This window comes from Atractosteus spatula, chromosome 5 (genome assembly GCF_055471065.1).
Source record: "Atractosteus spatula isolate fAtrSpa1 chromosome 5, fAtrSpa1.hap1, whole genome shotgun sequence".
In the NCBI taxonomy this organism is placed as follows: domain Eukaryota; kingdom Metazoa; phylum Chordata; class Actinopteri; order Semionotiformes; family Lepisosteidae; genus Atractosteus; species Atractosteus spatula.
In genome coordinates this window covers 40,836,563-40,907,139 of record NC_142710.1, presented here as the reverse complement: position 1 = coordinate 40,907,139, position 70,577 = coordinate 40,836,563, and the positions used below count along the sequence as shown (strand labels likewise).

General features: G+C 41.2%; 3 protein-coding genes and 1 long non-coding RNA gene across 8 annotated transcripts in view; 2 read left to right on the top strand and 2 right to left on the bottom strand.

Moving 5' to 3' along the window:
- The window catches only part of tmem254 (transmembrane protein 254), a 6,878-nt gene extending 1,353 nt beyond the window's left edge, over positions 1 to 5,525 (bottom strand). Inside the window, exons 1-4 of one of the 2 annotated variants that reach the window (XM_088917380.1) lie at positions 5,352 to 5,525; positions 1,607 to 1,710; positions 1,097 to 1,156; positions 1 to 239 (exon numbers count right to left, since the gene is read on the bottom strand). The exon at positions 1 to 239 is cut by the window's left edge and continues 1,353 nt beyond it. In XM_088917380.1, the coding sequence (XP_088773506.1) occupies positions 116 to 239; positions 1,097 to 1,156; positions 1,607 to 1,710; positions 5,352 to 5,438 (375 nt within the window). In that variant the 5' untranslated portion in view covers positions 5,439 to 5,525 and the 3' untranslated portion in view covers positions 1 to 115. Of the gene's footprint in view, positions 240 to 1,096; positions 1,157 to 1,606; positions 1,711 to 3,922; positions 4,543 to 5,351 lie in introns of those variants that run through there. The other variant, XM_088917381.1, reaches the window with a different exon arrangement.
- An 8,236-nt stretch (positions 5,526 to 13,761) lies between these two features.
- Positions 13,762 to 45,758, top strand: bms1 (BMS1 ribosome biogenesis factor). 2 transcript variants are annotated; one of them, XM_088917640.1, is made up of 23 exons: positions 13,762 to 13,903; positions 15,260 to 15,443; positions 17,875 to 18,065; positions 18,630 to 18,709; positions 20,365 to 20,553; positions 21,409 to 21,551; positions 22,441 to 22,562; positions 23,093 to 23,286; positions 23,707 to 23,846; positions 25,139 to 25,815; positions 26,076 to 26,177; positions 28,423 to 28,583; positions 28,942 to 29,023; positions 29,851 to 29,933; positions 30,924 to 31,103; positions 31,438 to 31,626; positions 32,575 to 32,755; positions 34,507 to 34,565; positions 35,147 to 35,269; positions 37,095 to 37,242; positions 38,218 to 38,393; positions 41,274 to 41,435; positions 44,940 to 45,758. In XM_088917640.1, the coding sequence occupies exons 2-23, from the start codon at positions 15,268 to 15,270 to the stop codon at positions 45,165 to 45,167; spliced, it is 3,786 nt and encodes a 1,261-aa protein (XP_088773766.1). In that variant the 5' UTR covers positions 13,762 to 13,903; positions 15,260 to 15,267; the 3' UTR covers positions 45,168 to 45,758. The 2 variants fall into 2 exon arrangements, with proteins under 2 accessions (XP_088773766.1, XP_088773767.1); XM_088917641.1 differs by having other exon boundaries at positions 13,803 to 13,903; positions 15,195 to 15,443.
- Positions 45,759 to 48,541: 2,783 nt separating this feature from the next.
- On the bottom strand, positions 48,542 to 50,050 carry LOC148835078 (uncharacterized). Its single transcript, XR_016091081.1, has 3 exons — positions 49,626 to 50,050; positions 48,982 to 49,130; positions 48,542 to 48,698 (listed from the first exon to the last, which is right to left on the bottom strand). It is a non-coding gene; the product is annotated as an uncharacterized LOC148835078 (long non-coding RNA).
- A 53-nt stretch (positions 50,051 to 50,103) lies between these two features.
- tspan14 (tetraspanin 14) lies at positions 50,104 to 69,435 on the top strand. 3 transcript variants are annotated; one of them, XM_088916796.1, is made up of 9 exons: positions 50,104 to 50,189; positions 56,951 to 57,045; positions 60,445 to 60,495; positions 62,145 to 62,291; positions 64,157 to 64,327; positions 65,054 to 65,179; positions 65,928 to 65,975; positions 66,369 to 66,485; positions 66,919 to 69,435. In XM_088916796.1, exons 2-9 carry the CDS (start codon positions 56,965 to 56,967, stop codon positions 66,991 to 66,993), a joined length of 816 nt encoding a protein of 271 aa, XP_088772922.1. In that variant the 5' UTR covers positions 50,104 to 50,189; positions 56,951 to 56,964; the 3' UTR covers positions 66,994 to 69,435. The 3 variants fall into 3 exon arrangements, with proteins under 3 accessions (XP_088772922.1, XP_088772923.1, XP_088772921.1); XM_088916797.1 differs by having other exon boundaries at positions 50,132 to 50,203; XM_088916795.1 differs by lacking the exon at positions 50,104 to 50,189 and adding an exon at positions 56,062 to 56,109.
- Positions 69,436 to 70,577: the final 1,142 nt, after the last annotated feature.

Here is a 70,577-nt window from a genome sequence, read left to right as displayed (position 1 = left end):
AGAGAGCGGCCCAGAGCCATTCGACTCTCGCTACCAGAAACAGAGGTGAGTGAATGTCCTGCCAGGCTGCTCTCCGGTAGGAGGGGATGCAGGTTAGGCCCAGGTGTAGTCGTCCTTATTGTCTTTTGGGTCGGGAGTCAGGCTTGTACTTCAGCAAGAGGGACAAGGAGAACATTCCGAACAGGAAGGTCTGCAAACACCACAAGAAGCGGGCCAGCCAGCTGTCCACCCCTTTGTCGCTGCAAAAGACGTACAGACACTGTGACGAACAGGCACTGGGGTGGCCACACAGGTAGAGGACGGACAGATATCTGGCCTGAAACACTGGACCCATAAAAGATGACACAGAAGATTCAATAAGACTCCCTGGCAGGAGTCCATGCTATACATCACACACAAAAATGACAGATGCACACAATAATAAGCACACTGTCACTATTCCAAAGCTTAAAATGATCTCCAAACACACTTGAATACACACAGACTGAAAAATACAACAAAAAGAAGTGAAATACTATGCAGAAGTCAACATAAATAATACCCCTATTTATAGCTTTAATCATAACGCACACATCCCTCTAAATTAGGTTGTGCATCCATAATCAAAGTTGTGTCCAAATAAAAGTGAATATTCTCTATCGCCCTCTTCTGGCGCCTGCTGGTAGCAGCGGCTCCAGATGCTAGCCACACAGCTCTAAAAGCACAATAGCATGTGACCTTGTAGAGGTGACCTGTACACCTGTTATATTATGTCTATTCCACAATGTAGGATACATTACAATAAGACAACAGCCATAGTTTCTACAATGCTATATGATTACATTATATTTATCAACACAAGAAGCACCCTTATACAGCCAGATACACAGATACTTGAGTATAAATGAATAGTAAATGTTTGGAAAAGATGTAAGGATAGGAGTTATGAAGTATAATGTGATGTACCCTGATATAAGGCCAGCAATGACCACTGTCCCATTAAAACTGTCAGCAACAGTTTAGCCTGAATGTGTCTCCAGCCTATTGTTCTGTGGAGTTTCTGGACATTCTTACCGAATTTACATTATTCAGACTAGTAGAAGAAACATGTTATTACCTGCACACTTTCAGGCTGTAAATGGCTTCAGACACATGAATTGACCAAGCTAGCCACCACCTGCAAAACACAGCAGACTACATTAAGTCACAAACACATAGGCACTTCTAAGAAGAAATAAAAAATGACCAGTTTATGCCACAATATCACCATCATTATCATTTCTTCGATCTAAGGTGGATGGATCTGCATAACACAAGAGAACTGCCACCTCACAGCTCCAGGACTTATAGTAGGTTTGATTCTATCTGTGTGGAGTCTGCATGTTCTCTCCAATTCCATGCAGCTTTTCTCCACTTTCCTCCCACAATCCAAAGACATGCAGACTAGGTGCACTAGTCACTTGTCCCCTAGCCTTGGAAAAGGTAAGTGGGGACTTCTCCAGTGAGCCATCAATCCAGGAACTGCTAAGCACTCCAATTGACACATTTGGATGGAGGAATGCAGAGGAAGTCTGAAGATAGAGAAAAACACAGCCAAAGCAGGAAGAGAGTCCTCACAGACACTCACCCGTAATAGAGGACAGAGTAGTGATGGTCCACCATGTATTTGGAGAACGTTCCCACAGGGCCTAGCTTCTCATAGGGGACATGCTCTGGCCAGAATACTGTCCACTGGAACAAAAGAAAAGCTGTGAGCCTCCCTACTGCCCTTATGGAACAGAACAGATAGACGTCCACTACATCCAATCCCCAGGCAAATCCAGTTTTCCAACTGCCACTTTCAAACCAACTTCCAGAATTGCAAAGTTTTGCGGAATTGGAACTGGGAACCCGACTGAAGAAGGAATTGGAATTAGAATGACTCCAAAATTGGAATTTGACTCCAACCTGCCAACCCTGGCGGAGCGGTGGCACTGTGGCTAAGGATCTGTGCCTGTGACTGGAAGGTTGCTGGTTCAAATCCAATGGCTGACAGAGGAATCGTACTCCGTCTGGCCCCTGAGCAAGGCCCTTAACCCCAACTGCTCCAGGGGTGCTGTATAAATGGCTGACCCTGCGCTCTGACCCCAAGCTTCTCTCTCCCCATCTGTGGGTCTCATAGAGAGCAAGCTGGGGTATGCGAAAAGACAAATTCCTAATGCAAGAAATTGTATAGGGCTAATAAAGCAACATTATCATTACATTATCAGGTTAATAATGTAGCTCTGCTTGCCAAAATCAGGAATGGACCTGATGAGAATTCTAGAGATTAAACCTAATCCAATGCAGTCCAGTTTCCCAGGTCCACAAATAGTCCAGGCTGCATTCAAATTCATCACGCCAGGGAAAAGCAATGAATCTGCCAAAGCACATTTTACTGCTTTCCAGTCAGCGTAAGTAATTGCACACTCATAGCCCTTATTACAACCACCAACCTCATGTGATCCTCTGAAAAAAATTGCATTTGTAACGCTTGATTTTTCTAATCTCTATCTCTCTAATAAAATGCCAGTCTTCATAGGGATAGGTCTATTTTTATGCAAAACTTTTTACATCAAATCTGTCCTTCAGGGAAATGTGATACTTGCCCCATGAACTCTAATTAATGTCATTTTTTACATACAAATACCTTCAAAAGCTTACTAAAACACACGGTTTGATATGGAAGGGACGCTGAGTCCAGTCTTGAGTAAACCCTTTAAATTTCAAGCCAAGTGATTTGAAAACTACCTCTCTCATTTTTCATCATCATTACAAACTTAATAAATTTATATGACGTGATTAAACCATGTATTAATGTTTCCCTTTTTATGCCTTATTAACTACCAGGATGGCTTCTTAAATGACTTCAGGATTCGTATTAAGGAGTGAGAGAACAAACTGACTAACAAATTGCAAGTCTTGTCTCTGGCTGCATATACTGTACAGTATTGCTGAAATAAACATCATTCATCAATTTTCACAATGACATTAGGTTTTTGGATCACAACTACAGCAGGGTAACAAGAATTCCAGTGCATAGCGAGTTGACCCATTTCACGTTTAACTAGCTGCTCATTTTGACACATAAACAGCGGTGCTTCACATGTTGTCAATTATGTTGTGCACAATCGGCAGTTAAATACTACTACATGAATGCAAAATTAAAAAGAAGTGGGGAAAAAAAGAATCAGACATTTGTGTCGAGGAATGGGAACGACATTGTCCCGTACACTGCTGAGCAGCTATTAGCAGGAATGTATTGCCCCAGGGAAGCACTAACTCTGATTTGTACCTGGGAATTAATGGGATTACTTCATTTACAATGTGTACGACTGCAAGCCTTTATCAAACCGGACCAAACATCTCGCATTAAACGAGGATTTATTTTTAAGCAAGGGAGCCCAATCAAACTGGATTGCTTCTCATCAACAGCCCCTGTGATTCAGATCACAATGCTGAAGGATCTTTTCTACCCCGACTCAGACAGAAACATTACCATGACTGGCAGGCAGCTGAACTACCTTGACTGCAAATTTAAACTTAGATCAAAGAGCAGCCTCCGAGACAGATTATGTCTAGCGGCAGGCTTGGTTTGGAGTCAGGACAGCAGATTTGTGTTCTGATTAGCACCGGAATACAGTGATGTTTCAAAGACATCTTAGCAAAGGCAGACTACAGCTTTTTTTTTTCCTGCCACGCTAACGATCCAACTTTAGTAACAAAAAGGTGAGAAGTCTTTAGCAGAACTGAGTTGCAGCAGTTTCCTGTCCTGTTGAAGGCAGAGCGGTGCTACTGCAGGAATGCAGCTTTACAGCAAACAAAAATGAAGGAACTTTCCTTTGTTACATCGTGGCCATGCTGTAGTGCAGAGGAAGCGGACTGGACCCCCTTAGACAAATTTCAATTCTCTCCCTGTACTCACGGTAAACATGCCACACAGGAAAGTGATGAGGACCATCCAGTGCAGACGTGTCCTCCTGAAATAGGCCCGGTTTCCGACAGCTTCCATTTCCCCCGACTTCTGTGTGTCCTGACTCCTTGCCTATCAATTTCTCCGTAGCTTCGGCCGGCTCTGGAAAAGCCTGTCATGTGTATTCCAGGGGAGAAGGCAGCCCCCTGTCATGAGATTACCAAGGCCTAACGGTCATGCTGCCGAAATGGGGATGTAATGCACGCTCCTATTCAGAGCTTCCATTCCTAATCCGTATAGATACACTTTAATTGCCCCGAAGGAAGGCTAAGACCAACATTTCATGAAAATCTGACAAACAGGCTCATTAGCATGAAATGTGTTTGGGAGCATCTGTCTTTATGGTTGTCTGGTCTCTCACACGTTTTCTCTGCGTCTGACTCTTGCTGCACATGTCTGCAATATACATCGTCTGTGTGGGTGTCTGCAGCTGAAACAATGGGTGTGCAGTGTGGAAATCACCCCGGCGCAGGATTATCTACAATCTGCAATGCTTTAAAAAAGGCTCCTTTGGAAGGTTTTTAGTAACAGATAAGGTTCAGATAGTGGCGCACTTCGACTTTTCAGAGTCATGGTTGCATAATTTAAAGAACTGCCTTACTTAAATCACGTGTCCCTCTCGCGTTCAATGCACAAGAATCCATCTCTCATGTTATTTTTAGAAATACGGTCTAGACTGATACCAGGCATTTTATCCAAAAATACAGCGTAATGCAGTTATAATACTGTATAGCAATACTGGGAACTCCAGTTTATTGTTAACACCGCATCAGTATTTATAAAGGCACAACGTTTATTAAAACTATATCCCAATTATTGCCGTCACACCCAGTAATCAGTTCAGAGATTTTACTGAATCCAAACTTACTCTAAGAGAACAAAGCTTTCTACACGGTAATCCTGAACTATTAAATGGTGATTTAAGTAAGCAAATTTAGGAATATTGCTAATCGCGGTCTGTGAAACTACCTCAAGAAAGCCTTGTTCTCTTAATTTGTTTGGGTTTACTAAAATCCCCATTGCGAAGGATAAGTAATTTTAGGGTCTGCGAAACCACTGACAACACGTGGCCGCGTTTAACCTGAATAGTTTGTTCTATACACAGAGAGGGGGAAAAGCTGTGGCTGTATACTGAAATTCAAGTAAACATTTCAGTGCATTTACTAATTAGAAATCTTGCCATCGTTGATTAAGAATGAGTGTCACAGCTAAAATTACGAATCTATGTCTATTACTAGTACCAATAATTATTTTCATCTAGAGAGTTAAAAATTACTACTCTAGCATCACGGGTTGCCGGACCTTGTTTCTGGTTACACAATTCATTGCTCGTAAAGAAGTTAGGCTCGTTTCTTTCTGTGAATTACTGTGAGAAACTAACCGTGTAATACCCCATAGATAATGTGACTGTTATTATCCAGAAGAGACTGGTTCTCCTGAAATACACGCAGCCATCAGACCGGGCCATGTCGTCTTTCCGGGAATGTGTATTCCTCCTTAACCCGAAATCATAATCCTTTTTACCGGGGCCGATTCAATGGTTGCTCTGATCACTTCCTACGGAAACGGGAGTTCACCCTATTCGCTTGAGAAGCGACCCCTTGTGCTGATAGGATATCTTCAGGCATATCGCATTTAAAAATTCTAGCACTGCAATAAATGTTGTATGTGTATTTTACTGTTCTTACTGTAGGCTAAGCCTAAGAAGATTTTGGAAGTCATTTTATGAATGCCTCTGATATTATCTTATACTTAGTACCATGAACTGTACAGTACGTTGCAACGTATAGTTGTGGGTTCAGATGTTAATGACGTCCTGTTGCATGCATAGCGCTGTCGCGGTATAATACTAATACAACAAAGTCAGAAATAATTTTTAAAATATATTTTTACATAATTCTGATAACCTGAGACATAAAAAACACAACAGTGTAAAATATTTGAATTTAAGGGAAGAAAAATGCGTTTGTTAACCGCTCCTTTTGTACTAATAGGTTACGTGCATTATGGTAATCGGAATGTGTTCAGGCTGTGTTTCGGATGCAAACAATTGGCTTGGGCCAGAGCACGCGTCGTCCCCAGTGAGCAATTGGAACATTTCACACCTCTTCTAATGGGGTGGCTGGAATTCTGCTAACTGATGGCATTTGGGGGGGGCATTTTGCAGCAGCTGCAAATGTGTTTTAATCGCGAGAATCAAAAAAATGTGCGGAATGCAGACTAATTCCGGGAGGATGTGCAGGATTGAGTTATTTTAATTTTAATCGCACACCGTTTCAATATGTTGGAATTCCATTGAAACATATGGACTACAGAGAGCTTTGCCTTTTTAGTTGTAATTTGCACAAAATCATGTTTTACACTGCTCTCCTGAATTAAAAAAAAAGGTACGATGTTCAGGATAGAATACAGTTCAATCTAGTGCTATATAAAGTTGTATGCAATTGTTTAGGTATGGGTAACATTCACTGTACTGTTGTGAAAAGGTACTTCAAACCACGAGTTTGCCTACAGCGGCGTCTCCATCACCTTCTAAAGACGTTCCGTCTAGGCTGTTTGGGGTCTCTAATGTGCCCCGCTGTGCTTGGGTACATCTTGCGATGGACTGGCGTCCAGTCCAGGATTGTAGTCCTGCGTGGCACCTTGTTGTTCAAACATGAGCAGCGACGCTTTCTAGAATTAACGGCTCTCCTTTGATGGTTGGGTGCGTGGATGAATGGATCAATTATTCCCCAGGGCTGTTAGTACTCGTTGCTGCTAACTTATCAGAAAAACAGAACAACTGATTAGGGTTGTATGATAATATTTACGAAAAAGTTAAAAAATGCACGTAATAAAGGTTATTGAATGCTTGAAAACTTGGAAACAACTATAAACAAAAACTATTTATGAAAGAATTATTTTCTTTATGAAAGAATTAACACTACACTAACCTAATTCTAAAATGATTAACAAACTGTCCCATGGGCCAGGGGAGACCGAGTTCTGAATGGACAGCGCAACTCACTGAAGTAGTCTACGAGGAGTACCTTGGAAAGCAACTTTTAAAAAGTACATTTCGGTTACAAACTACTTGTGCAAGGCGCTATTTAAAAAAAAAATCGGTTACAGTGGTCGATTCAATATATGTGGATAGTTTCTATGTAAGTAATACCGATTGACATATTACCTCTTACAGGCAATGCTCCTCAACGTTTCGAACATAATCCACTAAATTTCTAAAAGCAACATGCTCTTACACTGTCCAAATCTTCATCTCGTCTTTTGATACGAGGCTGTTTCATAATAAGATGGATTCTTGAGCAGCACGTGTACCATTACACATAAGACACATTCTTTTTGTCTTTTTGTAGGAAACTGAAATCAGTTCTGACTTTTCAATTTTTACTGATTCATACATACTGATACTGAATGATACTGACTTTTAAAACTTTTTTTTTGCTCAAATGCAGTTATTGCTCGTTATTTTGTTTAAAATTCCAAATATAATTTTCAACGTCACACGGAGGGATCCTGTTTTCCACAACTGCGTCGATAGATGTTTACCTTTCATGTTTTACAATCGCGTGAAGAGGAGTGTTAAGGCAACACATAAAGGCAGATCCTTTTTTAGCTTTAAGATCATATGTTGTTTTTTCTTACATATTGTAATGAGCACAATGATAAATCATGAACTCCTCCCTTCTCCCAAGTGCTTATTAATGTAGAATTACGGTTGGATTTCGGTAGATCAATTGTAACATAAATAGCATGTTTCTTCTGACTAGGCTTTGATCTACGCCGTCTGTTAATAGCTGTAATTGCGAGGTAGAGAGTCAGTTGCATTACTACGAAAGAGCGTGCTTTGGAGGTGTTAACGATCTACAGCATTCCTTCTGGAAGGCTTTGCGAAGTGTTCCGATGGTTAAAATTCCACAGATACGGGTGTCTTTTTCGCCCGTATTTCGTGGTTCGTTTCTAAAATCGTAATGAAACGCTCGTACCAGGAAGTCAGTTTTGAGAACATTGGCAAGTACCCTGCAACCTGAAATGATTGCAGTGGGTACTAAAACAAAATATGAGATAATGTCAGATGTGGGAAATATTTCAATTAGATTGTTAAATGGGATTCTCGGTATTCAAGCCATAAATCAAGGTTTGGGAACATATCTTTAGATAGTGGAAAACAAAGGGAGTGTATGTGACACACTTACTCTATAAATGAGTTGGGGAAAAAAAAAACATGCTGGGTAGCAGATCTAATGCAAAAACAATTCTGATGCAAAAAAGGTGCTGAACTGATTTAGATATGGGCCGTAAAAGCTCTGCGTTAAGAATGAGCTCTGAGGTACCTAACTGCATGACATCCAGATTTCAGTACTAAAACACTATCATGGAATCATCATGATGAGCAGGTAACTTGCAAATGGGCTCTGTACCTTTGTGGTACCAATGTAATGGCCTGACAGATAGGCTGTACATACTATATTTGTTCTTCAAAAAGAGAAAGTTATTTATTTTGACAATGGAATAATGGGGGGAAAGGGTTTAATTTAGACCACGTTTGTCCTCTGCAAAGACCCGACCTACTCCAGCCTGGTGTGGAGCCATTGCTGTACTAGCCTGGGCAAGTCTACCTTCAGGACTGGGAGACAAAGTGGCTCCAGAAGGTTTCACACGTTACTCTCTAATCCCTTGTCCTGGCATATATTGATAAGAGCTAAATTAACTTCAACGTTTCTCTTGTTTTTACTCCTTGAATTGTCTAACCCCTATCTTTTATTTTCTATTGAAATGAGAGAACAGAGCCCGTGGAAAGCACAAAATTCATGCATCTCTCCTTGACTGCAATGCCGCCTGTTCAATAATCTGGCAATTATTGCCACACGGCAATAGCAAATACTTGCGCCTCTATTAAATTCGATTAAACTATCTGTTCTAACAATTTACCAGTGATAGCACGGACAATCTAAATTGATAACAAAAGCAAAATAAGAAACTGATTTTTAACTAAGTGACAAGTATGTATGTGTTTTCAATTGAAAGGAATGATAATCAAAAAAATGATTCTGAAAGCAGCATTGAAGTCAGCAAATTCTATGGATTATCTTTCATATTAAAACACAAGAATAATAATGCATAGGACTTGTTGAATTCAATGCTGTTTTCAGAATAGTTTTTTGGGGGTATTTAAAATATTATACTACAGTGCTGTTTGTTGTTATTATCATTGTTTTTGTGACTTTGGAAGAGTTCAGAGATTCCAATTTAAGTTGCAACTAAAAATGTTTTACAGCACTACCTATTTAAAATGACCAATAACTCATTTTCTCTCTGAAATAGTATTTCTGTGCATCCATCATTGCAACTTTTTAAAGAAACCTTTTGGTCCAGGATCAAATCTTACAAACTGAAAGGCGACAATACAGAAATATAGAACATACAAAGATTATCATTATGAAATGTTTTCTCTGATGGAAATAATGGTTCTTCTGGGACACAGTTTAATCCAGACTTGTGTATAAATTGTAGTGATGAATCGGAAAGCATGAGTTGGGAATATATTTCACATTCTTCTAAAACTGTGCCTGTATACAGTATGTGTTGTTTTGATGTTCTTGTACTTCACAGTGGTTTAATCAGTATTTTTCTGGTGTCTGCTGTTTGTAAGACCGGCTTTTTAAAGTGTAAGGTATAAAGTGTATATTCCTTCTTGGGATGCTTGCTTCTGTAAACTTGTAACAGTAACAGCAGTGCAGTTTATTTCTGTTATTTTGCTGGTGGCTATGGTTTTGTCATTTTGTCAGATTTTGAAGCAAAAAGGTTTCAGAATTTATTTCTGTGCTTTTGTATGCAAAATCCCATAATGACCTTTAATATGGCACCTTCAATATATATGTTAAACAAACTTTGAGGAACTGAATAAACAAGTAGCTTGTACAGGTTGCTAAATCAGCAGTTCTAAATGTTTATTGCTGGACTTGACCCTGAAGCCACAGAACACATCTGAATAATAAAGACCTCAGAAATGCAAAAATTTAAAAGATAAATTTCAAAGTATTTTATTCTTAATTGTGATTTCTTAAAACTGAAGGAGTGCATTATTAGGCGTACAATTTAAACAGAGCATTCTAAATGTAGTTTATTCTTAAGTAACGTAAGAAGAAGCATTTCTTTTTTCATGTATGTGACATTACATGTGTGTCTGAGCTTGTAATTTCTTCTTTGAAAGGGAGGTGTGGATTCAGGATGGTACACCAGCCAGGTGTGATCTTACCTCCTACCTCCTGCCCTTCAAACAGCCATTTCAACAATAAGCACTTATCTGGGGTCTTTACTTGGGTTGGAGTGGGGGGGGGGTTGGTCTGTTGGTGGCTGGATATAAAGGGAGGTGACTGGGTCTTGGAGGCCCAGAACACCTCGGACCTCAGACAGAGAATCATCTGTCTCCAGACTACGTGCCGTCCCTGAAGAGACTCTGCTGAAGCTGACAACATGTGGAAGGAGTCTGTCTCCTGCCTTGGTGAGTTATTGATGGAGATCTAAAGGGGATGTCCAGCAGCCATTAACCTGCATAGTTATTTTTAACACATGGGTCTGTAACAGGGAAAAGGGTACCTATGTCAATGTCTCTGGTGATATTTTAATTTATCTTTTGTTGCAATTGCCATTTCATGATATACTGCAGAACTGCATTATATACTGCAGAACTTTCTTCTTGGAAATATATAAAAGCAACTTAATATAAGCCACCTACATTTAAGAAAGTAAAAACAGTTAAAAACAAGTGGAGGCCATGCATCCTGTTTAGGCTATGGCAGCTTAGTGATGTGTCAATGTTAGTGTAAATGTTAAAAGAGATTTTGGAAGTATTTGATACAATCTTAAAAGAATTAGCTTTAAAAAACTCAGTTAAAGATATCACTCAAATATAAAAAAATGTTTTCTCTACAAGTTCATGAATGTGAAGCGACATCTTGTTTCTAAAGAAACCTCCAAGCTTAACAACCAGCTGTTATCTAATTAATCTAAATGGATGACTTACATTAATCAGTACATGAAATGATTGAACAAATTAAATTCAGAGCTCAGTGGGATGTCTGTCTTATTGTTCCTTGTTTAAAGTCTGGCGTTTTTTTTATCACGAAGTAAACTAGCTTAGTATCAGAGAACAATATCACACTTTCTCCAGTCTGCAGTGCCAGTCTGACCCAGTTCTCTCTGGTGTTGTATTGTTTCAGACGTCTCCTGTCAAGGAAATGTGGATGCCCAGAAATCCAGAGGTGCCTCCCGTAGGAAGAGAACTTGTTTTTCCAAAGATCATGTGGAGCTGCTCAGGGCCGCCTTTGAGAGAGACCCCTACCCAGGAATCACGCTGAGGGAACGCCTGGCAGAGGTCACTGGCCTGCAGGAGTCCCGCATACAGGTACGCACTCTTTCTTCGGCACTGACTTTAAAATCACGTCACAGTTTAAAGTGCTGTGGCGAGGTTCTCCTGAGGTATCTTCTAAATATTTTACTTCTTTGTGAAACACACGTTACAGCTCATTGACCGTGAGCTCTCCCCACTTAAACTGTGTATTGTTTGCTTCTTTTTATCATGTTATCACAAGATAAAGCAAGTGCAGTGACGTGTTATCTATCTTGTGAAACAATGGCTAAACAATGATGGCGATTAATCATAGAGCAAATCATATCCCTGCAGGCGTTCCAGCTTGGGAAAATCTTTCATTTGGGCCTTTTCTTAGTAGTGACTAAAACGCAGATGGGCCACTAACCTGAATGATGGAAGAAACAAACATCACATTTTTTTCCTTCTGTGCCTTTCCAGGTGTGGTTTCAGAACCGTAGAGCCAGGACCCTGAAGGGAAAGAGCAACCGGAAGACTGCGGGGAGCTCAAAGTCAGTGTCTCCCCAGGCCAGCCCTCAGACCTCCCTCGCACAAACACCTCCTCTGTCGCTGACGCCCTCCCAGCCACGCTTGGGGGTGCGGCAGGGACTGGGACAGGATGCCAGTGCCCTGCACTCCACCTGTGTGCCACCTGCCCCCTTGTATCCAGGCTGCCTGAAGGTGGAGCAGGATTGCTTTTACAGTCGCTTTCCTGCCTGTCGTGTTGGTGGATCCAAGGACCTGCAATCGCCCAGGGACACGAGCCACTACCTTTCTGCCCTGGGACACGGGCAAAGCAGAGTTCAGGGTACCATCCCCAGCCCCCCCACGACAGGCCTGGGGTACCAGCATGTGTCAGGGGACGGGGGAGCTCTGGCTTCCCTGACACCTCCTAATTACCTTTCCTCCTCCTCTCCTATGGATGTTACCAACTACAGCCTAGGCCACGGGCCAGCCACCACCTTCCCCCTTCAGCCTGAGCACATGTCTGTCTTTGAACAGAAGGCAGGGGGGGCAGGCAGCCTATCCCAGGCTGATACACCCTCTACAACAGGCCTGACCTGCTGGGACGGATTCCAGCAGTCCACCCCTCCATCCACCCAGTGGCACCAGTTTGGAGGCACCTCGGAATATCAGGGAAGCATGCCTCAGCAGCTGCCAGCTGTCCATTTTCCGCTCACAATGGGCCAGCACAATCTTCCCATGAGCAAGCCCCATCAGGAGGAGCCCAGCTCAGGGTCAGCGGGGATGTTCGGCCCCATGGCTGCTGCCGGGCAGGATCTGGGCTGTGACCAGCAAACTCACACCCTGGAGGAGCTCTTGAGCGGACTGCAGTCAGAATGGTGGGAGACCAGCCAGGGGATGATCCACTCTACAGACATGCCGGTTTTCTGAGGGTGGAATTAATGAAGGACAGATGGTGGAAGGATTGTGATCCCAATCGGATTTCTCTCCGTTACTGTGCAATATCATGGAATGTTACTATGCAATATTATGGAGCATTATTGTGCAATATTTTGGAATGTTAATGTGCAATATTTTGGAATTTTACTGTGCAATATTAAATGTAGTATTATAATTCTTTGTAAGAGCTGGTAACCAGTCCTGCTCAAGCAGGAGTATAAGGCTCTAAGGCTCAGGGATAGCAGAATTGTAATGGTGCAAATTTTAGAAAGTCTACATCATTTTGTGCTTTTTACCATGTTAATTATTTTCAGTGGAAAACTGTTTTTATTGCTGCACTTGTATTTAATTAAATAAAGTCTTTTTTTCACAAAATACATACTTTTCAACTGTTTTTAAATGTATATTGTCTATTTATTGGAAATGGCTAGAGTAATGAAGCCATCTATGAATTGGCTTCATTACTCTGCTCTCATCCCCACTGATAGCTGATGTGTGGTGAGTGTTCTGGCGCACTATGGCTGCCGTCGCATCATCCAGGTGGGGCTGCACATTGGTGGTTGTGGAGGGGAGTTCCCATTACCTGTAGAGCGCTTTGAGTGGAGTGTCAAGAAAAGCGCTATATAAGTGTAAGCAATTGTTATTATTATTTTCTAGATCCTGATAATACATAAGACAGTGTCCTCAAAACTGGGTTTTAATTTGTTTTAAAACTAATTTACTTCAATCGACTTATTTGAAAAATGTAATAAAAGTCAGAACCAAAATATAAAATAACATGAATTAATAATATAGACATCTACCAAATCTTCGAACATATTGGAAAACACTGTCTTGTGATCCGCAAAATTATTTTAATGTAATGAACTATTAACACGGCATTAAAATCTAAATTATTTCCAGGGATTTCACGAAAGGTACTTGCCGAACATGCGGAACTAATGTGTACAGGCAGAAAAGGATGTTTTTTTCTTACCGGAGAGAAATGCCTGCGCAAGTACTTCCGGTTGCCTTTTCCACATGTGAAAATAGCAGAGTACTTTGAAAAGCGAGGAGGTAGTTGGAGTGTGGTTGGTATTGGAAAGATTGGCAGTACTGGAGACGGATTGACAGAAACCGGAGAGCGGCGATTTCTGAACAGAAGTCGGAGCCGTCTGATGGTAAAGTAAAATGCCTCGAAGGTTAAATTGCAACACTTTAAAGCATCAAGCAACGTGGTGTTAACGTGTTGTATCCTACCCTTTATGGGGAGGCGAGTGAAATAAGGTAGTTTTAGGTTTATATCATGCAAGTATATAATTTGACACCATTGTATTAGCTTTAACATTGTATTTTAATACAGTATATCCTTTATTTTGCAAAGAATGCAAAGAATTGTTGTTCTGCGTATGGGACAAGCTTTCTCCTCATTCTCCCTGCTGTAGTTGCTGAAGGTTTCACCACTTCACTGACAGAGCGTTGCAACCCACGTGCAAATATTATTAAATACATCTGTAAGAATTCGTTTAGATATTGTGTAAGTTTTTGTGTTTCATGTTTGCAACGGACGGTCACTCACGAACTTGTTCTGTGTAGTTTCTGTATGTGTAAAAAACATAGCTGCTTTGATGTAAAATACAGTTCTTAGAATAAAGTATTGTCGTATTGTAAGAATAGAGTGTGAGAACCTGACATTAAAAGGCAGCAGTGCTAAGTGTCACGGGACAATGCTGACCTCTTAATACATACACTAATAAAATGAAAATCGCTTGTGGAATCTTTGGATGCGGTATATTAAGCTTGACTATAAAAACAGAGCATAATTATAATTGTATCGTAATTGAGACTTATTACTTGAACTAGACTTGAAATAGGGTCTCTGGGGAGGCCAGATTGTCTAATCCCTGGGTGGAATTTGGTCAGTACACCAGGGTAAACACCCCTACTCTTTTGATCAGGGCCATGTGGATCTTTAATGAGTTAATAGTCATGAGCTCAATTCTCATCCATGCTCATGAATGTTACCATGCTTAGGCATTGGTTTGGACATTCTGGTTCACAAGGAAGAGAACAACCTAGTGGGTCATTAACGAGACTTATAACAGCAACCAGTACTGGTTTCCAGTGCTGCCAAGGCCTTAGCCTTACTTATCCTCTGAGATCTCTCCAGATCTGGCTACAATATGGCAATGCTGCTGTCAGGGCGGTAACCTTTTTTTTAAACCGATAATAGTGTTTCTTAAGAATGTGCAAAGTTTCATTACTGAAATTTGTTTAATTTTGTTTGAATTTGAATGAATTGAGCCGAGAGCAAAGTAATCCTAAGGATACTTATGATGTCTTTTTCGATAGGATGAAGGGTTCATTTCTGTATGTAAGGATTGTTTTTCCATTTGGTGGGCATTGAGGTGCAATCAGTATGAAAGGAGATGGGTGCCATGTCTGTTAAGAGACATTTTTTGTTGTGCACAGACAGACTGGAGCTCTTTCAATATCGTGAGACTCCAGTGTTGACGGTGGGGTTGTGCACGTGGCAGGTGTGACGATGGAGGCGAAGGAGCACAAGAAGCACCAGAAGAAGCAGAGTGGCCCCAAGGCGGCCAAGAAGAAGAACAGGAAGAAGCAGGAGGATGGAGTGGAGCCGGAGAAGGACGAGAGGAAGAGGAACCCCAAGGCCTTTGGGGTGCAGTCCGTTGTCCGCATGGCCAGGACCTTCCACAGGTTGGTGCTTATTGAGTGTGCAGCTGGAGCCTTGTGTTGTAAGTGTTGTAATGGGGTATGGAAGAACAGTGGTTAGCACTGCTGTCTCGTATTGCTGGGGCCCTGGGTTCAGCTGAGGACTTGGGGTGCCATCTGCAGGGTTAATTTAATGTTCTCGCCATGTTTCATGGGTTTCCTCTGGATGCTCCAGTTTTCTCCCAGAGTCCATAAATATGCTGGTTGGTTAATTGGCTTGTGGGAAAATTGGCCCTGGTGTGAGTATGTGTTTTGTCTGCGATGGACTGGCGTCCCATCCAAGCTGTATCCCGCCTTGTGCCCATTGCTTGCTGGGATAGGCTTCAGTTCAACGTGACCCTAAAGAAGCAGTTCGAAAATGGATGGATATAATTAGGTAAAGCCAGACATTGATGATTTTTTCCTTGTGGTGGAGTGAGGGAGATTCTTGAATGGGTGTGATGGTTTTGTTGCTCAGAAGTGCCAGGCCTCAGTGAGGTGTTAATGGGTAAAACTTTACTGCACCAACAGAGAATGTGCTGATGGCTTGTTAAAAAGCGTTGTGTTTATTCGGACATTTGTTTACACAGTGATACCTGTTTGGAAGTAATTAAGGGGGCAGGTAGAATGATATGAGGAGAGCTGAATGTTACAACAGAAAGAAAACTTTCTCTAGACTTTCAGATTCTGACTTTCAGAATATGCTTTTACAACTCATGAATAGCAGACTGCCAGTGCACGCTCTCAGTGTAGGTGCAGTCAGATCTCCAGAAATGTTCAGGCTTGTCCAATACATGCTGGTGTACCCTGAGGATGAGGGAATGCTTTATTTTAGTGTCTGTCTTAGTGTGTGCTGCCCAGAGTCCCCTCACTCAGGCACATCCTAATTCATCCATTCCTTTTTTAATTCGAAATATTCTCTGCTTTATTGTGCAGTCACAATGTAGTCTTTGTGTCTTTGAATGGAATGTTCTCCCATTCTAAATAAATCCCCAAAATAAATATATAAATGCCATGCATCTATTTTTTATTTGATGGAGCTTCTAGAGCAGGACTTAGCAATCTATGACACACAAGCCATTATTTTTACATAAAGACATTTTCAACTGCACGCGAAACGAAAGCGGTACATGCAGCAAAAGTTTAATAAGCCACAGAGAAATTAAGTTAAAAACTATAAAACCTATGCATTATTTTAAGTGAGCTAGCCTATTGTTTTCACAGTAAAGTTTGCAGCGTTTGTTGCTGATAATATCTTTCACACTTAAGTGTAAAGTCAAACATTTTGGACAAATTGGTGGTTGCTGAAAACGGTAAAAAATCAGGTTCGCTGATTTTTAGCTCCACTGTAGAGAAGACTGTAGATTTGTTTAACCTAATGACTGTGATTTTGTGCTTTATGTTGTGAGTGCATTGTCGCACATCATAACACGACAAACACTTCAGGGATGCAATCAAGATTTTTTTTTGCCAGAAAATGGTCAAAACTACATGAACTGGACTTTAAAAATGGATTGCAAAACTAAGGTTTCTAGTCGACAGCACCACTGATATAAATGAACTCAACCTTTGTCTGCATGGTGGAGATCGCACTGTTATCAGGGTGTTTTTGAAACATGGAAGACATATCTTGCAGAACTTGCCAATATTTCCCAGGACATGGACACCTCAACTTTCTGTTGTTTCCAACATCAAGATCCTGAGTTTGGAGTGCATATGTGAGAACTAGCATCAGATTTTTTATTTTGTCAGATTTCAGGATTTCCAATGCTTTGGTCCAATGGTTCTTTTTCTGATTAAACCAGGCAGCCTGGATACTAGTGACATAATTTTCTAAAAAAATGATTCAGTGGGTGTGGAGGATTTTGAAATGTAGCTAATTGAGTTACAGTGCTCAGATTAAACTTTGGAAACCCAAAGTTCTGCGATCTACAAAACACATTTGAGGCAACTGAAAGCCATCATAGCATCTCTATGCTGTCCTGTTGGAAGTCCCTTCTAGTGAAATTTGATTGTTTAAAGAAATGGGCATTTTCACTGGCATTGGCACATGTTTCCTCTAATAGAGTCCTGAACTTTAAAAAAGTTCAACAGCTGAGGTGGAAGATATCTCTTAAAGATTCTTTCCTTAAAGAAATCCCTTCTTTGAGGCTTTTCATACAGAAAGAACTGGGCACTGTGGGAGAAAATACTCAAAACACTTAAAAACAAACCTCCATTCACACAGGACTAATGAGACTTGACTCTCTCTGATCCTTGACTCTTTTGGTGCATCAGAGTCATAATCTGTATTTTCTAGTAGCATATGCTTGGAAGTTCCATTTTGCTTCCCTTTTTATTTTACGTGAAAGTACTGTTTTTTTGCCCATTCCAATGTGTAAATGTGTATCTCCCTAACTGCCTGACTTTCTCTCTCTCGCTTCTGTCCCCCCCCTAGGACCCAGGATCTGAAGACCAAGAAGCATCACATTCCCCTGGTGGACCGTATGCCCCTGGAGCCGCCCCCTGTTGTGGTGGTGGTGGTAGGACCCCCACGTGTGGGCAAGAGCACCTTGATCCGCTGCCTGATTAAAAACTTCACCCGGCAGAAACTCAGTGACATCTGTGGCCCCATCACGATCGTGTCTGGTGAGGGACCGTTTAAGGATGGCCTGAACCACTGGCTAATTTAAAGGCATGCTGTGCTGGTGGTTCTGTCTTACAGAGATTACAGAAATATGCCAGTGCAAAAGACCATGATATAGAGCCCTGTCCTTTTAGAATGAACTCTCCTTAACATCCAGAATTCTGCAGTTTCCCCCCAGAATTGATCAACACTTGTCGTATTTCTATCAGCCCTCAACTGAACATCTGCGTAAGACTCTCCAAGACAAACAAGTCTAAAATGCCGAATGCTGCCTATGTCTGGTTGTTCTTTTTCTAATATGTTAATACGATCTTTGTTTTTACAATCTGTTAATGTGGCAGGGATCCATGTTTAGGATTACTACACCTAGTAAGTTCTTCAACCAGGGCTTGACAGCATTATCTAGTTTAATATATTTAATTGTACTAGTAAAAAAGTGTTTAATGAGGAAGGTTCACACAGACATTGCTTAAAAACCCTTTCATTGTGTGCTGTACTCTGGTCATTTGTTTTTTTAGAGCATCGCATTACCAGACATCATCTTGGTCTTCTCTTTGTGTTCTCAGGAAAGAAGAGGCGCCTCACGTTCGTGGAGTGTGGCAGTGACATCAACACCATGATCGACCTGGCCAAGGTGGCAGACCTGGTGAGTGGGCAGAGGAAAAGGCATAAAGGGGATAAACAGCTGTTGTGTCTTCACAACTCATGGGCTGCTCTTACAACAAGCTGTTTTCAGGGGGGGATGCCAGGCACTGTACTTTCTGTGTGCTGGACAAGTTAAATTGTCATCAAGTATTTCATTCCTTTTGTGTATAGTATCCTGTTACAGGCACAAGTTTTTCACTTGTTGAAAAGTGAAAACTTATTTTTCACTTGTGCCTGTAACAGGATACTATACACAAAAGGGATGAAATACTTCATGACAATTTAACTTTTCCAGTACACAGAAAGTAAAAATAACTACCATTATATATAACCTGAAACCTTGCTAGTGGAGGCCTACATGTGAGTTACACTCTGTGTACAGAAGTCTCCTGCATTGAGATCGACCAGATTTGTTTTGCTGTTTGAAGTGACTAAAATCTTTTAATTCTTAAAAGTTTTGATTCCAAGGTGACTTCTTAGAGTGATGCAATTTCTCCCACTTATAGAGCAGCTTAAAAAAGGCCTTGAATTGAAAAATGTCAGAAGTAATTTTTCATGTAAGATCACCAGTTCATGCATGAAAGGGTTTTTGTTTTACTTGTGTGAGCCCCAAGAAAGATGGAATTTGTGTAATTCAGCCAGAGCGAGTAGGTTATTTCAACTGCATTCCTCCCCATCTTATTAGATTCACATGTTTGAAAAACTGCACAGCTCAGTGTATGAGAGCATATCCAGTGTGATGAATAAGTGAGCCTGCATCTGTGTTATAGACACTGGTGTGCATTTAAAAACTGGGTATTAAGTTGTTTTTTCGGAACTACTCCTGTTGGAATTCAGTGCTTGCTTTTCGAGCTTGCTCTCGCTTAGGATGTCCCTAGTGTTTAAATCACAAATTGTGATTTAAAGTATTTAAATTTCACCAGTCATAGCTGATGAATTGAACAAATTTCATTTGTTCTCAATTTGGAGGCAATTTAAAAGATTATTCTCTGACTGGATGAAACTGTATGCAGAATTCCAACAGGAGTACAGGGGCAGCAGTGTGGAGCACTTTAGGGATTTGGGCTCAAAACTAGAAGGTTGCAGGATCAAATACCAGGTGATACTGGTAAAACACCCAGGTGCGTAACTGAGTTCAAATGAGTATAAATGTAATTAGCTAAATACATTAGTTACTAGAAATTACGCTTTGGGATGCTAAGTATGGTGCTATCTGCATGGAGTTTGTGTGTTCTCCAAATGGCCATGTGTGTTTCCTCAGTCTGAAGACATACTAACAGGTTAATTGGCTTCTGGGTAAGTTGGCCCTGTTGTGAGTGTGTGTGTCTGTGTTTAAGTCTGTCTGCCCTGGATTGGCATCCCGTCCAGTGTACAGTAAATTCCGCCTTGCACTGTTGCTTGTTGGGTCCAGCTCCCCTAAATTAGATGAATTAATTGAAATTACTCTTTTGCTATACACCCTGTGCAGGAAAAGACCCTGAGCAGATGCCAGCTCCCTTAGTCTCGCGTGAATAGATCCTGTTTTGTCAGCAAGACTCAAACCAGTTCACATGCTGATCACCTCAGGCTTTTCAACTTGTGATATCTGCTGGAGGAAATCTCATTCCCATCTTCCAGTCATGGGTCAGTCTGCTCTAACTGCACCTGTCCTTGCAGGTCCTGATGCTCATAGATGCCAGTTTTGGCTTCGAGATGGAGACCTTTGAGTTCCTCAACATCTGCCAGGTCCATGGGTTTCCTCGCATCATGGGCGTCCTCACACACCTGGACTCCTTCAAGAACAACAAGCAGCTGCGCAAGACCAAGAAACGCCTCAAACATCGTTTCTGGACTGAGGTTTACCAGGTGGGTGAGACAGACAGAGCTGGATGTGATTCTGAGCTCCTCAGCTGCTAGCGCCCTGTCTCTACTTGTCTGGTTAGCGTAAGAGGTTTCTGCTGTCTGTGTGTCTGTGTCTCATGGAGAGCAAGCTGGGGTATGCGAAAAGACGAATTCTAATGCAAGAAATTGTATATGACTAATAAAGTGATCTGATCTGACTACATCTGTGGTCCTCCTCATCCAGTGCTGTTTTGTATCTTCCGTGAAGGTGGGCCAGACATCTGTGATTGGGGAATTTCTAAACACAAAGCCTCTTTTCCTTTCTATTTAAAAGTAAATTGGAGTCAAGAGAAGATGCAGCAGAGGAAGACTTATAGCAAAATAGTGGTACAAATATAACTGATTAAATAAAGAGCCCCTGTGAGAATATTTCTTAATCGTGGCAGTCCGGGGAGACAAATAGCAAGGTGTTGAGTCTAAGCAAAAAATATAAGGTGATGCTAATAAAGCATTTTTTATGTAAATTGTATGCAAATACAATGGTCTTGAGAGCATTCTACTCTTTTCCAAAGGATTATATAGTGTGTGAGCTGGGAGATTAAACCTTACACTCAACTGAATATGTGCTTAGGAGGCAACTGTAATTGTATCAGTTCTGTTTTGTCAACAAGCATAATGTTTTTGCAAGACTTTCCGATGGCCGTATAAAAACTAGCCAGAACCAGCTTTAGCTGCTTTCTGATGGCAGACACATTTACAGTATTCAGGGCAGCGAGTGAAATGTGGAGCTCTTTGTGTCCTCACGTTTCTTCAGGTGCCGTTGTGTTGATGCGGAGAGGCTTCTAATCCTGTTGTCCTTTTGCCTGCCTGTCTGCTCAGGGTGCCAAGCTGTTCTACCTGTCTGGGATGGTGCACGGGGAGTATCAGAAGCAGGAGGTGCGCAATCTAGGCCGCTTCATCTCCGTGATGAAGTTTCGCCCTCTGGTGTGGCAGACCTCCCACCCGTACGTGCTAGCTGACCGGTGAGTGAAGCTGGAGAGAGTTTGGGGAGTGATGGAGAGCTGGCAGGGAGACCACAGTACGCCATGCAGGTCTTTAATGGTCACAGTGGATTTCAGGTCAAATCATGCTGGCTCTAATGTTCGCTGAGCCCTGGTTTGTTGTCCTCGGTGCCGAAGCTGATCTGAAGAAGTTGCTGCAGAGTAATGTAGCATGTTACTGTTACTTAGAATGGAAATGGAAAGCATAATGATATAGGAGATTGATCCATCACTGGCTGTGTTTGCTACTAAGTTCTAGTGATGCAAAATAAATGGGTTGCTCTTGTGCTATAGGCTGAGGAAACGCTGGCTGTGTTGGTGTCTGCTGATTGTACTTCACTGCTTTGGGAATCCCTCACAGTCACCTGAGTGGGTTTGTTGAACTGGATGGATTGACACTGGTTGGAACCAGCGTTAATTGGACCATATGAATCCATCAGGGCTCTTTAGTAGGTGATCAACTTGGGAACCTGAAAATATGTATTTTTGGCTTTGGCTTTAAAATGCTCACAAGTTTTTGGACCTAGTTCAGCTGTGGCAGTTACTTGTTGTGTGCTGCTCATCACCATGTTTGTGTTTTCCAGTTATGTGCAGAATTTAGGAAAAGCAGAACTCTGGGTCCCCTGAAATGGGAATCGCAGGTCCCGCGGCAGAACTTCACATCTGTATCCAATGTCCAGAGGCAATTTTGTCAACATTGGGTTTGTGGAGCTGCTGTGACTTAGTGGGAGTTTTGAGTATTGCTTAGTGCAGTGCCCCACATGTTCAGTTCAAGCCTGGAAGTGCAGATCAATGGGAAAGCAGAAAATCCCATGTGCCGAACACATGCAACAAAAGATATCTGCAATCTGATCCTTTGTTTTTTCTTCAGCATGGAGGACCTGACGGACCCCGAGACTCTGAGAGTGGACCCTAAGTGTGACCGCAGAGTGTGCCTCTACGGCTACCTGCGAGGGACATACATGAAGAACCAAAGCCAGGTTCACATCCCAGGTAAGTGGGTAATCCCAGTCGTTTCTGGGAAAGCCAAAGTGCAGTAGGGGAGGAAGAAACTGAAGAACAGTACTAGATAGGCAAAGAATGATGCAGGACAGCAAAAAAAGACGACGAGCAGGAAGTGGGTTAACAAGACAAGGCAGGCTCTGCTGAAAGATGTGAAAAACCAGAACCATTTTTTCCCCAGAATTTAGTTTTAAACAAGTTTAAGACACTGCAAACTCATAAGAGTTCCAGTAGACTCTAGGGGTCACTGTTGCACAGTAAGAAAATCCAGGTTGATTTTCAGAGTGCTCTGCTGCTTTACTTCTTGTCCATTTGTGTCTGCCTTTTGAAAATCCTTGTTGCCGTCAGTCTGAGTTCAAACTAGAGATTTCTAATCTGCGGAGACTCCAGCTACCGTCCGGATCGAGTCCTTTTCCCCTTTTCAGTAACTGGGCCTCCACTATAGAGTTGTTTTAACTGCCTTGGACGTGCTTTGAGGACCCAGTGTTGTTTCGTCACCCTGCTCTGCGCGCCCTCTGCAGGAGTGGGGGACTACACGGTGGCCGATGTGAGCTTCCTGCCCGACCCCTGCCCTTTACCCGAGGAGCAGAAGAAGCGCGCCCTCAACGAGAAGGAGAGGCTGCTGTACGCGCCGCTGTCGGGCGTGGGGGGGGTGGTGTACGACAAGGACGCTGTCTACATTGACCTGGGAGGCAGCCATGCTGCCGAGGAGCAGGTAGGACCAAACACCACTTCTACACAGATCTTCTCTCCTGACCTTCTGCTTTGCCCTGCTTGAGGAACACCCTTATCCTAAAATAGGACCGTTCTATAGAAGGTTTAAAGCACTAAATGTTAAAAGTGGGTTGCAAGCTGACTCAAAAACCTGGAATGTCTGGGGAACCTACTATTGAGAACCCCTTTGTGTACGAGTAGAAAGATTTGAATGATTACTGTCCTAGTCAGAGTGCCTACATTATATCTGTTGTTCTTTAGAAACAATTTCTTTGCAAAAATTGACAGCAGGTTACAAGATACAAATTCCTATATGGTGCATTTAAGGTACTAAGGGCAGAATTTCTTGTGGTCTTAGCATTACTTTAAGACCTTAAAATGGAAATCTGAAAGTACATCCTGTGCCCTCTCTTTCTCACAGAACGAGGCCCGGCCCACCACAGAGCTGGTGCAGTCTCTCATCAGCACTCATGCCACCCTAGATGCCAAGATGGCTGCCAGTAAGGTGTCTTTGTTCACGGGCACTGCGGCACTGACGCCAGGAGAGGTCCAGGACACCGGGTGGGTACCTGGAGTGTTATATAGCAACCTTGTGCAGTATAAGTAACGGGGGTTGCTGCTCACTATTGAATTATATTTGTATTATTATTTTATTTCCCCTGTTATATTTGAAATTTTGAAGTACTCCTAGTACGAACTAGAACTGAAAATAGTGATCAGACAAGTTGTCTGACCCCTACCGCCCTGGTAACAGCATGACGGTGATGAAATGATGCAGGTCAAACTTGCCACTTTTGGTTTGATGAGCCCCATGGAGCTTTCAAGAAGATTAAAGGCTAGAAGGTGGTGTAACTCTTTCTGAGAATACTGCAGGCTCACAGGATTGTTACACAGCAATGAGGCCGTATTTTTGGGAACTTTTTTTAAAATGACAGTCCTGTTGTATTTCCCATTCTTGGTAGAATATTTACAAAAATGCTTTTTAAGCAGTAATATGAGTGGGGCACATGGGTTGCTGAACAGGTGCTCAACTCGCACCTCAGTTTAGTTTCTTTAGTCCAGAGATGCCTGCTTCCAACACTGACCCACACGGTAATGACAGAGTATTAAGCCAGTAATTTGTGACAGTTTTCCAATGATTTTACATAATTAGCCTATGTGAAACATTGCCACTTGGTTGGGTTTATTACTGAATAAAATCTGGCCCTATAGCATTAGCCAGCTTTTGCTGGAACTTTCCAGTTTGGCTAAGAGCTGCTCATATTTGTTCAAGGATTTCTCAGCTCGGTGTCCAACAGGATTCCAGTGGCTTCCGCTTTACCTGCTGAATAAGCCTACACTGCTGCCAGTGAGATCTGCCTCAATCTCACATTTTGCATTTAACTCTGCTGTTTGCACTATGGGACTTTCAGTGTGAAGAACAAGTGGATGAAAATAGTGTGTGTTCTGGAAGACATGTGTATGTTGCCCTGCTAATAGCTGGTGTGTGGTGAGCGTACTGGTGCACTATGGCTGCTGTTGTATCATCCAGGTGGAGCTACACATTGGGGGCGGTGGAGGAGAGTCCCCATTACTCCAGAAGCGCTATATAAGTGTATGGAATTATTATTATTCATCTGTCCTCTGCTGAAATTGGGGAAGTGATTAACTGATTTATTAAGCAACAGCACCAATCATTATCTTAGAAATTCCTAAAGGAATTTATCATGAGGAAAACTTGAAATGTGCATGTTATTGCCCAGTTATAACAAGTATATTTTCTGCTGCTATGAGGAGAGAGCGTTGTGTGATTTTGAGAACAGGAAGTAATGGATTTTATTAACAATTTGTGCCTGGTTTTTGTAATGCAACAGAGAAAGCCAGGGACCCTCGGAGAGCAGAGTGTGGGATCCCCAGGCGCAGAGAGAGCGGAGGAAAGCTGTGTTTGCCGACGAAGAAGAGGATGAGGATGATGCGAGTGACGAGGATGGAGAGAGCGAGGAAGAGGGGGACGCCGAAGAGGAGAGCGAGGGCGAGAACGAGGAAGGGGAAGATGGAAAGGACCAAGATGATGGCAGAAGAGTAGAGAAAAAGATACGAGAGCAGGGCGCCCCCCTCCCTCTCAAGAGACGACGAGTGGAGGAGGAGGAAGAGAAGGGCGGGGTTGAGATCCCAGCTTTTGCCGACAGCGAGGATGAGCTAGAACTCAGTGAGGGTGAGGAGGAGGAGAGTGAGGAGGATGAAGGTAACGAAGAGGAGGAGGGGAGTGAGGGGGATGAAGAGGAGGAGAGTGAAGAGGAGGGAGAGAGCGAAGGTGATGAAGAGGGAGAGGAGGCCAACGAGACTGAAGGAAGCAGTGATGCTGACACGGGGGGCCTGAGGCTGGCTGACTCTGGACACTGCTCAGAGGAGGAAGAGGGGTCAGAGACTGAAGAGGAAGGCCCTGTTGCTAAAAAACCCCACAGCAGTGTTCAGGAATCAAAAACGAAGCCCCAGAAGGAGACGCAGGAAAACATGGAAGTGGCTGGAGAGCTGTGCTTTGAAACCGTAGGTGAGCTGTCTCTTTATTCTGGTCTTTTTCACAGTTCAAGATTCTGAGGCCCAGTTTTCAAGCTTGATTAAGATCTAAAAGACTTCATCGTACATATTGTATCCACGTACTGTTGGATACTTCTTTTATCACAGAGCGGAGTACTTGAAGTAAATGCCTTCAGCCTCTTGTATTTCTTTTGTCTCCCTAGCACTCTCTCTCCCCTCACTGACTCTCCTTAACTTGCTCTCTCTTTCTTTCGCTCACTGTCTCCACCTCAGGTGCTTTGCGGTGGAAGGAGGGGCTGGCACAGAAGGCAGCAGAAGCCTTTCTGCGGCAGCAGCGCACCACACCCAACCTGCGCAAGCTGGTGTATGGCACAGGTGAGTGTGAGGAGCTTGTACCCCTCCGGAACTTGATACTGCCTCTCCAGCTACAGACATCCTGTGCCTGACATCCCGTCCTGTTTTGATTTCCTGTGCAGAGCCCCGTTGGGCTAAAAAAAACTTCCCAAGCTTAGGAGAGTTGCCTGTTTTTTTTTTCCCATCACTGTTCTGAGCCTGGTGGTACAATTCAAACCAGGCCTTGCCTGGTGCATGACATTTAGGCCTCAGGTGTACCGTGTGTGTTAGCTTGTTTGTTTTTTCTGCATCACTCTTCTGGCGATATAATTTGCACAGAATTCAGGTCCCATGTTCCAAGGCGATGGCAACCACTCATTTGCTTGCTTTCTTTCTCATCATTCTTCTGAATCTGATCATATAATTTAAATATCATTGTGCAACAAGAGCATCTACATCAAGGCTTAGCCATCAAGTCCCACTGTGATGGTGTTTTTTCTGGTCTGGGTTTTGTGTTGTGGAGCAAACATGGCACAAATAAAAATTGTATGCTCTTTTCAATTCAGCTGCTCTGCAAAACAGTGCTTTGTTACCTCATTCAAGCACTGCATTTACACGGCACAGACAGAAGGAATTTTGCATTTCCTGAATATCGGCATTTGGAATATGTCTTCCAAACGTCTGCATGCTCTGTTCACATGTATGTGAACAATTCTAACATCACTAAGCCTGTGCAGCTTGCTCAATGTTTATTCAAAGAGTGAATGAATGTGGGTTTGGGGTTTTTTTGTGAGATTTTGTTAAGATAGGTAGTGTTATTTAAAAATAGACAGTTTTATTTCTTTCAGACATTTCTTTCAAATCAGGTTTCTTGAATATTTTCCAGTCAGCTGTGTACTGTGTATTTTCCAGCTAGATGTATTAGAGCTTACATTTTTTTCAAAATGCTTAACAAAACTTAAACAAATTAGACCAAAAGCAGCCTTTCTTTTTCGAAGCCAGTGCCTGTGATTTCCTGCCCCTGGCTCAAGGAGTTGTGTATTCATTTTGTGGTAAAAGCCTTATAAGTTGTTGTGTTGTGTAGGTGCTTCAGAATTCCTTTAGCATATGGAAAATAAGAGGAATATCTCATCCACAAAATTTAAAATACATCAGTTTTTTTCAATATTCAATATTCTTGTAACTGAATGCACTGCTCCTTTTGACAAATCTCACTCTGCTTTCTGGTCGGTGCTCAGCCTGGGGGCCTTCGGCCAGCTTTGTGAACCCATTGCAGGGAAGTGTAATGAGCCACAGACAGCCCATTTCCCTTCTCACACCTCTGAGAGTGCAGCATCATTTCCCCCTGGGGGTTAATTTCTTCCAGGGGGTAGACGAGCCGGGGGTGTGGCCAAGGGCTTGATTCCGAGCATGCTTCTGGTCACATGGCTTCACTTTCCCACTGGGGGGTGTAGCACTTCTTACCCAGCGTGCCGCAGCACAGAGGTGTGAACGGCTGTGCCAAGGGATTCTGGAACAGTCATAAATGGGGAAAAACAAAAAAATGACTATATGAAATATGGCTTAGATCTATATATGGGTTTGGTAGAGTGACTAAAGTGTCATCTTGCGTGTTCAGTGAATAAACACAAGACCAAAGCCTGTGCTCATGTGGGACATGTGGGAGTTGCTGGGGGGAGGGGGGTGTGCAGGCGCAGTGGTGATTTCTGGATGGCGTAACTGCGGGGCCAACCCATCGTGTGCAAGGGGGATGTCCTGTGAATGGTGTGAAAGGTGTGCGGGGGAGAAGGGGTGCAGAGAATAAGGGAGGGAATAAGAGCACAATGAAAGGCAAAGAAGGTCACCACACACCCAAGTAGAAGAGAGCACAAACAAGACAGCATATTTAGTAGTATCAGACAATACAGTCTGAATCTGATGGCCATTTTCAGCAGCCTACCTGAATGAGTTTGGTTTTTCAAACCTGAAAAAATGTTTTTCAAACGTCTGAGACGTTCTGAGAGAGGCTCGTGCATTACGGCCAGGATAAGGTGACTATGCACGCGGCGGCAAATATAAAATTGAACTCAGAATTTTGTTTTTGTGTATCATACAACTAATAATCTGGTCAGTGATCTATATGTGTAGGTAGGGAGAGAGTGGTGAATGTATAAATTTATAGAATTGTGCTGTGGGATGGATAACGGTTGAGAAACATTAGTTGAGTCTAGTGAGCAGTCTTCAGTCTTGGCAGAGCTGTTTTAGAGTGCTGTGTGATGTGGCTTAATAGATTTACCTTGCCCCACAGTGGCAGCTAAGGAAGAGATAAAGGATGAGGAAGAGGAGGAAGAAGAGTTGGGTGGGCTTTTCCGCGTTAGTCGCCCCGAGACAAGCAAGAAACGGCAGGCAGATGGGCTGGACTGTTCACGATACCCCCCGGATGGCATTCACAACTGGGACCAGGAGGAGGTAAGGACTAGGATCAGGAAGAAAGAGGAAATGCAGAGTATTAAATGAAGGGAGAGGAGGTGGGAGAAGGGAGATAGATGGGTGGTGGGTGTGTAATTTGAGAATGGAGAGTGAAGATGCCCTCTTCCACCTAACTCTGAACCACAGCACATTTGTGTCTGGCAACCCAGCCTCGCACCTCACGCCTGATGCAGGTGCTGACGTGGAATGCTGGGTATGTGATCATGTGCACAGATTTTCTGCTGGACAGTTACACTCATTTTGATGGAGTTGGTAGTGGTGGCGACGTGCGGTAGTTGCGTTTTTGGCAGCGGGTGCAGGAGCTGCAGGCGTGACCAATGGTTTTTGATCATTGCAGATGCTGGAGTCTATCAGGGATTGCTTTGTGACAGGCAAGTGGGAGGCAGAGAAGGACGCCTCCACACTGCTGAAGGAGGACGGTGAGTTTCTTTATCCTACCTTTTCCACCCGCGCTCTTTCTCAAACTCACTACATTTACATGCAAGGAGGATTGCAGTTATGTATGAGATAATTACGTATTTTGACTGGGTGTCTTGTCCCGTGTATAGAGTGCCATTCATGAATAATAATGTACAGCTGAGTTAGTCTGACATATAATATTAGCACTGGAGAAAAAAAATCATACACATTTAATGCCTCATTTACACTCCCCGTTTCTGATACCTTAATGTACTCGAGTAACTTCTGTACAATACATTTAGTATTTTTTGTTGTCAGCAGGTATAAATGGCCTTTACTGTTGCAATCTTTCTGTTCAGACGGAGCAGTTAATGAAACACTAATTATTGTTGCTGTGGTACCATCCATGATGTCCTCCATAACGATTTTAAACAGTTGTTGGGGAGAGCATTTTCAGTTTTTTTCACCCACAGCGGAGCAGGCCTTTCTTGTTGCATGCGCTTGCGTATTAACTCTTTATCTTCTGAAGAATGGTGTAATCTCGGGTGGCATACAATGGCAGTTCCTACAGTTCTGGAAATGGCGATATTCAGCGCTCATGCCAGCCCATGCCATCTCTCCTTGTTCCCGTCATTACTGTAACTCCTTCTGGTGGTTCCCACTCTCCCCATCGCCCACATACAGCAGGTCTTCCTGCAACCCTTACGGATCTGTCTAATTGCTTTCTTCGCTCAACGGGTTCTGCCGTCATGTGTCTGCTCTCGGTCACCGTGGTGTCTTGTCACACGGCTCTGCTCCTTCTCTGTGACTGACTCCTTCCCTCTCTCCCCCCTCCCCCCTCCTCCAGAGGAGATGTACGGAGACTTTGAAGACTTGGAGACAGGGGAGGTGCACAAGGGGCAGCCTGAGAAGATGGAGGACCAGAGTGAGGTGCTCAGTCTACTGTGGCTTTCTTCATTGCTCCTATAACATCAAATAGTAGTCACTTGGTACTCTCCTGGTTCATGTCCTAAAATATCGCACTTCACAGAAACAATGTTGCCAAGTTAAAATGCCTGTTGCGGTGGGCCTTTGTGCGAGAAGAGAATTATGACACTGGGTTTTCTCTGAATGCTAATTGAATATTTCCTTAAAAGTCGGAGGTAGAGAGACCTATAAGTAAGACGGAAAGAAAAACGCCGAAAAGATGGTCTGTAATATGTATAGTTCCTTATTTGCGCCAGCAGGGAGATTATGTACTTGTGCTGTTAAGCGTTGTGTTTGTGGAGTGGTGTGATACAGTTAGTGAGGAATGGGTGTTGGTCTTAACTGTAGGTTAATTTTAGGTCAAACTGATTAGATCATTTTCTGTGTCAAGAATGAATTCAGAACAACAACTTTGTCAGAGGGGTAGAAACCTTGTGTCTGCCTGTGCTATCCCTACAGGAGTGGGAGGGCACTACTGGAATTTACATTCCCTGAAATCTTGGAATTCATTGTACATGATTCATGGGAAAGAAGCTGCTGCTTCCTCTTGTGTTTCTGTCTTCCACTGCTGAGAGCTTTATTGTTTAACTTGTAATACTGGTAATAAACATGCAGCAGTCTCAGCTTGGTGTTACAACTTTCTATGGGCCTATCTGCTGTCAAAATAGTATTAAATGTGTGTGTGTTTTACATAGTGTGTTTTATATACAGCTGGTGTTTTTGATTTTCAGATGCACATTATAATACTAATGTCTGCAATGGGACTCTTAAGGCCAGCCAGGAACAGCCTTGTTTTAATTTGCTGGCAGAAGAATGGGGCTGGAAGGGGGTCTATCTGATTAACAGCTTAACAAGATTAAATACTGTCACCTCTGGCAGTCAGTGAGTCTGAGGTGGAAATGGGCCTAAGAGAGGGGGTCTGAGTGTTTACTGTTGTTATGTTTCGTTGGGCAGGAGAGTGGAGAAGAGGAGGAGGAGGAGGAGGAAGGAAAGGAGGCTGATGAAGAAGAGGAGAAGCAGAAAGCCCGTCTGGAGAAGAAGCGGCGGCTGAAGGAGCGGTTCAACTCGGAGTATGATGAGGGAGACGCCACCTACTTTGATGACCTCAAGGAAGAGATGCAGAGGCAGGCACAGGTCAGAGGTCAGGGGGCCGTGATTAGGAGCTATAGGGTCCCGGTGGGGATAGATAGGTTTATGAACCCTCTGGATCAGACAAGAAACTCAGGGGCATTTAGAGTCAAACTGGGGTGAACACTTTTTTGTATTTTCTTTTTGGGGAATTTTTACCATCTTTTTCCTATAAAGACAGATGCCGAAAATATTGAGAACTTGAGTAGAAATAAGGAGTAGAAACCTGGATTTTCTCGTTGACTTTGTTAATTGGTGATTGGCTGTAATAGAATCATCACTATTAATGTATGATAAGCAATACAGAATACATTACTAATGTTTTGTAATTCTCCTGCAGCTGAACCGGGCTGAGTTTGAGGACTTGGACGATGAGTTGAGGGTTCAGTACGAGGGTTTCCGGCCTGGGATGTATGTGCGTCTTGAAATCACCGGTCTTCCCTGTGAATTCGTCACGAACTTTGACCCCCACTATCCCGTTATCCTTGGAGGTCTGTGGGCCAGCGAGGGAAATGTAGGCTACCTGCAAGTGAGTGGCACCATGGGAGTTTGTGCACCTCTGAAAAGAAGTGGCTTAGACAGTGCCTGAGGATGTCCTTAGATATCTTGCAGTCATCAGTGAACTTGGAGTTCTCACTGTCTCCTAATATTCCATTTTTTTCTGTATTTTGAGCAATGGAACTTCCTGTCTGGCTCTGAACTTCATGTCTGCTTGCTAGTACCAGTTTTCCAGTGATGTGCTCCAGTGTTTTCAGTAATCCTACCATTAAATATGGAATTTCTGACAGCAAATAGGGAAGAAATGCACTTTTGCCACTGTAAGCATACTTACTGTTTTATTAGTAGGTAGTCCAAAAGCTCTATGATCACGGGTTCGAGCCTGAGTGATGTCTCTAGTCAACTGTAACCAGGATTTCCCAATGGGCTGAGCTCTCCCCAGCATAGAGTAGAGGCTCTCTTGGCTCTCACTTGACACAGTGACCCTTGCGGCATCTGGGGGACTTGCAGCCTCGGCAAAGCTGAACCTCCAGCACGTGTTGCCTGTGAGGTATTAACAGACGAGTGGCTCAAAGGCAGGCAGTCTGCTAAATCCATGAATGAGGAAGTTCAGGCAGAGTGTGAGTGAGGGTGTGTCAAGCTTTAGGGTTCCATATCTTTCATCATGAAGCATGGCTGCTTATTTTTTCCAAGAACTGCTTTATCCTGCATCACTGTTTTAATAATGAAGGGCAGGAGGTGTGGTGCATGTCTCAGGGCAGTTATCTGGAGTTATACGTTTCTCTTGAACTGCCTTGTTTCCACTCTCTGATGATTGCCCTCTGCAGGATGAGTGCACTGTTTTAAACAGCCCCTGTATTTCCACTCTATACCCGTAAACTAGACGTGTCTAGTCTTAAGGTACGTGCTGGAAAGGGGTTTCAGAAGTAAAGAGAGCTGGTTGATCTTGAGTTACCAGACAGTCGCTGTGGTCTTCTAGATGCGTCTGAAGAAGCACCGCTGGTACGATCGCATCCTGAAGACACGGGACCCGCTGATCCTGTCTCTGGGCTGGCGACGCTTCCAGACCATCCCGCTGTACCACATCGAAGACCACAATGGGCGACACCGCCTGCTCAAGTACACCCCGATGCACATGCACTGCGGAGCCACCATCTGGGGTGAGGACTCGGCGCCTGGGGTCTGTATAGACCCAGTGGCTCTGCTCGGACAGTGCAGCAGTTCAGATGGCAGTTTTTTAGAATTAATACTGGTTTTAGGTCAAAAAACTTTGTTTGCTATTATGTTAAGATCAGTACCTGGGTGAGAGACCTCCTGGGGAAAAACTAAGGTTGCTGCTGGAATAGGTGTTAGTGGGGCCAGTAGGGGGTGCTCACAATGTGGTTTGTGTGGGTCCTAATGCCCCAGTACAGTGATGGGGACACTATACTGTAAAAAAATACTGTCCTTTGGATGAAAGGTAAAACTGAAGTCCTGACTCTCTGTGGTCATTAAAAATCCCAGAGCATTTCTTGAAAAGAGTAGGGGTGTTACCCCAGTGTCCTGGCCAAATTTCCCACTGGCCTTTACCAGTCATGGCCTCCTAATAATCCCCATCTATGAATTGGCTTCATTACTCTGTTCTCCCCACTGATACCTGATGTGTGGTGAGCGTACTGATGCACTATGGCTGCCGTTGCATCGTCCAGGTGGGGCTGAACACTGGTAATGGTAGAGGAGACAACCATTTCCTGTAAAGCGCTTTGAGTGGAGTGTCCAGAAAAGTGCTATATAAGTGTAAGGATTTGTTATTGTTATAAACTGAGCAACATTATGGAGAGCAGCTGGAAAACAGATCTCTCAGCCATGAAAGAACAAACACCCTCATTCGATAAAGGGCTGTGTGTGGGGAAACTCTCAGATGTGATCAGGTTATGACAGGTTTGAACCCCGTTGCCCAGCTGTACTGTTACTAATAAAAATATATTCTTTATGTTCTCATTGTGAAGTGCCTCGTGATGGCTATTAGTAAATAACCAAATGACTGACATGACCCTCTCATTTTGCATGGAATTCAAGCCTTTGCAGGAATGGAAATTGCACTTCCACTGCATAGCATCTTGGCCATTTCAGCTGTTATGAGCAGCACACTAGTGTATATAAATCATCTCTAGGCGCTAGATATGTTCCTTCTTGGTTGTGAGTAATTTATTTAGACTTGTAAAATAGAAATAGAAAATATCTAAATTAGAAATTGTAAAATAGAAAACTAAAAATATATATTTTATTTTTTATTGGGCTACAAACCTGAAATGAATCATTAGTGCTTTGCAATAATAGTTTTATTGGTGCGCCACCTCCCAGAAGGGGTTAAAGAGTGCTGCCTGGGTTAAAAGTCTGGAATGGAGGGCTGTTTATTTTTTTCAGACATTGAACATCTATACCTATGTGCTTTGACTTGGCTCTACTCTATTTGTACATTATAATGAAGTGCAAAGTTCACAAAGTATGAAGTTCTCTAAAGCTCTCTGATGTACAAGATGTTTAGCACTGACAGGAAACGAGATTACTAGGAACAGGGTGGTCACTCTGTGACTGAGCTGTCCTAGGTCTGTACCTTGATCGGGAAGAAGTTGTAGATTGCACTGAATATTTAACACAGCCTCGCTTTAGTACTGAAATCATTGACCCTAGGAAAGTGGATTAATAACAGAGAGAGTAAAATAATGCTTGTTATGATTTATAGGGCCTAACTGTAAAAAAAATCACTCTACATTTGTCTGAAACTAAAATCCAAGAAAATCAGAAAAACATTTGTTAAAAGATTCAACTGTATGAATTTTACTGTTACCTTCAGAAATCCTGGACCAAATTTCTGGGGTCTCTGTCCCCCCCTGCATTCAGGAAGCTGATGTCTGTTTTTCCTTCTTAGGGCCCATCACCCCCCAGGGAACTGGCTTCCTGGCAGTCCAGTCTGTAGCAGGCACTCAGGTAGGAGTCTGACTCTACCTTGTTTGTGTTGTACCATGAATTTGAAAGTACCAGCTCGATTTAACTTGCAAGAGTTTAAACCTAAGAAATGTTGTTTAGGTTAGATGTGTCATTGACTATATAGTGTTGGATTTTAACAAGACATGGTTTGAGAAATGTTAATGCATACACGTTTGCCACATCCGTGGTTTTCCTTCTTGCATGGCTTTAATGCTGAAAGAGGGAGAAGGTGCAGACCTTCATCTTTTAATTCTGAATTTGCCCGGGACACCCTACAAAACATTTTGGGGGGCAGATGGACTTCCTGTGATTCTCCGTTTAGTCTAGTAATCATATGCACAGAAATAAGACTGTTAGTATGGCTCTTTAAGTTTTTTCAGGTGCTAAAAGCTCCAAGGCCCATGTCATAAACTAGTGTTGGGTGCTCAGAATATTCCGGAACAGATCACCGTAATAATGACAGTACTGTTGCCATCTCTGGGCTGCACGTGTTATATTGTGTGTCATTGTCTGAGGTGTGCAGTTCAGCGGTAATAACAGTCTGCCCATTGTCACCATTTGTCGGGGTTTTGATCTTTCAGGCTAGCTTCCGCATCGCTGCCACAGGGGTAGTGCTGGACCTGGATAAATCAGTGACCATTGTCAAGAAGCTCAAGCTGATTGGCTACCCATACAAGATCTTCAAGAACACAGCTTTCATCAAGGTAAGCTGTTGAAAGACTAGAAGTTCGACTCCTTCAATAAATTGGGTCACTCCATCATAAAATGAGAGATTTGTATCACCTTGCTAAGATAATTGTCAAAGCATCCTTTTAGTCCTCTCTACAATTTTGCAATTTCATGATTATTCATAAGTTGAAAAAGTGTGCAAAATAAAACATCAAAACAATTCTTGCTAGCTAGTCTTGTCATTTCAGTCAGGTAAATCTTTGTGAGAGAGCAGTGATGTCTGTTGTAAAAACAAATGAGGAAGATGCTATCTGTTTGGAAAGTTATGGCTGTTAGTGAATAACGTGGTCTTGATGATCAGCCACTGGGGTCACTGTGTTACCTTTCTTTTGTCTTTTGTGTTGTCTTTTGTATTTCTGTGTGCAACCAGTGCTCTTTGGGGTAAATCACAATGCAGCAGCAGTAAAGAAACTGGCTTATTCTGACCATCTGGGTGCTGTTTTTATGCACTTCCTAAAATAACTTCACAGGAAACTGAATTGTAAGGATGAAGTCTGATGTTTTGTGGCAGCGAGTGGATAATCAAGGATGTGCTGCAGACAGTCTCTTGCATAGTTTTCCAGCATGTGGGAGTTCATAACTTCAAACACTGATCACAACTGTTGAGAGAAATGTGACATTGCAGCTGAAGATAATTAAAATATTTTTTTTTCGGGTATCTTTTTTTTTTTTCCACAGAAGTTGCTGAAAGTGTAACCATTGGTTACTAGGGGAAGTTCAATGCTGAAGATAGTCAAAAGCTTAACATAGCACTTGAGTCTTTTTTTATCATTATTTCATTTAGAACAGAAAACAAAAGAGGTAGTTCTGGATTTATTTCTCTCATGGCTCTGTCCTGTATTTAATTCTGCTGTATATTCAGCGTAGAGCTTTGGTGTTTGTAATTTCCATTTCTGGAAAAAAAAACTCAGCTTTGGACTGAGTTATTCCACTCCATGCAGGCTTATTAGGCGTAATTGTTTTTAACTTGGGGAAATAATTTTCAGGAATTGATTTCTCTGTGTCCCTTACTGTATTTTACATACCCCCCACTGTTTCATGTTTATAGGTTTGTATTTGATGTTTTAAATGAGGTTAATTAGAGTATATTCAAACCATTTCACTAAGAAGCTGGAAGTCATAGGCCAGGCTATTTCTATGTGTCCATTGAGAGTGAAGAGACTGCAGTTACCAAGATATCTGAGCATGTTTCCTTGATGACTGTGCTAGCAGTTAACAATACCATTCGATAAACTTGAAAGGCCTTAAAGACCAGTAGGTTGCTCAAAGGAGAAAGCATGCAGGCAGGTTTTGTTAGTGGTGTTACATGTGTGAAAAAGCCATTTCTTTTTCAAATACCTTCGTTTTCCACTTACAGTCTGGGTGCACGTGTCAAGAGCACAGACACGCTGCCGGTTGCAGTCTCACCTAAATTATATTTGTTAAAACGGAGTGTTTCTTTAATGGTGGAACCCACAAGTTTTTTGCCCAATGCAGACAAGCTCATCAACGTCCATCAAATTAAGGGTCTAAGGTGTCTGTAATTAATAGCCAAGGTGTATTATTTTTTGTAATCTTTATTTAACCAGATAAGTCCATTGAGAACAAATTGTCATTTACAGCACTGACTGCATGAACCCATTTATATGGGAAAGCATTTACTGTAGTACCTTAATCAAATGTACAACACCAGCCTCCCACTCAGGGTTAGGACCCCACCCTTTGGTCTGGTGTCCTGCTCCACTGACCACTTCTCCACACTACTGCCCTATTAATACCGATGCCTATAACCCTGAACTCTCTTTTGCTTTTCTCCATTAGGGAATGTTCAACACTGTGTTGGAGGTGGCAAAGTTTGAGGGGGCATCTCTGCGGACGGTCAGTGGGGTGCGTGGACAGATCAAGAAGGCCTTAAGGACGCCGCTTGGAGCCTTCAGGGCCACCTTTGAGGACAGGCTGCTAATGAGTGGTGAGGAAGAGAGGGGGTGTATGATATGCTTGCAAATAACCACTTGGCTGTACCGTGCGTTCTGCTGAATACAGCTCCAGTTCCCCCAGCACTTACAGCATCCTAGCATGTTGAAAGGAGCATCATGCCAGTGATGGAGTTTCACACAGAACCTCAGCTCCTTTGATCAAAAAAAAAATCTGCTTTCGTTGTGCCCGTCTGCTTCAGGCCCTGCACAACACATTGGACCAAGCCACCTTTAGCAGGTTTGGCTGTTTGTACCCCATTTTGTGGTTGGTGTTTGTATTAATTAGCTGCCATGTAGCTGTGTATGTATACTGTACTGGCTCAGCTTTCAGTTTGCCTGCTCAGCTGGAGTGGTGCTCTGCAGACATAAATGGTTTTACACACTTGAGGTTTGAACAGCTGCAAGTTCTTATATGAGCCAACACCAGGAGCTGGATGAGTTTGGCTTTATCCAAAGCAGGAAACAGTCACAATTTACATGGGGAAGTATCGCAGTTTTATACAGTAGGTAACTGTAACTACAGTACTGAGCAACAGATTGTAAACACCCTAGGTTTGTCCATATTCTTGTATACATTAGACTTAAAACAAAATTAATGAAACGTAATAAAAGGTAACTTGATTAAATGTAAAGAGGGCGTTGCCAATGGTTACTTTAAGGGTTCACATACTTATTTACACGTATGTATTTACTGTTGGATTTAATCAAATTAATCATTGCGCTAATATCATATACAATTGTTTTGTACCTTTATGTACATTTGATTTGTGAATAAACATATCTTCCATTTTTTATTAAGACTTTCATGAAGGTGGTATAAAATAGGTATAGAATAAACAAGACTACAGATGAACTGAGGGGGTCAGATTTTTTTCTGAGCACTGTACACCATGCAGAGCTGTAAACGGAGCGATGGGCTCAAGGTGGTTGCTGTTCTAAGAGAATCTGCCTCGTCTCTCTGCTGGCAGACATCGTGTTCCTGCGATCGTGGTTCCCTGTGTCCGTCCCTCAGCTCTACAACCCCGTGACCTCCCTGCTGTGCCCCGTGGGACAGAAGGACACCTGGAGTGGGATGAAAACCGTGGGCCAGCTGAGGCACGAGCTAGGCCTGCACCGCAAGCCTGATAAGGACTCCCTGTACAAGGTAGGGTTTGAACCCAAGGCCAGAGTCACTGTGACTCTGCAGAGCGGGTGGCGTCGGTGCGCCAAGCGATGCACTAGGTCATGATTTTAATGACTGTACATGAATGTAAAAACCAAAACAACTTGAAACAATCTGCAAAGGTTTCATGTTGCTTTAGTGATTCTACCATAACTGTGGATCACAAAATATCCATGCTCCCTTACACATCTCTTAGATTTTGTTTTTGTGTGTTACACTTTCCCAGTTCATTTTCTTGTTAGTGGTGAGCTATAATGTTGACTATTACCCCTGTACCAGTATAGGAGAGATGCAGACTATAGACACATCCTCTGGGCAGAGAGCCTGGAGGAGAAACTCATGTAACTCACAGTGATGGGATTGCAGGTGCATGGTTTCCCCAGACTGCCGTACCTTTTCTGTGTGGCAGCAAGCCTAGGAAACAGCCCAGTATAGGATCTCACCTGGCCTGGCCCATGGGGCACATTTAGCTAATTATATGGTCACAGATTGAGCCCTCTTTCGATCACCATTCATTATGTGTTTAAAGTTAACAGAGGCCTTTCATGTTAAAGGTATGTTCTTCTTTCCCTAGATTTGGTACTGCATTTCATGCCATCAGAAAATGAAATATTATTGTTGCATTTCTTTTAGTGCATTATGCACAAAAACAACAACAACAAAGGGAATTATAGGGCCCTTTGGATCAGCGGTTCTCAGTCTGTCTCGAATGGTTTTCATTCCAGCTGGGCCGTTAATCACTGATGCCAATTCATGCAATTGATCTACTTGTTTATTTAGACTTTTTTCTATGCTTAGTCCTTGGGTTCGGAAATACCCCAGAGTATATTGTTTCCAACAACTTCAGCAAACAAAACTTTTTGAAGTCTCTTTTCAACTTTCTAATAAGAATTTGCTCCCTTTTCTGCCTATAACATTAATAAATGAAATACTCCCACAATAGGTGTTTGTTCCCTCTGCTTCTCAAATTGGCTATATTTCAGCTGACACATTAATGAGGGTAGTTTTGAAAATCGGGGAATATCAATTAGAAACTCAACACATTCTTAATAATTAAAAGACAAAAATGAAAAAATAACTAAAATTGATTGAGTTCCTGTAGGAAACGCCAGAAGGCACAGCTTTATCCCAACACCAGGGCTGAGAGCTACAGCTGTAGCTGCACTATTAGGTGTATGAAGTGAACCATGTGTTTGAGAAGCTTCTTAAAAAGTCAGATTACTTTTAGAAACACAAAGAGTAAGTTGGCCTCAGTACGTCAGTCACTCAGAAAAATAAAGGACATCACATCATCCTTCTATCCAGAACTGCTTGATAGATAGATACTTTATTGATCCCGTGAGGAAAATTGCAGTGCAACAGCAGCTTAACACAGACAACGCAGCCACAGTGTAACAAATGATACAATAATAATAATACAATACATACAATACAATCAGTACAGTGAGAAGTGCACTAAGAAGAGTTACTCACAGTCCAGAACACACAAAGAACAAACCAGAACAGAACAGTACACAAAAAAGTCGTATTGCACAATATGACTATAAATATAAATCTATTGCACAGGTCCCTGGCATATATTGCACAAAAACGGTTGTAAACAGGAAAAGAAAAAGAACAGATGTATCAGTTTACTGTTCAGTCCAGAAACAGGTCACTGTCAATGTTGCCCCTACTCAGACGCAAGGTGGATGTGTTGTACAGTCTTATGCCAGAAGGCAAGAATGACCTTCTGTAGCGCTCCCTGTCGCACCGTGGATGGATCAGTCTATTGCTGAACGTGCTCTTCATTTCTACAAGCATGTCATAGAGGGGATGGGAGACGTTGTCCGTGATGGCCTCTAGTTTGGACACCATTCTCCTCTCAGCCACTACCTTCAGGGGGTCCAGGCCAGACCCAATGACAGAGCTTGCTCTCCTGATGAGCTTGTTCAACCTGTTAGAATCCACTGCTCTAATCCCAGAGCCCCAGCATACCACTGCGTAGAAAATGGCGCTCGCCACCACTGACTGATAGAACATATGAAGCATCTTACTACACACATTGAAAGACCTGAGCCTCCTCAAGAAGTAAAGTCAGCTCTGACCCTTCTTGTAAATGGCCTCGATGTTCTTAGACCATTCCAGTCTATTGTCGATGTGCACTCCCAGGTACTTGTACAAGTCCAACATCTCCACGCCACTCCCATGGATGTAGACAGGAGTAGGTTCAACCTTTTTCCTCCTAAAATCTACCACCAGTTGACCATCTACAGATTTTTTTTAAAATAAAGTGACATATTTATTCGTGTCTTTAAAAATCTAGACTGACTCCACCAAAGATGTTCCATCTGCCAGGCAGTGTGTAATGTTACTGTACTGTATTGGGGAATTGAGGTTAGAGGTTGGACATGTTCAGGTTTATACTCCTCTGTATGTTCTAATGTTCTATAATCCTGCATCTCTGAAAGTTAGGAGAACTAAATCTTTACGATCTTGAACAGAGCAAACTGTGAGTTTTCTCAGATAAATTTGATAATGGTAGCCAAAATGATTCCATTCAGCTCAGTAATGAATCAAACATTTAGGGGCACAAGTGGAAGTTAAAGAGGAGATTCATTTAAGCCTGAAATGTAGGGTAAATTTCTTTATACAAAGGGTAGCTGGTGTCCGGAACATTATCCATGTTGTAGAAGCCGGTTTTCTTGGAATTTTCCGGATGGAGCTGTAGGAGAGTTCAGATCTGACCACACAAGCAAAAATGCCTGTTGTCTGTCACTTTTCTTAGGGCTCTTGTGCTGTTTACCCCCCGCTGTGCGCTTTGTGTGCATGGCAGTTGCTGTTTCTGTGGCTGAGAATGACACTGTTCTCTTTTCCTGGCAGCCGGTGGTGAGAATGAAGAGACACTTCAACCCCCTGCACATCCCCAAACAATTGCAGAAGGCTCTACCCTTCAAGAGCAAGCCCAAACAGTTCCAGCAGAAGGGCAAGGTTCCTCGGGACCTCCAGAGGCCAGCTGTCATCAAGGAGCCCCACGAAAGGAAGGTGAGAGAGACCCCCCCTCCCTTCTTCTGTTGACAAACATTGTGGAAAAAATGACACACCACTGGTCATTATCATGTGCAACCAGTCACATCTTAACTTTTCATATATAGTCTTCAAATAGGCTTGGTACTTTTCAACATTTAATACTTTTTCTGCATGCAGAATAATATACCAAAGTTCTTAAGTCAACTTTTAAAGTCGAATCTATTGTTTCAACTGACTTTGAGGCCTGCTGATTTCTTTTTCTGACTGAAGACGGTGGGGCTTTTCCATTAATGTCATATCTGTCGACTTAATTTGCCCTTTATTGCTGCTCTATGTGCGAATTACAATCGATTTCAAACTGATTCGCTTAATTTAGTTACGTTGGGCCTTTGAGCCTGCTGTTGGAGGGGAGGGACTGGGAAAGGTAGTTATTATGCTCTCAAATTCTTAGAAATATTTATTTTGCCAGATATTTGCATCACAGCCTTGTCTTTGATATTTTTTTATAAAACTAATGTCATAATACTGAATCTTCAAGTTTTTCATGTATTTAAACCGTTAAAACAAACTGACAATATCCACCTCCTTTAATTAAAGAGGCCAGTGTTATATGAAAGTAATTTGCAGAATAAATATGGAAGAATGAAAGTACAAAGCCGACTCCGAGATGCGGTGTAGTAACCATTCTGCTGTAATGCCTTCCGAGAAGCTTTGCCACAGTCACTGTGACATCACACGGAAAGAGTGTTGCAATTGGGATGCAGTGTTTTACCCTGTTTCCTCTGACTGTGGGTGAACTGAGGTGAGGTGGCATTCCGTCACCATGGTTTCCATTGTCAAGTCAGTGTATGTGGTGAGAGCTGTGAGCTGGGTCACCCTGAAGCTAGAGTGTTGGAGTACATTTTATAAAACTGGTATTAGATGTCACAGAAGTTGGTTAAAGTTTTTTTTTAAATATCTTGGTGCATATCTTTTACTCAGATGTATGTGTCAGACTGGAGAAAGGGAAGGGTAGCAAATCCCAATGTGTAGATGACGCTTTGTTGTCCTGGAGTAATAGTGGGAGCAGAGACCAGTCCTAAAAAAATAATTCCTTAGCACTTAATTCGCCACTGAAGGGCAATATCCACCTGGATGGCAGCCATTCTGCAGCAGCAGACCCACTACATAGCAGATCAGGGGGAAAAGTGAGAAATTACTTCACCAATGATCAATTTTCCTGGTTTTCCTAGTGGCTCATCCCAGTACTGACCTGGTCCGGCTATGCTTACTGTAGCTTCTTAGATCTGATGGGATCAAACTGCTAGGTGGACGTACTGCCGTCAAAACCCTGAAAAACACCCCATAATGAATGTTACATGTATTTTATACTGTAAATATTTTTGCCTAAGACTGTAAATATATGGCTCATTTTTATAATTGGAGTGTGGCCATTATAGAGGTTCTACTAGCTCTGATAGTGCAGATGACAGTGAGGAATCAGAGAAACTGAAAGTATTTTTTTAGCTTGGCTCATTTACCCAGTTCCTGCACAGTGTGGTCTGTAGTGGTTTGGCTTTGTTTTTTATAGAAAACAGTTTCAAACCCTCTCAATGTTGATACACTGGCAGTTAGTTCAATTCAAATACTAGGTAAATGTAAACTGAATTCAACGTTTTAAGGGATTTTTGCAATGTAGTATAAATATTCCGCACAAGAAAATGGAGATTAAATGTTACTCTGGTAGCTATTATTGTTTTTATAGTTTTTTACACAAATTGTGATTTTGAACAATTACAGAACCAGTGTTGCCTTTCCTCGGCTTGGTTAAGCTGTACTACAGTTGAGCCTCCCAGGAATACTGGGTGTTTGACTTTGTTTAGGGGTGCTCTTTCTTAAAAAGAGGTGTTGTGCACCTTGCTCCATACCATCTCAGATGACGGGATTTTTGCAGGATTTTTTCCTGCTAATCTGAGGTTAGATGCAAAAGAAATAGAGATGTCAATGAGAGCCCAATATTTCCAGTCAGGAGACTCTGTAACTAACTCTTTGACATACCAAGGTCTCCTTGTGGTATGTCCTTTGTTCTCATTTGCTCCGTCTCTACTCTTTCTTACTTTCACAATAAGCTCTCTGGAAATGTCAAAATCACTCTTCACATTTAGAAGAAAGGTCGAGGCCACTTGAACAAGCAAGTCACCCACATCTCTAGATTTGGGTGCGTCATACTTCTAAGCAGTGCAGTTTCATCCTTGCTGCCTGCCTCTGAGCTCTGTGAATTATTGTTGTTTTCAAAGGTTTCTGTAACGAGCCTGAGTGCAGCATTTTCCTTGGCTCTTTGCCAGTCTTAAACAATTTCCAGTTATTTTAAGGCGAGCGATAAACAACATGTAGGCTGGAAGCATAGAGACTACCTTTGCATAAGAAAGTTTGACCCTCCCGTAAGTGATATATTATTTTGGCATCCTTGTGAGCCTTCCTGAAGAAGCATTTGTGCTCATTCAGCCTGTCAAATACCACATTTTGGAGGGGTTATTCTCATTTCAGAAAGTCTGTTAAGCTTGAACAAAACATCTTGGTGGATAAGAAGGTTGCGGTGGGCAGAGTAATGTGTTTTTGTCCGCGCCTTGATCATTGAAGTCATTTGGTATCGCCTAATAGTGTTTCCCTAACAAGTTTTAAGAAGTTTTTTTCTAGTTCTTTGCAGGAGGTGGGGTTATATGGTATCAAAATATTAACTGGGGGCCCGATCAGACCTTCAGATTGGTTAGAAGTGAGAGGTGATCACTAGATCATGTTGAAACAGGTCAACTCTGCTAGGGATAGCTCTGGCCAGGACTCTCTTAGCCTCCAGTGAAACAGCAGCCTCTGCAAGTTCACATGCACATTAGTGAAGGACACACCACGACTGTAATCAGTGCCATACCCCCTTGTAGTTCACTCCTGAGTTTGCTGCACGTCAAAAGTTGCCAGACCGTAAAGTCACAATTGGCGATTCCTAACTGAAGGGGCGTTTTAGAATTGGACATTCCAAATTTATAGAAAAATGACTTCATTGCTAGTGTTTTCATCTTTGAAGTTTGTAAACCTAATCAGTTATATGGAACCTAATTGGATAAATATGTATATGACATGTATCTATGTATCTTCACTGATTTTGGTTTCAACTATCCAGACATTTTTTTTTCAGCTTCAGTCCATGGCTTATCTCGGTTATGCTCAACTCATATGCTGTAAATGTAAACACTCATTCCAACAGGAGCAATATTGAATGAAAAACAGAAGGTCCTGCGGGATCATAGAAGTGAATGAATTGCAAATGTTGTCCCCACCCCACACCCATATTTAAACTGATTCCATTGAATGTAACGCTTTTCCATCCAGTTTACTGATAAACCGCAGAATATTTTGCCATTGTTTTGCTGCAGTTTACCAACACATTGAACATTAAGATGATGTTCCTAATGTGAAGTCAAATGCAGTATTGATTTCTTGTAGGCTGAGTTTCTAATGAACTTGTTTCTGCCCTGTTGCTTCCAGGTGGCTGCCCTGCTCAATGCTCTGAGCACCGTCCATGGCTACAAGCAGAAGAGGGCTCGCTCCAAGCAGCACCAGAAGCACAAGGAGTTCCTGAAGCAGAAGGAGCAGGAGGAAGTGGACAAGCTGAAGAGGCAGAAGGAGGCGCACAAGAAGATGTACCGCACGATGGGCCAGAAGGAAAAAAAGCAGCAGAAATCGAGCTTGAGGGGGGTGGCTAAGAATGACTGAACCAGAGAGGGAGGTGGCTCTCCTTAAGGGGCTGGTGGATGCCACAGCCCAGAGCTCACACCCCAGCCCTGCTCTCTCTTCACCTGTAATTGCACGGTGGCACAGCACTCCCACTCAAACAGAAAGAGGATATTTCCTGCCCCCGGGAGCGCTGGCCTTTTGGGAATATGTACCGTGTTTACTTTGCAGGAAGTTTTATTTTTTATAACCTCCTAGCAGGGATTCTGTCTTAAGTCTGCTCTCTTTTTTTAAAAGGGAATGCATAGCTGTTCCTGGGGACTTTGGAGTCTGTGATCTAAAAACAATAAAGAGTGCAGTTCCCAAGATACTGTATGGTTTATAAGATACATAGGATTTAAAAGAACATTTTCTGCTGCCCTGTATGATTTTGACAGTAAGTCTGTGTGATGTGTGACAGTATCAACTCCATGATGGAAATAATGCAGACAACAATTGTGGACTTCATTGTGAAATGCAATCAATAATTACCTCTAATGAAGCTCACAGGGAATGTCTGTTAATGGCAGTTATCAATTGCAATGCAAAGAGGGTTGTCTCTTGCTTTGTGTAATAAATGGTGTTTTCTTTTTCATCTTGGGATAACGCTCTTGTGTTTCATCAAAGTTTTTTTTTTCTGGGCTGTTGCAATGAAGTTGAGAAACTCGGTAACAGCTGGCAGTAAAAAGAACATTACACACAGTGCTCTGTGTTACATTTCATTATCTTGATTCTCAATATCTCAGTTTCTGTTTAAAGACATAGTACTATTTTGTTAGTTTACCATTGTGGCCAGTGCAGAGGAGAAAGGGAACCCTGCATTAGTTGGACCAAGTGGGGAAAAAAATAAACGAGGGTGGATCGTAGTGATGAATAATGGGCAACATGCATGGGACCAAGAAGGCATTCAGGGGATTGGCAGACTCTAGTTCAATCAACTCTCTCATAAAGAGCATGCCTGTTCCAACATGTACAGCAGTCTAGGAATATCCTATTTAACCATGCCATGCATGAATTCAGGAACAGTGATTTTTGGACACAGCGGTATATTTCGTTGTATGTTTATGTGTACAGAGTGCCTATAAAATTAGATGACCTTGACTAGCCTTATTCAACCAATTGCATTGAGAAAACCATCTTATGATGCATATCTGTTTAGTAGATGTTTGGCCATCAGGAACAAGAACAATAACCGTACACACCAGAGGGCGCTATCTTGTCGCAGTGTGGCTACCATTTGCATCCATGATCGTTTGGGTGCATCTTTTGGTCGGCAGTGTTGAATGGCGTTCTGTGGATCATACTGCTGTTGTCTATATGGGCAAATTTCATATCTATATTACTCACCAATGATGTTACTTTTTGATAGTTTTTGTAATGGAGTTATTTGGATAGACCAGCTATTTATATTGCACTCATATGATGTAATCATTCAAGAAAGATAAATGTATAAAGTAACATCTAATTCTGACAAAACTCAAGGCAAGTATGTATTAATGTGCTGAATGTAAAACACAAAAAGTTGCTAGATAAAATTGTCATCAGAAACGTAACTTTAAGAGAATTTCATTAGTTTTGCTGGTTCGTTCCTATATGAGGTAACTGTTGATGAAAGATTTAAGGCTGAAAATTGAAGACTGTATCAGTATTTGAGGGATAACAGTTTTGATGAGTTTTGGGCCTATTTTTGCGTGGAATTTGAATATCAGACATGGTATTTTAATACGGTCTCACAAAAGCTCAGCACCATATGTTGTATAATGAGTTTTATTTTATGCCAGATGTGTTCTCGTTCAATATCGCATTCATACCCATGGGGAAATGGAACACAGTTTTCAAATCCATGCAAAGCCAAAGCAATTTAGATTTTTTTTTTAAATATGGGATTATAATGACATTTGGAACTGAAATGGTAAAATACATTCAGCAATGCCTAATGATGCTTTGGCTGTGTAGCATCTGTCTTCATTAGTGTTCGTGTTGAGAAGGTAATTAACTTAAAAATTATTACTAACAGTTCTACATTCTTGTGTACTCTTTCATATTCTGAAGCTCAATTTGGGATGGATATGTAAATAAATGTCTAATCTGGGCAGTGTATCGCACTTTGAAGCACTTTCCACGTCATACAGCTGGCCTCTGTTCATCAGCTATGAGAATAAAAAGTTTTTGCTTGTCAATACAAAACCCCACCTTCTAGTAAACAGGGATGTCTACAGGTTTTTATTCCAAATCTGTTAATGACCATTATTGGCTTAATAGCACTTTTTCCCAGCTCTTCTAGTACTGCTGCTTTGAAGAGACCTGAAAACATTTGCAGACACTAGCCCTCCAGGACTGCAATTTCCTGTCCCTGTTGCAGAAAGATCTCGGATTAATAGTTTCTGTTTTAGATATGTTATAGGTGGCAGTGCTCCTGCGCCATGTCTGTGTAGCTGTAATTTTCACAGCATCATTGCTAAAATGTAGCGAAAGCAAGTTTTACTTCGATCAGACACATCTGCATATTTGTGATTCTCAAAGGCTGAACTTTAATATGGGAAGAAGAAAACATTCTAAAAGATTAGAATCAACATATAAATAGAGACTGGGGACAATATTGGTGGTCCTTCTTGGATTCCTGAAATACTTGATATCTTTTACTTTGATATCCACCTGAAGAAGGCTCCACGGCCGAAACGTGTTCTCTTTCTTCTTTTTTTCAGCATGGAATAAACCTATTACTTGTTCCTTTGCAGCCTACGCATGCTGATGCAGCTACCCACCTGAACTACAATTTTTTTTTTTGTTGCCATTGAGGACATTCTCTCATTACGGTAATGGCAGACAAAGTTGTCTGTGTTTATATAGGAAAATTGAAAACTGGGAAAGCAAAATGTCATGTCACGGGAATTAAGAGTACATATTTGAACTGTTTCTGATGTTGAGGAAAAGGCTGAACTTCAGAAATATGAATAATTAAAAGAATAAAGTAACTGTCTTCGGAAAATCCAACGTATTTAATGTGTTGTACCTGAAGTTGATCAATCAGGCGCCACACACTGTCCCCAGTTCTATAGCTTTCCTGGTAAAATGAATAAGTAGTAAGTTCCATATCAATGTCAGTAATATTTTATAAAGGAGGAGCCAGGTATCGTACCTTCAGATATCTAAAGATTGCTATGAATCTGGGGATTTCAAGGAAAGAGAATGCATAGTTCCCCTGTCTTTGCTTGTGGTGGTATGGTGCATTCTAATTCCAGTGTTATTTCATGCTGGAATTTATATTCTTGGAATGAGTAGCAGGGTGTACATTGTTAAGAGTGATTGATAAAATTAAGGACGTCCTGTTATTCATAAACAAAAGCAGATACAATTTTTATTTGTCTTTACAGCTTTTCTGGACAAGTGAGAAGGGCCTGGTTATGGGTGTAAACCTGTTTTTAAAACTGTATTTTGCTTGCTGCACACTACTGCTTAAACAAACATCTGGTGTTGTCTTTTCCATATGGAAAAAATGACTCCTTCTGCAACTGCCCTCTGTGGTCAACTTGCCTGTGAGAATAAAAAGAAAGTAGTTCTTGACAATACAGGGAAGTTTAGAGTATGACCAAGATTCCACCATTTTGTAGGAGCTCAGTGAAACTCTGTGACTCCTCTGTTCTTACATAAGTGAGAAGTACTCAATGAATCGAATGGTTGGTTGACCCACTAAAGGAAACGTGGTCTTAAAGTTTTAAAATCTGTAGCATAATTACTTTGGTTTGTATAGCAGAAATTTGGGGTGTTAAAGCACTAAAGGAAAAATAATACTACACAGAAAAAAATATATAATTACATTTAGTGCCTGCTTCCCTGCAGGAGCAAATATCCTTCTACCCCTTTTTCCTCTTTGAAGGTGTGCTCATGGGGTCTCTTCCAAGGCATGCAGTCAATGTCCTCTGGCTGTGGTCTTCTACTCATGTGATCCGAACCTGCAAAAGAAAACTTGGCAGCAGTGCATTAATATATTAGGTATATACATATAAGTGACATACACTGCTCAAAAAAGGTTTGGAAGACATTGAAGACAAATTAATTGGGAAATAGACAAATCAGTCAAAACAACCCCACAAACATAGCTAAATGCATAAGAACCTATCACTGAATAAAAAAGAAACAATCTAAGGTAAATACGGTAATAAGGTAAAGAACGGCAGAAAAAATATAGAAAAATAAGAATGGGGTAGGAAAATATATAACTAAATTATTGATTTTAAACGAAAGTTCCTGCAAAGTGTCCACCTCGAGAGGGAAAAGCACCTAAACTTTACTTTGACACAATGTATATTATAGTTTTTACATCTGATTAATACAGTTTAATTAGACAGCATAATATAATAATTCTACAAAACACACAGAAACAGCAGCGGTCGTTTTAGATTAACACAGAATACAGAAGCAAAAGACTGGTCTTTTTCATGTGGTTTTAAAAATGCTTACCGACGGTGAGCCCTAGACCGTTTTGTTTTTCTATTGTACTCATTGGTGCGGCTCTTACAACTGGGACACCATCAGGTGTTGTGGTTGCTTTCAGGACCCCATATCAAAAAGGGCTAGTTCTTCCAAAACTTAAAAGTTGTTCTCTACAGGCAAAGTACTGAACTTTGTCCGTCGCGTTTTTAAAGTTAAGCGTGTTGCCGCATTTCAACGCACATGAACTAAAGCGAATACACACAATCTCATCACACACTGTGATAAGTAGTGCAAGAGAAACTTTGCAGGATGCTTTTTTTCAATCAAATTTGGAATCTGCTCCGTTTTATTCTAATTTTTTTAATTGTTATGATGTAGTTGGTATTTCTAGTCTTTTTCACCCTTAAATAAAACGAACGAAAGAGGACTGGAGGACCGAGTTAAAGTCTTTTTGGTAACAATACTGTACTCATTAACTCGACAGCACGGCGAGGAAACAGGGCGTGTTTTGCAAAGGAAGCGTGTCCGATGCGATTGCCAGAAAACTTTCACAACTCCGTGCTGCCGAAAGGAAGAAAGGATAACAACGCGGTGAGTTTATTAAGGTATAATAAAAGTAAACCACTTTCAACCTTGCTGTTGTCGTTTCTAAAATTATACGGGATACAGTGGAGGGAAAAGAAAAACAAAAATCGTTTCTATTTGACTCATCTAGGATTTAACCTCGATTCTGAACGTCTAGACTAAAACGGGTTCTTCTTAAAAATGTGTTGTACGACCAGATATTTATACCTGATATAATACCCCTGCATTATTTTAAATGCCTTTTATATTAAAGTAAAGACTGTGTCGCGTAGTTCCGCGAAAATCTCTCGGTGTGCTTTAAAACTTAAGTTTCGTTTATACTCTCTGGTTTTCAGAAAAAAAAAAGGCGGCCGGATTATCGTAAAAGCAAACTAAACGTAAAGACTAAAATGTAATGCTAGCAGCTAATTTATATTTACATTTTGTTAATAAGTAACGAAAGTGTTTTTCGTCCTTTTGTGCCCATTGTGTGGTCCCCAGTTTTGGTCAGTTAAGGGCTGTTTTGAAAGATTTGTTTGTTTGTGTACACTGGAGAATGAAACAATCTATTTTAAAGTGTGGTTGTAGAGTTGCGTGAACACTGGCTCATTTAGCATGGCTGAAGTTACCAGAAAAGTAGATTATGTGGCCTGCAGAAGCAACAGTCGAAAACGTTCTTTCTAAATTGTAATACGTTATGGTGCAGTGAACCGTAGTATATGGTGTTGTACAATAATTTGCAAAGAGCAATATTGCAAGTTACCCGACTGAAAACGAGATTAACATTTTAAAGAATTTTCAGCGCCCACAGTGTTTGGACTGGAGTAGTGCTGGAAATAGTATATTTTGTGTTTTCAACTGCGTTTGTTGTTGACTGGTGTATTTATGCGTGGTCTTTCCTGCAGTTGTGTGTGGACTGCCTGTAGTCTATCTGGATCAGTGGTATATGTGTGTGTGGCGATTTGCACTTTGCAGTTGTTTGGGAAGTAGTATTTGACAAATGACGAACCATATTTTAATCTATAGCCAAAAAATCAACAGACTTCTTAGTAGGATAATGCTTTGTGTTATCAGTAAGTAGGCTATGGCTTTGACTGCAGAGTGACCTGTCTCGTTTAATTGTGGCCTGCTGTTCCATTGTGGTATTGACTTGGACATGTTGGGTAATGTACAGTTTTTATCTGAAGCCTGCCTGAGTCTCTTTAACAGTTGGCTGAAAAGGGTTTAGCCGTGGGTATGCCTTTAGTCTGTTGTTTCTACTAGCTGTGTAAACAGGGGTATGAGCCTGCACTCTTTCTCCAAAGTTTCCAAAGAGAGTCTGTACCACTGTGATAAGAACCCAGAGCAGAGTAAAGGAACTGTTATCACCACTGAGTGCTGTCACGAGTAATATTTAAAACTTTAAACAGAATAGAACCCGTGTGTTGACAGGAAATTATTAACGTGCAGTACAGTGTACAGAACCCTTACAGTTTTTGTAATTAAAATTGAGAAATACATTTTATATGCACACAAGGTCACACTCAGTAGGTCAGGCTGTGTGCCAGGAAAAAAAAACTTAGCAGCTACTTCTGTCTTTCAGGTTTCAAAGATGTGCGTTTAATTTTTTGAAGGCTGTGGTCAGGCCTGCACATTTTTGGAGCTGTGGGTCAGACTGACATGTCTGGTAGAACGCAGCAGGAAGTGAGATTGCTCTTCAACTTCCCCTGTGGAAGCTGTCCACAGCATCATCTCCTGGGGTTCTCTAGGAGATGTGTGTCATGATGCCTTGGAAACCATGAGTTTGCTTTTGGTTCTTAACCCTCTCAAGATAATGGGCACGCCTTTTTGTTTGTCATGCAATTTCTTGTGATGGATGTTCAGCTGTTTTTTTTTCGGACCACTGCTTATCTGTCAAGTGAGACTGGTGTAGCTTACTCACTGAGGATTCCAGCAGCTCTGGGTGAATTTCAGGATGGGTGTAGCACTGTGTAATCGCCTATGATCTTCTGAGCTATAAATCACGCCTTTTCATCACTAATAGTTTGCAGTCCATTGCCACGGACATGCTTAATTTGGATTAGAGGGTGTGTAATAATGAATCATACCTTTAATAGGAAACATCGGAATTGCCAGAGTCCATGGTGAAGTTTGTTTTGTAACTTTAAAACCTCTTTTTTTACTTGTCTGAATAAATCTTGTGAATTTAGAGCATGCAGGTACAAAATATCAGCTGAGCCTTGTAGAATTTGTGCTTTAATATTGTCAAGTGGTTACAATACATAGACCACATAGATAAGCCAGAGTTTGTCTTGTATTAACTAAGTATCTGATACATTAGCACAGGATTAATGGGAATGAAGGTATACAGAGCTTTTGTTGTTGACTGAAGATGCTTCTGCTACTTTACTGTTGTAAGTAATTATCCAGTACGCTTGATAATTGTCAAATACATTTGTTAAATGTCAGTTTCTACAAGTATTTTGAATTTGTTTTTTATATGGTATGTTGATTACTGGATATGTATGAATTGTAGTTTTTAATGGCTATTTAGCTTTTGTCAATGTGTTTTCTGACATTAACTGCAAATGATGAGAGATGTGAGAATCTAAAATTGAATGCTTCCCTTTTCCCCATAATGTTGCAGGTATATTGTCCTGTTCTCGGGGAATATGGCAGGAAAAATCTTTCTTTTTGAAAAACAAAATATATATCTTGCGAAGTAAGGAATCTAATTATAAACTAAATTTTAATAACACACAATGAAAACAAAACAATGTAATGTTTACAAAATTGGTACTTGGGACCATAATTAATAATTGCAATTTCAGTTTTCATTGGTTATGTAGTGTGATTGTGTTGGAACCAGACCAGAAGAAAGTGAAACACTCTCTCTTCACCACTTGTGCAGATATGATTTGTTGATGTGAGCCTTTTAACACTTGGGAACTTCAGTTAGCATGAAAGAGAAGTTTGGTTTAAAATGCCTAGAGAGGCAGTTTTCAGACTTTTTCAGCTGAGCCATCCCTTTCAAAACTATATGCACACCCCTGTCACTTTCCTTGTGTATTATAGGTACTGCTGCTACTACTACCCAGTTCTTAGCTGCCAATGTGATCGGTGGGCCTGCAGTATATATGGTTTGCATAGTCACGTTTAATAGAAGACAGTTTCACCCGCTCTCAAATCGCTCTCAGCATCGAGCATTTGGCGATGCTTTGATTTAGCTGTTCTGAGTGCAGAGAAACCAGCCTTAAAAAGGAACGTTGTGACAAAGGGCATAATGCCCCCAACACTTGTGTTCTTGCATCACTTGTGCTCAGAAATCCATGAGTGGCTTCCACTTGAACTGTAACTGCAGTCCCCCATCAGCCATCAGCTCCAGCAAGTTTCTTTTGTTGGTGAAATGACAGCTTTGGAACGGAGGGTGTAACTTCAAATGAGGTTTTGTATCCAGATTCAAGACGTGTCCATTGTAGAAAAGTGTGTTCGCAGCTGGTGACTGAGGTGGTCAAAGATTTTGCAGTTATGATGCCTTCACATGCTTATTTAGGGCCATATTGTTTGTTGCTGTCAAATGCTGTCAGCGTTGGAAAGCAATGAAGGGAAGTTTGTTGGGACACAGCTAGCCCCGAACTTCAGTTTTTGATCATTGCTTCGACTTTGTCGAGTGTGTTGAGCACTGCGACGGTGACACCCTGGAGACTTAAATTCCATTTGTTCAAAGCAGAAAAAATGTCTGCCGGTTAGGCTAGTTTTTATAGCCAGTGTTAATGCAAACAAGATGACAACTCAAACGGATTGTCCAGAAAAAAATGCTGAACTTCACATTTGAGATCAAGAAATCAGAAGGTAGCCATGTGACAACCAGCATGCTTTCTTGTGCTGGAGAAGCATTTTGTGTTTGCTGTCCATTTGGTTGCACAGTGTTTTGAAAATCATTCCATTTAGAGGGCAAGCTTGAAATGAAGTTAACCATGTTCACTGAATCATTCAGTACTGACAGGAGTTCTCCTGGCATATTTTTAGAGGCAAGGGCCTCTCGATGAATGCTCCAGTGTAGCCAGGAAGCCAGAGGAGCAACCTTCTTGATGTGAGCTACGACTCATATTTCCCTCTGATCGGCATAGCCCCGTTGGTGCAAATTCCCACACAGCATTGCCAGTTCATTCCGTTGGCTTCTGTGGAAATGTTCAGTTAAATTCCATTAAAAATATCTTCTCCTGTTGTTTGGTTAGGGAAGTCCTCACATACTGTACCCTAAGTAATGAATGTAAACCAAAAGATACAGTATGCCAGATTTGTAATGTCTGTTTTCTCATCAATTTGCAGTGAGTAAAATTCACTTTTTTGATATGATTGGCTATTTGGCAGAGCATGTTTTCAGACGTGCTACTGATATGACAGTATTATCAGAAGGAAGTATCATATTCAACTTTTTAGCTGCCTTTTCACAGATCTTTCACAGAACTTACCATCTTTTTCACAACAAAATGTTTCTGCGACTGTGTGTGGCTTTTTTTTAGCCACTCTATAGCTAACACGGTAAGATCCCTTTAATGTGTCCTTGCAAGATCCGATACCTGTGTTGAACTCCATGAGTTCTTTGTTTTTTTTTAGTTTACAGTTTACATTTGAAAAATACAACTGGTTTGTTTTTTAAGTTGGTAATGTGGTCACGTAAATTAGAGGCTTTAAGGCCTCTGTTAGCTAAGACCTTGCTACACACCACACATTGTGGCTGTGACATTTTAAGTTCGCCAGTCCATGTAAATCCCATTTCAATATAACTTTCATCATACTTGCCTTTCTCATCTGTTCAATTGTGAAAAGGGTACAAAAGGGTTGGAGAGGGTTGAGTGACCCTGCCATATAATGTAAGGTGCACATAAGCCAGTGAGTGGGTCTCTGCTTGCTTTCTGGCATAATGGAGGTTACAGGACAGGTTCTTTAAGATTAGGTAAGACTATTGATCCCGAAGGGAAATCGATGAAACACAATCGACACAGATACTTAGCAGTGGACGTTCAACAATGTCAAATATAAAACAAAACCGAGCACTCCAGAAAATTAACAAAAGCTATTGTATTGAACAAACATAATCTTCTTCTCAAGCTCTTTAGTATTGTTTCTCTATTTAGTATCTCTTTCCTTGTGTGTTTTTCCTTATCTATGTGGAACAAAAAAAGGAGTACTTAATAAACAACCTCTAAGAACTGTGTCAATACTCCCAAGAGAAGATTCGGGTGTTTTGTATGGAGAGACAGTGAAGTACATTTATTTTTCAGCTATTACTGTAAATGCAGTGTAAATGCACGTGGGGTGGAGGACTTGATAGGTGGAACAATATCACTGCTAAAAATTGGATAGAAGAAAAGTTGTATGCCTTGTTGAGCAGTCTGACTCGGCGTTCTGACATTTGTAGCATGCACAACAGGGAAAAGAACGATGCGTGCACGTCATTACAATTGTATGCAGTTTGAATATTCACATCGTTTCCCACTACAAACACCACAATGCCTAACATGGAGCTTGTACTGAATAATTTATCAGAGAGAATTAATGTTTATAGTTCAAGGTACCTTGTAAACTACATTGGTCACTTTTGTACAGTGTATAAACACATACCAATCTCGGTATTTTAGCAAAATATGTACTGTCTCATGGGGAACCCTTTCAGAGTTGGCTAATGGCCCATCACAATGCTTATTATAGCATTTCCTCTGAAGTCAGCCTCACAGTTGTTCACATAAAAACATTTAAATTGTTTTTTTAAACTAATAGATTAAGAAACATATGCTACAAAAACATTGTCCATAATAGCTTGAGTGTTTCCTTCAGAAGTAATTTATTATTTTATTTTTTTATCTTGCTACAGCTTTTTTCTTACCTTTAGGTATAACTGGTGATGTTTCAGACATCAATCCTTTCTTTAAGCAAATGGAATTATGGCTTGAGTTTAGAACAGGTATATGTTCATTCCATTTAGTAAGGTTTAGATTGTCTGTGTGGAAGAATAAGAGCATTTGTCTCCCAAGTTTTCTAATTCAGTTTGCAGAATAAAATGCAGGATGACTGCTCTTTGAGTTTAACATTGATTTTGGATTTTTTTATTTTATATTAAAATAATATTAAAACAAGATATACATTGTAATTGGTATTATTTGCTGTGATGATAAGGTTTAAAGCAATGTGCACCTGCTGAAAAATGCACAGGTTATTGACTTTGAAGGCTAGAAACTGTTTTAAGAGGGGCCAGTTGCCTTCTTTATTGTTTCCTCCAAAGTTTCCCAAACCTCTTCTGTGACTTTTATCTTTTTCTGTCCACCATAGACTGAGAATTAATTTTGAAAGGTGCAGTTTTATACCTTGTATGAAGAACATGCATACATCAAATTTTATTCAGTGGAAAACCTTTGTAATACTTTATAATACATGTTTGTGAGACTTTTGTAAAGTGCAGCTTTGCCAGTATTAATACGCAACAGTTCCTAAATCTGGTTTCATTTATTTGATGTGGCTTATTTGGTCACCTTTCAGTGGTAGTAATTGTCAAGTAGTAAAGTTCGTAATGACTATTTGATCTGGGTGGAGGATTTATGTTAACATGGCATTGGCAATATTAATTCCACGTGTGTACATCTTACATTTTAAAATATATAGAACTTGTAATATACCGTATGTTCTTTCATATCATAACTCTTATAACTCTGATAATAAAAGGCAAGATGAAGAAGGTGAAGGCCTTGACAGATTTATGTCTTTCCATTAAATACAAAAGACCCGTTTACCCACCTCTCTCTCCACAGTGAATTGGAACAAGATGCACTATTACCGGTATGAGAACGCAGAAGTCAGCTGCTGTTATAAATACCTGATGTTTAGTTACAACATCATCTTCTGGGTAAGTACTAGCAGTAATATTTTAAGTTTTAGTGTAACGGAAAAAAATTAAAGTGGTATCACAAGGAAATTAGAAGTTACACTAACACCGTGGCACACGTTTTTATTATCTTGTGTGACAGGCCTGTAGTCCTTCTAGTAGTAAGCAGTTTGCTAACACTTAACCCATTGGTGTCTGGCTAAATAATCAAGCTTGCTAAAGTTGTATGCTTAAATGCGTAGTGTGAATGACACAAAACCTCACCTCTTACAGATGGGTATGTAATAAAAGAGTGGAAAAAAATAACTGAAGCCCAGGCAGTATGCAGAGGCTGTTATTAACTGAGGTGTTGTAATTGCATGACTCTACAGCATATCTGACTCACTTCATACTGCAGGAGGGAACCGAGTGTAACAGATTGCTTTTCTTACCCTAGTCCTGCATGCCCTTGATTCTGCTCAGACATGCAGTCCATATACACACTTACTCAGAGTCACCTGGCCTGCATGGTATGTCCCAACGAAATTCTCTCTGTTCCTGCGAGAAACAGACTAGTGGAATACTTTTTGCTCTCAACACCCCTCACCCTGACAATGAGAAATGTTAAAAATAATAAAAATGATGAGCAATGTTACTGGTACAATTTGTCTGCTAGTAGTGTCACAAAGTAGACTCAATGTCGGCCAAGTAAAAATGGTCTTAAGCAGTAAAAAAGCTGAGCTCTTGAGTTATTTTACTGCTAACTTTAATATAATTTAAGTTTAGTTCAGATGACCTAATGGCATAAATAGTGTTTAATATTGAGTGAAGAAATGGGTGTGCATAAATACCTCCCTTGTATGACTTATTTAATACATAGCCTAAATGCAGAAAGTTGTTCAAGGGTTTCTAAATTCATTCAGTGGATATGTGGATTTCCTTATTTTAAATATGTGGATGTTCTTACAATTTGCAAATAAGATAACCAAAGAAAGGAGCCAATATGCTTGGGGTGGAGCAGTGGCACTGTGGCTAAGGATCTGTGCCTGTGGCTGAAAGATTGCCGGTTCAAGTCCCGCAGCCAGCAGAGGAATCCTACTCCATTTGGGCCCCTAAGCAAGGCCCTTAACCCCAACTGCTCCAGAGACGCCGCATAAATGGCTGACCCTGCGCTCTGACCCCAAGCTTCTCTCCTTGACTGTGTATCTCATGGAGAGCAAGCTGGGTTATGCGAAAAGACAAATTCCTAATACAAGAAATTGTCTATGGCTAATAAAGTGATCTTATCTTATATGCTCTGCCAATCAAGAGAACGCATTTCCGTCATTGTGATGTTAGAGGTTAAGCTGAGTCAGTCCCCTTTCTCTCACTGTCTAGTTTCTAACCTGCTGCAGTTCTGACCATTGCAGCCAAATGTAGTCTGTCAGCGCAACCGCACGCAACCACGCATCACCGAGATCGACTCATCACCTCGTTTCATCCTTGTGATCATTTTCACACAGCAACAACGCGTGTCATCAGTCCAACTATGAGGAGGATGACTAAACAGTTATGGTCTGCAGGTCTGGAGACATTTCTGGTGAACTCCAGCAATGGAACCAGTTGCTCCTTAGCGATTTAATCAAGGTTTCATATATATCACCATTAGGGTCTCAAAAAACAAAATGATACCTTGCAGCTGATACTCTGTTGTAAACACCAATTAGACCACTTGGTGGAAAAGTAAGTATGGGATGATCTGGGCAGGAACGTCTGCTCTTGTATAAAAGATGTTTGTAATGTGACATTTATGCTTATGGGATGAGCTTTATGAGAGCCTATGAGGTATCCTATGAGTGTATCAGCACTCTGATATATAGCTTGTGTTGCTTCCAATGGTGGCCTCAAAACCTTTAAGCCTGTGACTATTACAGTAAACACCTTGTTCATCAACCTTTATAATTGCGAATGTTGATCAGCATGATAATGTCAGATTACCTTTTACAGAAGTTTTTTTGGTGCAATCTGAGTTTGTTGCAGTTTCTTTTGATGACGAGACTGCATTATTTGCAAACACTAGATAAATTTAAGATTTGGCAACAGATGGTACTTTGTCTTTTAAATAGTGTTTAGGAAGATGTTATGACTTCCATAAGTAATGCTGATTCCTGTCCAGATTCCTGCATAATGTCAATTTCCATTTGCTGCTCAGTAAATGATAGATCCCGCTGACTTATCAATTTGTCGGAATGTTTCAAAAAAGCTTTTTGGATAAATTGCAGTGGCAAACATGGAATACATGCTGTACAGTTCATAAAAGTAAAATATAAATTAACATTTAATATATTGTTTATATGTGTAAGTATGTACATGCTTAGTGTCTTCCTTTTCTTAGGTCTGTTTTTATTTGCCTAAGAAGAATGTATTTTAGAATGTTGGATGTTGCTGGTTTTTTGCAGAAATATTTAGGTTAAAAAATTGTGTAAAATTATGCTGCTCTATTTTTGATGGCAGTTTGTGCATCAGTAACCCCCTGTATGTTGGCAAAGGGTAGCATTGTGGGGAACCTAGTATCCGTATCAGTGTTGGCAGTGATAAGAAATCCACCTACTGGAAGAACCATGAAATGCTTGTGTCCTGCGGCATTTGTGTATTGGAAAAATGACATTTTGGTATAATCTCACCCATTTACCCAGTAAATGGTATGCGAGTCAACATTTTCAGTTTTAAAGAACACCAATGTTAAAAACAATGTCTTAATCATTTTAAATGATCATGCTTGTCCCCATATAGGATCAGTCTAAATTCAAAGAATTTAAATTGGAAGAACAATCTTGTGGCCTGTGTAAAATATTTGTGCCAAAATAGATTTTGTCATGCCATGGGTTTTGTTGATCATTTGTCTTCTGGTGCCTGGCCTCCTACCACAAATAACGTTTGAGTAGACTAGGGAAACTAGTTTCTAACTATTGAAAGGTTGACCCAGCCCAGGCTTACTCTCCCCTTTCTAAAGTGACTGTCTTTATGCTGAATTTGTTTCAAAATAGATTTTTCTGGAGATGTTTGAGAAACCAGAAGGTTTGCAATCCCAGTTTCTTTAAATTCCTTTCATCCCTCAAGGCTTGAGTCAAGCAAACCTCCTGCTAGCAGCAGAGCACAATCTGAAGTGATAGATTCTCATTTCCTTTCTGGCTCCCCTGCCTGTGTCAACAGGAAGTGTAGAAACAGTTTTAAGGCGTTACCATCAAATTTCATCCACGCTTGCAGTAATCCTCTCTCTTGTGACAAAAGTGCTGGTTTCTGCCTTGTGCTAACCCCTCATGCACTTTACGCACACTTATTATTTGAAACGCATGTCAGCCCTGCAAACGTGCCGTGTTCGTGTAAATGAAGTGAGCAGTCAGGAAAGCTCATTGCCTTGGTACCATGATGTGTATTGATTTTTTATGCTTTTCTCTGCAGCTGGCTGGAGCAGCATTTATTGCAATTGGATTCTGGGCATGGAGTGAGAAGGTAAACTAAAAACCACTATGAGTAACATTGAATGCAGTCTCCTGTTATGTATCAGTCTCCTTTTCTGAGGATTGCTGGCTTTGTGTCAGCAATGAGTTATGTTCCAGGACTCTGAAGGTTGAACAAATGGGCCCTGAATGTCTCCTGTTGGTTGTGAAGGGGGGAGGTAGATTCTTAGGGAGGTAGGACGTGAGACAGACGTGGACAGATGAGAAGCCAACAGCTCAGGCAGCAGAGATAAAACACTATCCATTTCACCTATTAAGTGTTTGTGCATCTACCCCTTATCTCCTCCTTGCTTGCAAGAGGGTGGTTGTTGTGGGGGTTTGGGGAGGAGCACGTAACTGAGTTGGAAAACTCCAGAGCTCAAAGAAGCCCATGTGTCCATCTCCCACTCCTGCTGTTTGAAATGATGCAGTGTTTCATGGCCACTCGGCATCTCAGGTAATCAAATCAGTGTTCCAGTATCTAGGTTGATTCAGTAGCAGATTAATGAGGCTATAGATTACAGGCTGCTACATTATGGTCTGCCTTATATACCAGGAAATTGTTTTGACTCTGTAATAGAACTTGAGGAGATACTTCATTACCTCACCGTAATATGGATATCTGTGCTGTTGGATACTGACCCTCTGGCTTGTTTATGTTATATTGTTGTTCTACTTTAATTTGTTGCGCATGCAAATTCTATTTCAGTTGTCAAAGACTCACAGATTATTTTTAAGCAACTGTAGTATTAGAAAAACTATATTTTTTCAGAAATTCTGAATTACATTTTGGCAATACTTGTGCCAATCAAGTAAATACAGCATGCTGCTGGGTTTTAGTTAACATGGTAAAATTGACTTGGAAGCCAACATTTCTATATGAAGCACCTTGTTGAGATGAGACGTATGGTCATATCACAATAGAGTGCAGGAAGGTTTAGATGGGTGGCATGGTAGTGAGCTTTGCGCCGTGGCCCTGGGTTCAGTTTTGGTCCTGGTATGCTATTTGCGTGGAGTTTGTATGTTCTTCCCATGTTCGCATGTGTTTCCTTCAGGTGGTCTGGTTTCCTCCCATGGTCCGAAAATATAGTGTGAGGTTAATTGACTACTGTGTAAATTAGCCCTTGTGTGAGTGTATGTGTGTCTGTGTGTCTGCCCGTCTGGGGCATATCCATTGTATCCCATCAGGGAACCCACTGCTTGCTGAGATAGGCCTTGGCACCCCTGCAACCCCGAATTGGAAGAAGCGATTAAAAAATTCATGAATGGAAGTAATAGATATTGTTGATTTACATAGTGCTTGATTGAATGACTGTTATGGAAGATAATGAAATGAGTCTTATATCAAATTGCATTGGAGAGGTTGGCTGATTAGTAGATAATATTTATACATGATAAATATATATTTTATTTGTTGTGCCTTTAAAAGATAAATCTCTAAGAGCTTTATGGTAGGTTAATAAATATTTAAAATAAAATAAACAATTATAAGGATAACAAATTACAAATAGCAATTGATAGATGTTGAAATGTTAGAATAGGTAGTTATCGCATTCCTGCTGGGGAGCTAACAGTATAGGGCTTCACTACAGTATAGAATGGAATGAAGTATAGAAAACCTCTTTAGACTGAGCTGTGTGTGTCTCCCTTTCTGTCCTCCAGGGGGTGCTGCTGGATCTGACCCAGGTGACAAGGATACACGGCTTTGACCCGGTCTGGGTGGTTCTGGTCGTGGGCGGTGTCACCTTTATCCTGGGTTTTGCAGGATGCGTTGGGGCTCTAAGGGAGAATATTTGCCTGCTGAAGTTTGTAAGTCTCCTCCTGTGCTTCACAGCTTTTTATCCTGTATGTCAGTTTTGTCCCTCTTTGCCTAGATGGGGCACTCACTGTGGTTGTTTTGAGCTGATTCAAGAGTAATTAAGACTTAAATGTCTGGAAGTCTTGGCAGTAAGAAGGAAAGTGAGCCTGATTTACAGCTACCTAGCCAAAAGAGTAAGGTAGCTGTAATACTGGCATACTGGATTCCTTACAGTTTTCCTTCAATATTCATCCATATTGAAATGTTAGTGCCATGAGTTCCTATTTCCCCTACATGAAACTGATCCCTGTATAGATCTGCTTCCTGACAGCAGATCTATACAGCACTCAATACTGGCCACACAATCACCAAGACTTTTCTCCTGGATTGCACTCAATGCTGCCTTTCCTTTCCACATATTTTTGGGTGCTCTCTAGGTGGCTTTGATGCTGATGTTTGCCTTTTTCTCTGTTCTTCCATCAGACAGATCACATAGACTTTGGCTTGGAATTATTTATTTTCTCAAGTGTTGAACAGCATAGTCAAGAGGATTGAGCTATTTTTAATGCTCTTTACTAAAATGTCTGAGTTCCATATGTACATATCAGAGTAGTTTAAGCCATTACATTTTTTCCCCTGAAAGACATAATAGTAAGTATTGGAAAGGTGAAGATTGTCATATCACACCTGTGGCATTTGTAATTAGATGTGAAGTGTTCAATCAATTCAGGATCCCCACCTGACAGGCAAACAAAACACAGCTTTCTGCTAATACAAGAACACGATAAAACATCAATACAGCATCTACAAAGTTCATAGTGTTACTTCTGGTGAAAAAGCTACAATACTATCTCACTGAAATATGTTTGAGACATTGTTTTCTTAAGGAGAAGGAAAAGCAGTTCGCTTACTGACAATCTGTATAAAGAACTCCCCTCTGGGATATCAGCTGAAGTAACACCAGAAATAACTTTGAAATAACCTGTTGCATTGATGTGCAACGGAACGGAAACAGAGACAGGATGTTATTGTACTGAGAATCCAAAACCTAGGATGGTTATGTCACCAGAGAACAGTACTGCTTTAAGTGATGGAATTATGATCCATCAATCCATTTCATAACTGCTTCATCCAATAATGGGCCGAAGGGGGATCTGGATAGGCAGGATACATCCTGGACAGGACACCAGTCCATCGCAGGTCATAACCAGACAGAACCACACCATCGCATCAGGGCCAGTCTTCCCAGAAGCCAGTTATAACCTACCTATGTGTCTTTGGATTGTGGGAGGAGACTGGAGCACCCAGATGAAACCCACATGATCACAGAGAAAACATACCAAGTCTGTGCAGATGGCACCTTGGCACCTTGGGAATTGAATCCCAGGGAACCAGAGCTGCGGGATTGCAGTTCTAACCACTGTACACCACACACTGAAATTATGATGTTCAAACTAAATGAAAAATTAACAACTACACATAGTGCTTTGGTAAAGCAAGACAAGAAGTCCCATGAAACTATGAATGCAGTGCATGACCAGAAACAGAATGGATTTGAAAACCCATACTGTAACTACTATCCAGAATAAATGTGGCAGCTGATTTAAATTGTGCAATGTGACAGTTTGTACTAGTCCAGTAAACCAACTGGATTGAAAGTAAAAATGCTGCCTAGTTTACTGTTGGACTTGTTTAAACTTTTTGAGCAGAAACATTATAGAATGTGAGTTTTGTAGCGCAGCTGTTTGCTGCAAAAGGCCACGCTTCTACACAGTAAAGGAATGCTGTTGTAAATCAATTTCCTGTTGCGGTTCTAACATCCCATTGCCTGGTGATTTGTCTTTGGCGCTGAAAACGTGTTATTTGCCTCTTCCAGTTCTCTGGGCTGATAGGCTTCATCTTCTTCCTGGAGCTGACGGCAGCCGTGCTGGCCTTCGTTTTCCAGGACCCTCTTCGGGACTGGCTCAGCGACTTCTTCCTCAACAATATCAAGGGCTACAGAGAGGACATCGACCTGCAGAACCTGATCGACTCGCTGCAGAGGCTGGTGAGCTGAGGCGCAGCTTGGGCACTGTGTCACTGGCACTACTTAAAAACTGTCTTGGTACACATTCATGTTTGAGGGAGTGGAGCTGATCTAAATTGAAAACAAAAGTTACAAATGAAAGGCCTTTTGGTCCAAGTTTGTCTTTAAGGATCATAGGGCAGCAGCTTCAACAATGCAGCTAAGCAGCTTGTTCTGTAAGGCTTGAACAGACATTTAACATTAGTCTACATAGAAATTAGGGATGGTAATGAAACACAAAATGCTGAATTGGAAAAATTAAAATAAACAGTATAAAGAATGCTGCTTTAAATGATTTAAATATATGGTTAGAATAATATTAAGAATAATAATCAGTAGCACTTGCCTCAATTAACAAACTTTTTCCACCTTTCTTCGTGGAAAGTGCTGTTACTGTCGATAAGTTTGGGGGTCTTTAATGTCACACTGCTGCTCAGCAGTGATCCTCATATGTCAATAGTCCTGATTTGTTAATGGGGCAGTGTGAAAATTTGGTTTGCAGTGCTGGTTGGTAAATTTAGTTTTTACACTGCTCGTGACAGAGTCATTAGCAAAAGGCACATACCCTACTTCGATGTTGGAATCTTGCAGCAAGCCTTTAAAAATCCACTTTTCTCTACACATACAGACAAGGACACACTGCGAGCAAGCAATCAAGGTCAAAAACTGCCATGAAAGTGACTCCTTGGTTTGTCTCCCCATTCTCAGAATAACTGCTGTGGTGCCCAGGGTCCCAATGACTGGAATAGGAATGTATATTTTAACTGCACTACTGAAAACCCAAGCCGTGAGAAGTGTGGGGTTCCCTTCTCTTGCTGCCTAAGTGATCCTGCTGTGAGTATTCAGTAACTAAAGTGAAACTAAAGTTGTCTCACATTTTGTCAATGCTTGGAAATCTGTGACCCTTGTTCTTGTCTGGGGCAGTTACCTCTCCCTGCTGCGTATTGGGTGGGACTTCACATGCTGTACGTTTTGTGCATTTTATTTGTTATAAAGACTATTTCACTGATGCATACAAAGCCAAAATTATATTGAGTTTTTTAAATATCTGGTGCAAAGGAGTTATGTTCAGTGATCCTGCTGTGAGTATACAGTACATAAAGTGAAACTAATGTTTTTTTTTTGTCAATGCTTGGAAATCTGTGACCCTTGGTTCTTGATTAGGCCAGTGACCTCCCCTTACTATGTAATGAGTGGGACTGTGCTGGATTTTTTGTGCATTTGATTTTCTGTGAAGACTGGTGTTTCACTGATGCATACAAAGCCAAAATAATATTCTGATTTTTTTTAAGTTTCTGGTGCAAAGTTTTATTTGTTCTATTTCATGTGCTAACAGTTGGTACATTGAACTTTTCTGGATTACCTTATTTTTTTGCACCTACCATTGATAGGAGCTGTAGTCGTTTAAATGAAAGGAACTTTAGAACTCCCAGTTCTATCAATTATTTTAATGTTTTTCATATATTTCTTATGTATCATTTCTAAATTTAGAAGCTTAAGATAAATGCCATCATATTGTAGGAGGTACCCAGTTAGCTTAACGGTGTGCCACTGTTTTTACGGGCATGGTTTGTCTTCACAGGATATGGTTGTGAATACGCAGTGTGGCTATGACATCAGGAGCAAAAAGGTAAGATTTGCCACAACTTTCTGGCTTTGACAGACAACTGTTAGGGAGTGTAATAAACCTGACCGTGACCAACAGTGGGGTAAAATTGAGCATGATGGATGCTGAAACAATGAAATCTGAATTAGTTTTTAGTGCTCTGTTATTTAGTGTGACAGTTTTTGGAAACCCTGTTCTGTAGTTTAAGGAACATGAAAGTGATTTAATCTTCACTTACAGAATATACCTGTATATGTGAATTTGTTTTGATCGCCTTTCAAGCTGTATGAACCATTTCTACAGTAATAAAAAAGGTCTTGGCTATTCTTTTGCTGCCCCTGGCCCGTGGTGATAAGAAATGAGGGAATAGGCTGGTGGTCTTGACTTGTCTCTTGGTGGTGTTGATGCTCTCCCTAGGAAAACATCTGGAGTAGTGCCATTTACACCAAGGGCTGCATCCCAGCGCTCGAGGCATGGTTACCACGGAATATCTACATTGTTGCGGGAGTTTTCATTGTCATCTCCCTCCTGCAGGTATGGTGCGGGTTGGCCATGCTATGTGGAAATCCCTGCTCTGTGATCTCTGTGCTCACTGGTGCTGCTGTAAAGGACTGCTCTGGCTCTATTTTAAGACTTGTCAGGCAACAGTCTGACTGGTTCTTCTCTTCTCCCTCCCTTTTTATCTGATGTACATACTTATCTTTCCACTCTGTTAGTTTAACTTGTTGCTCGTTTTCACTCTCACTCTTTAAGTCTAATACGACTCTCCTCCTTGCCGCCCCATTTTTTCCTTTTGTCATGGAAAGCTGATGTCCTATCTGCTTTCTACCAGCCTTCACTCACCCACAGGGCTGTAGTGTTGCACTGTATTTGTAATTGACTGTTAAAATCTTCTCTCTCATTTCAATCTCCTGATGTTAATCCGTGTGCTAGAAGGCTGATATCACTTGTTCATTTCTCCCCCTAGATGCTGGGGATCTTCTTGGCTCGGACTCTGATTGGAGATATTGAATATGTGAGGTCCAACTTCATTAGGTATTGAATATGTGAGGCCCACAGGGTAACAGTGAGAGAGACTGGACATCTGTTCCCATTCATAATCCTGTCACTGCTGGAGGCCTTGCAGGACACCCTGAAAGGATCTTGAGAAAAAGACTTGAGCTTTTGTGATGGCGAAGTGCTTCTTTACGGCAGCCTCAGAAAGATGCCAAATTTACTGCTCCTTTTGTGTACTTTGTCAACACTGGGAAGGGGGAGCTGATGTACTTGGCGCTCAGAAGTCACATTTGCAGCTGATACACTTTCTGTAGAGAAGTTTAATTTAGATTTATTCCATTTCAAGGAGCTTATGAATTCCATTTGTAATATTTTGTTCTTGTGAGTAACATGAAGGTTTCCTAGATTTTCATTGTATGTGATCCCTGCTAAAGTAATGTTGTCACCTTTCATTCGTTACTCTGAGCTTTAAAGTTGAAAAATGTATAAAGACAAAAACATCTGCTTTATTCAGGGTTTTGAGAATTTTACCTTGTGTTCAGTTTCTTTTTATTTATTTTCCCTTATTGAGAGAAGAGAAGATTTTTTGTAATGCTAAAATGCCAATTAGAAAACAAAGCACCTGTAATTTAATGTTTACGTGATGAGTAATGAGGCAGTATTACTGCCTTTTACTTCTATGGAGCTTGACTGAGAAAGAGGCTATGACATCAGAGCCCCATATACTCTGTGATATGAGTTTTTCCTCCCCTTACATTGGAAGCTTTTCTTGTAAGAAACACTTGTACAGCTCTATGAGGTGTGTACATTCAGTCTGTTGTGTGTGAATATGTGTGTTGACACTGCACCAATCTAAGTAGCCCATTAGTACTACTGCAGCCTCAACTGTTTGATGCAGCCTGGTTCTTTACAAGGTAATGCTAAGTTTTTACTAAAGGCATGTTGAGGTCTAGTACCTACATCATAGAAGTCCACGTGTGTGAGTTTGTGACAGGGGAGGTCTGCCTGTTCTTTACCTGATACTCTTTATTTTATGTTCAAGTGGTGTTGCACTTTTCTATGCAGAATCTGTAAGTCTACTCTTTGTTCAACAATTGACCTTATCACTGTAACTGTTGGATTTTGCAGCATTTGGGTGATGAGAAAAGTAGCTAGAAGTCCATGGTCAGTGTGCACTGCCAGGTTGCAGATGTCTCATGCCATACTGAAGGGTTAGCACCAACTGGACAAGTGGTCCAGTGTTGTGCATCAGTCGGTTATCTTAAGCACCTGGGAGATCCCATTTGTTGCTGTTGAACTGACAGCTGTCTGACTGAAGCCCACCTAACATCCCTCAGTTTTGGTCAACTGCGTTGTCACTTAGAGAATCCTAGTCACATTTGACTAAACGCATTGGAGTGCAGGTTGATCTCTGTAACACAGGCCAAGCAGCTTTAAAGCCACTAGGAGTCCCCAAAAGCTTTTCTGTATAGATTGCTGAGAGACCTTGGTGGAGGTGAATTGTCAATGTTAGGCAAATATTTTCTGATCTGTGTTGTTCCCTACTTCTATGCTGCAGACTTTGTCCTTTTAATGTATACCTCATTAAAACAAAGTGCACACCACTTGCTTTTTGAGTCCGACTTAAAGAAATTAGACTGCATGTATATCTAAAGCACTCTTTTAAGTAGTGAATACATTTGAATGTGAAAAATATTTTTTGACCCATGCGTTGCTCTGAAAATGTTTAACTTGCATGCCAGAAACTTCTTTTGATAGTCCACATATTGACAAGAGTTTAAAATGATAGATTCATCAGCTGTACCCTTTTATAAATGTTGACATAAAGGGAGTGGAAGGGTGTGTATCTTGATTAATATTGCACAGTGTTTACAGAAAACCCCTGGTTTGCACACAACAGTCCAGCAGATATCGACATGCCACTCAATGTGATGTTTCAATTTAAAAAAAAAGCATTGTAGCCACAAGTGAGGAAATATCCTGCATATGTTATGTTTTCTTAGCTGTGTTTCTAAAGCTGTACCTGACTAGATTCAGCACAGGCTGTATACAGTAATTCTAACAAAAAGATTAAAGTGATGCATTAATCTAAAAAGGCAAATAACTGAGAGTGAAGAAAACATCCAAAAGCTGAGGAACCCTTGAGCAGTTGATGTGAGGAGCCTATTTAGAGCGTGTGTCTGCGTGTGTCGGAGAGAGATGCAGCCGTATCTGGCCAGTATAACAGAGGAAGTGGCCATTAGCACAACATCAGACGCAGCAGAATGGTGCTCTCTCCCTGAGCCTGACACTGCTCAGAAGCACACCTCTACAGTCCCTTCCAAATGATTTCCCATTGTAATGGGAATGAGTTCTTTAGGGAATGTTTTATTTTTAAAATTTTGTACAAAGTGATTTGTTTTCTACTGTATTATATGTAAACCTCTGCTAGACTTCTTTGTACATAATATTACAATTTTTTCATGCAATAAAAATGCCCTTTTGTACATTTTTTGGAATTTCTGTGCTTCTTGGACTTAACATTTTAAAAACTTGTGCATTACGATCTTTCCCAAACCTATTGCAATTTCAAAGTAATATATAATTTGAGGGCGGCAGCACATTGGAGCCCCCTGCTGTGTCTATGAGCATACAACTTCAGTTTCCCTTTAAAAAAAGTGCAGTAATCACATCCCAATAAAATCGAAACACTAGAACGAGCAGGATAGTCTCCTTGGTGTAAACATTGTGAAAAAATAAAAGGTTTCCAACAACCAGAAAAGCAATAGATCCTTTTATACCACTTATATCCAAGATTTGTAACTAATTTGGACCGCAATATTTTCCCGGCTTCTTACATGGAGCTAATTTGAAATTAAAAACAGGTTTCAATTTTAGGCATAAAACTGTAATTATTAACGTTTTCACCACTGTCAAGCTCAAGGATATCCAGGTCATATCAGTAGCTCAATTTTGTTATGCAAAGGAGAATAAGCTATAAGATGCTCATGGAGGCGTGTGGTTCTGTGTGCATGTATGTTGGAGTCCTCTTGGAAACCAACAGGTTCTCAGGCTGGCTGTGGCCTAGTGTTTTAATAAGTGACTGGTGCATAGTAGGCTTATATGAGTGTCTTAATGGCCACCTCTTAGTTGTAGATCTGTGACATACATTCTATGGACATATCTGACCTTCACCAAGTCCAAATAGTAGATAAATCTAACCTGGTGTGATAACATAAATTGTACTTTATCATTATTTATTAAACACAAAATCAGCCAAAAGTTCAGAATCCTTGTGTTTAAAAAGTTCGCCCTTACTGCTATCATATCAACTAAAAAGGTGATGAGAAACAGGTGCTGCTAAACAAGTGCACATGAATAGATTATCATCAGGATGTGCTTTCCACATGTATATAAAATCAGAAACATCAGTTTGGTCTGGAGCATTCAGGTTTGTGGTAACACATCATGCCTAGGTGTCAGAGAAAAGTTTTGCTGGTCATCAGTTTGGAAAGGTTATAAATCCATATCCAAACAATATGAAGTCCATCATTCCACAGTGAGATAAACAAATATTTACAAATGGAGAAACTTCAAGACAGTTACCAATCTACCCAGGAGTGGGTGTCCCAGCAAATTTACCCAAAGATC

What these genes read in the sequence shown, in the direction of transcription:
- bms1 (XM_088917640.1), top strand. Translation starts at nt 15,268, where the DNA reads ATGGAGGCGAAGGAGCACAAGAAGCACCAGAAGAAGCAGAGTGGCCCC. An exon ending in ATGGCCAGGACCTTCCACAG is followed by an intron (nt 15,444 to 17,874) that starts GTTGGTGCTTAT and finishes TCCCCCCCCTAG; the next exon opens with GACCCAGGATCTGAAGACCA. An exon ending in GGAGAGGTCCAGGACACCGG is followed by an intron (nt 23,847 to 25,138) that starts GTGGGTACCTGG and finishes GTAATGCAACAG; the next exon opens with AGAAAGCCAGGGACCCTCGG.
- tspan14 (XM_088916795.1), top strand. Translation starts at nt 56,082, where the DNA reads ATGGAATTATGGCTTGAGTTTAGAACAG. An exon ending in GTTACAACATCATCTTCTGG is followed by an intron (nt 57,046 to 60,444) that starts GTAAGTACTAGC and finishes TTTTCTCTGCAG; the next exon opens with CTGGCTGGAGCAGCATTTAT. An exon ending in ATGACATCAGGAGCAAAAAG is followed by an intron (nt 65,976 to 66,368) that starts GTAAGATTTGCC and finishes TGCTCTCCCTAG; the next exon opens with GAAAACATCTGGAGTAGTGC.